Source organism: Stegodyphus dumicola, chromosome 3, assembly GCF_044657685.1.
Source record: "Stegodyphus dumicola isolate Sdum_Otavi_A_Nest chromosome 3, ASM4465768v1".
Lineage (NCBI taxonomy): Eukaryota > Metazoa > Arthropoda > Arachnida > Araneae > Eresidae > Stegodyphus > Stegodyphus dumicola.
The window spans coordinates 26,125,742-26,197,830 of NC_140770.1; the positions used below are offsets into that span (position 1 = coordinate 26,125,742).

Below are 72,089 nucleotides of genomic sequence, written 5' to 3' on the forward strand. Positions count from 1 at the left end.
CGGGTAACAACGTTTGTACCATGGGATGAACTTGATCGGCCAAAATGTTCACATAAGTCTTGGCAGTCATGTGCCCTGACACAGTTATCATGGGGCTAGCAGAGAACCACGATATGGCTGCCCAAACCATAACAAAACCACGATATGGCTGCCCAAAACCATAACAGAACCCCCGTCATGTTTCACTCTTGGCAACAAGCATTCTGTATTGATGCATTCTGTATTGGCTTGAGATGGCGTTCTCCAGACGTAAAGTCGGCCAGAAGTGGGAAACAATGTGAAAGAAGATTCGTCAGACCATATTACTCGCTTCCATTGCTCTATAGTCCAGGCTTTATGACTTAAACACCACCTTTTCCTGTTACGGGCATTAGCATCACTGATGAGTGGCTTCTCAATTGCAGCACGGCCAGCAATTCCCTATTTATGAAGCTCCCTTCTAATTGTTTTGGTACTCACAGGGTTCGGTAACACAACATTCATTTCAGCAGTAACTTTTTCAGCTGTGGTCTTCTTATTTTTCGTCACAATTGCGCTTAATGATCGTCTGTCACGATCACTCAGGACACACTTTCGTCCGCGCTGTGATTTAGCAGATGATGTTTTTCCGCTTTTCAAATATGCGGAATAAATCTTCGATACAGTACCTCTTGAAACACTAAACACCTCGGCTACCTTGCTTACGGAAGTACCTACCATACGTGCTCCAACATTTTGCCCCGTTCGAAGTCTGTTAACTCTGACATAATGCGATGACAACCTCACATAACAGTACTCCGACAACAACTGAACTGTTTAGCACATTTACGAAGTTGTATAGGTGGCGTCAGTAGTCAAAAACGCCAGCGCCACCTACATATTTCATCAAAATAAATCTTTCTTTTCAAACATGCATTTCACAAGGTGTTTCCATATTTTTGTCCACACACTGTATATACTGTGGGTAAAAAAAGTATTTGCACACCTACATTTTTGTTTGCAATTCATAAAAAGAAGCATTGAGAAATAAAAAAATTGCATTGCCAAAGCAGAATAAGTTTAATCATCCAAAACAAACAGAAAAATTACAATAATATAAATAACAATGCTTTTTTGTAACAAAATTAAAATATCACGTATCAAAAAAGTATTTGCACACCTGTATGAATACAAAAGAAATAAAATATATAAGCAAATTTCAAATAACTAATATTTAGTATGCATTCCTTTAGCATCTATTACTGCTTGTAATCTTGCTGGCATTGATTTAATTAAATTTTCTGTAACAGTAGGGTCAGTATTCGACCATTCTTCAATAAGGGCTTGTTTAAAGGCAGATTTGCTTGAAATCTTCCATTTTCTTATTTTTAAATCCAAAGAATTCCACAAATTTTCCAAAGGATTTAAGTCTGGTGATTGTGGTGGAGTGGCAAGTTTTCTGGGTACATTATAAAGAAACCACATACGTGTTATACCGGCGGTGTGCTGGGATCGTTGCCTTGCTGAAAATAGTACGAATTACTGATACCCAATTTTATTGCACTTTGTGGCAAGTTATCTCGCGACACATCAATATAGGTTGGAGCTCTCATATTCCCTTCAATGAAACACAAATTACCAACTCCTTTGCTAGCCATGCACCCCCAAATCATAACAGAACCTCCTCCATGTTTAACTGTAGGTAACACATTTTTGGTATGAAAAGCAGTACAAGGTTTTATCCAAACTAATTTCCTGCCATCTAATTTAAAGATATTGAACTTACTCTCGTCGGAAAATATGACATTTTTCCAGAAATCAATTAGCTTATTGATATATTCCTTAGAGAATTCAAGTCTCTTCAGTCTACTTCGTTCAGTTATGAGAGGTTTTTTCCTTAGAGATCTCCCATAAATGTGTGCATCGTGCAGGACATTTCGAACACTTTGGGCACAGATTTGAACTCCAGATGTTGAGGCGACATCATTGGCTAAAGTAATTGCACTAACAAATGAATTTTTCTATGCTTCTCTTATGATTTTTCGCTTTATTCGCAGTGAAAGTTTCTTTGGGCGTCCAGAGCGCAAGTTATTTGATGTAGATCCTCTTTCTTTATGACGTTTTATAATATACCGAACAGTAGAGAAGCAAACATTTACTTTTTTACCTATTTCTCGATAATTTAGGCCATTTTCACGTAGAGAAACAATTTTTTCTCGCAACGAAATCGGCAATTCAGATTTTTTAGGTGCCATTACAATTTGAAATCGACAATCAACTGATGACGTTTCGACGACACCTCCTTTTATAGTCTTACGTATGCTATTTACTGCAGGATGACTGTCAAATAATAGCATAAAAATGCAAATTTGCTAAAGTTGAGTTGAGTGCGCAAATACTTTTTTGACATAAGCTATTTTAATATTGTTGCAAAAAATGTTTTTTATTAATATTATTGTATTTTTTAATTAATTTAAATGAATAAGCGCCAATTTTTGTATTTCTTAATGCATTTTCTTATAAATTGTGAACAAAAATGTATGTGTGCAAATACTTTTTGTACCCACCGTATATATACTATATATATATATATATTAACAAAACCCATTTAAAGATGTAATTTAAAATTATGCTACATTGAAAGGAATTCTATAATATATGTCCTTTGAAGGAAAGTATTAAGTTAAAAGAAACTAAAAGTAAAGAAACACTGCGTTTAAGTACTTTGAAAAATATGTTGTAGAGTTTCAGAAATTAGAGTGAATTAGAAAGGATAAAGATGAAGTAAAATAAATCCCCTAAACAAAAAAGTCATTCCCTGTTTGAACTTCCCCCTCAGTATTCAGGTTTCTTAAATAATAAAAAAGCGTTTACAATAAACAACTTTAATATTTGAAAAGCGACAAGAAACAAAAATTTACAGAGTAGAATGTGGTAATATTTATGTTTGTCTCTGTTTAAAAATGTCAGGTGTTTGTTAACCCAGTCCTGGTACATACACGTAGCCAAAAAAATATTTTCATTCCTCTGGGGAGTTTCTCTTATCTGCGATCTCTGGTGAGTTCATGGAGGTAGGAAGTAAGAAGGAGTCGCCCTAAACAAGTTTCTCCGTACCCTGCTCTGAAGCACCGGCGATCCCTACGTGGTGACCAAAACATTGGGTCATTTATCATTGAGTTCTATGGGATTTGACGCGTTCGGGTGTAAATATTTTGTGATTACGTCGCAAATATACATATAAATCTATATATTTTCTTTTTCTACAACACTTCAGAGTCCTAAGTATGTGAAAACAACATATTTTTAAATAACATTTCATTCTGAACGGAATTAAATGCTATACTTTTCACAAGACAGTTTTCTCAGAATGGTTTAATTTGAATGAAATATTTTCACAAGTTTTCGTTAATTACATTAGAAAAAAAAATTAAGGTAATTTGATTTTATTCGGTTAAGGTACAAAAATTAAGATCAAAGTTTATTGTATTATTAATATTAAAATTATGCATTATTTCTTTTCTATTTATAGAGCTTTTTCCTAAAATACTTTCTTAAATAGGACATGATTTTTTGGCTTCTTTTAAATCGAAAAATGTAAGTCAATTTATAATTAATGCTCTATTCGGTTCATTTTAAATTAGAGAATTATTAGGAATTAAATAGTATTTGACTTTCTCTGAACATTTCTTAAAGGGAATAAAATAAGTTTTTTTTTTTTTTTTTTTTTTTTTTTTTTTTTTTTTTTTTAAGTATTATTTAAAACTTTTAACTGAGTTATTATAAAATGTAAAGGGAATAATTCTTTTAATTATACTTATCAGATTTTTTTTTTTTTACCCTTCATTTCAACAATACATATTCCAAAACTCTTTATTGCTTTCTTAAGTGCGCATCTCATAGCATTCATTTAATAACCTTTTAACAGATTGCTTTCCAATACGAACAATTCTTGCATAATTAGTTTTATAACGTATTTGTCAACAGGATTTCAATTTATGTTTACAATTCAATATTAAGGTTATTATATATTTAGATAACATTTATAATCATTATAAATTAGATACATTTAATCATTAGATTTCTTCACAGTACTATCACAGTTGTTTATAAGTGAATAAATTCTTCATTTCAAATACATTTATAAATAATTTAATGAATATTTAAGTATTTTGTCAAAGGCAGATACATGCTTTTTGCAAGCACATGCATAAATACCCATACATATTTCCTATTTATCATTTCCGGCATGTGCAAATCTTTAATTTCTGTGCATTCATTATATTTTTCGTGTAAAGTAATTTACACTAATTTAGCATACACCCGAAAGTTTTACATAAAAATATATATGAATATAATTTGAATGAAAATTATAAGTATTATTTTTAATACCCACTCAAAGGTCAGTTTTTCTTCAAAATTCCTCCACGATGGCATCTCTCTCTTTAGGCAGATAGCCCTTGGATGCGTTACTCTATTTAATAAAAACTTAATCTGACCTATGTCCCTAATTACAAATATTTTAACATACATAATTTTATATTTACATTTAGCCATCAAGTTTCAAACTTTTCAAATCTTCTAGAAAATAAATTTTGGCAGATCTCTTTTAGCAATTTTCTTAAAATCTATATTTTTGTAGTGCAACAGCTTAGAATTTTATAAAACAAATTCATAATCAAAATCGCTGTTGTTAGTTATCGAAAAATAACCAAGATGTGATTTTTGCGTAAATGTCACTAAACTATACAAATTGCTATTATCCATCCCACTATGAATGTTTCTTTCATGCGAGAGTGTCCCTTTTTCGATTTCTATGGAACTGTCGTGTGTCGAAATACTATCAGAATCTTGTCAAGCGAGCTTCTGAATGTAAACAAAGAACAATCCCGTCTGGTGACCCAAGCTTCAAAGCAGTGCTTCACTTCTAGCGCGGAATGGCCCCTCCTCCGTTTCCTACCTCCATGGGTGAGTTTCTTTCTTGTACACAATAACGCCTAATTGTCCTGGAAGATTCCTTTACTCTGTTGCATTGAAATTGCTTAGCTAAAAACGGATTCTTCGATGTTTCCGGGAGTTAAGAGTGAGGCAAATTGAAAGCTTCTTTGTTGTATTAATGGAAAGTGGTGTTATTTCTTATCTTCTTTATTATTTGGTTCCTTTTGTAGAACAGACTCATTTTATACGTGGGGATGCAGAGTAGTACTTCCTACAGTACCTATGTAGGAGATACAATAAAAGACATGCACACAAAATTCGTAAAAATGCTTCTACTGAATGAATTTCGAGGTCATTCAGACAAAGAATGTTTACATATTCTTTCATTCAGGCTCAAGCATATTCACGTGATATGTCCAAAGTGAACGTCATCAGACGTTGGATAGAAGTTAAAAAATGTGTTGGACATGGTTCGCGCAAACAAATAGTCCTTGTGCTGTCTGTTACTCTGGATAAAATGATATCCATCTCTTCAATAATTATTTAAGCAATGCAATAGCTTGGTTTCAACTGTTGGCGCCTCATGGCATTCAAGGCTAAAGACGGTAAATATTTTCCACATGTGTTTGCCTATTAGTGTTACGTAACAATTGAACATTTTGATGCACTTTTACTTTATTTTGATATAATCACGCGCTATGTACATGTGGTATTTTGTTTAATTTTGTATTTCTTTAATAATGTGTATTGCGACTAAACATCTGAGTAGTGGAAGTATGAATTTTTATTCACGTAAGGTCCGAAATGGAAATGGGTACCATCTGAGGTCGAGGTGTTAAGACAGATGAATGCTGAGAGTTTGATCTCAGAAGAACCGGCTTCCTGCATGGCTGATTTTATGCAAGTTTAAGGGGACTCATACACCTTAAAACCCATAAGATGTTCGAATAGATGACTGTTGCAAGAATTGGGATAACTTATTTGTTTTAAAAGCAATTACTACCAACTTTTTACAGCTGACTACATAATATAGCTGCTTTCTGAAATAGTCATCAGAAAGTTTGTGTTGCCACAAATATTTTTATAATTTAATACGCTTTGTGACAACATTTTTCGTCGTGTTTCCAACTTGCGCGCACAGTTTAAAACATTCTGTTTCACAATTTAATTCCATATTTAATATATAGCTTTTATAACATTTGGAAACTACTGTGAACCTAAAATTCTAAAAATTTCATATTAAATTTTTATTTTATGTTGAGTTGAGTTTATAAAATGTATTTTATTAACAAAATTTGTAATGTTTTCGTCCATAAAATTTTTCAGTATTAAAATATTCATCAGATTGTTGGTTCAGTTAGAAAATAGTGCCTATATAAAGAATTCCATCAAGTTTCAAGTATGTACCATTAGCCATTTTTAAAATATCATGCGCGCAAGGTGGAAACATGGCGAAATATTTTGTCACAAAGAAGATTAAATTACAAAAATATTTGTGGCAACACAAACTTTCTGGTTACTATTTCAGAAAGCAGCTATATTATGTAGTCAGCTGTAAAAAGTTGGAAGTAATTGCTTTTAAAATAAATAAAATATCCAAATTCTTGCAACAGTCTCATATTCGAAGATCATAAGGGGTTTAAGGTGTATGAGTCCCCTTAATGTGAATACAAGCGAGTTTCGCTTAGAAACCCCTCCACAGAGGCATTTCTCAGCCTAGGCTCATAGCGCTGGCGAGCTCTGCCGTATTCAAATAATCCAACCAAATGAGAATAATAGCCCTCCAGCGGTAAAAGCCACTGAACACTAGTAGTTCGGTCAGGGGCTCAAATCCCGTGAACGGGCTGGCTGCAGGGTCGTTTTCGTGGTTTTCCCCATGTGTAACGTGGATACGAGCCAGTTTCCCTTAAAAAGACCTCCACGGTGCATCCCTCCCTTTCCGTGTGGTGCCTAAGGGCGAAGCACGTAATAAATTTATTTTCTGGAAATCACTATCGGCGGCACTCCAGAACAGACAGCCACCTTACATGTCTGATGTATGTAATATGAATTTTATAATTCTTACCAATAAACATTTCATTTTGTTGTTTATAAGAATTGCCATTTGTAAAAGGTTTTGAGGAAAAACACGTGCTATTATATCACACTATTCAATGGTTTCTAAAGTGTAAATGGCTAGAAAATAATTGATAAATTACTAAAAAATTTGAAAAACTATTTTTTAGTATATATTGACGTATATTTATTTGTATTTACTAATTCATTTATAAATACCAATTTGTATGCCACGCGGCCTAGTAAACAATCAATTCTGTAGATGTCCGTTCCACGTAATAGCACACAGAAATATTTAAACACTTTATATTCTTTATATATTTTCATTCTTTATATCATCAGTACAAATAAAAAAAGGCAATATAAATTGTGTTTTACTGTTAGATAATTTTCTTTTCCTCGTCTCTATGTGGCTCATTATTGATGTTCAGATAAAAAAAAAAAAAAAAAAAAAAAGAATTATTCTTTATAATTTATTTAAAACATTAATTTTCCATTTATTGCTTCTGTTCAGGCTTACAGAACATTAACTGTCTGGCAATTTTAGTTGTAATACAGTTTTCTAATAATAAAATAAAATAAAAAACTGTACTTTTTCCGACCGGGTAGGATAACATATATCAACAAAGAATGAAAATTACATTCAATTTTCATAGGAATAATATCAATTATTCCAAAATTATATAATTTTAAACTGCAGCTTCTAAATTAATGCAGAAATTTTTATCCTCGCAGGAAACAAACGATAGATGAAATACATGCTTACGGAAGACTTACTGCGTTTAAATGCAATTTTAACGACTTTGCATCCTTCTACGCGAGATAAAAACAAATCGGTAAATATTTAATTGCTGTACAAGTTCTGGAGCTCCAAATTAATTACCGTATCAGAGTAAATATTTTGGGCTAATGATATTTTGATTTTGAAACCTGTAGACTTGAGTTTTTTTATCCTCAAAATTTCATAAAATCGAAATAGACCAAACTTGTTACATAAAATAAATTTTCGTAAGTGTTAGAAATATTTTACAGTTTTGTAGCTCTAACTGTTAAAAAGGAATACTTTCTCTTGATGACTCGTTGGAAATTCGCTTTATGAAAAAAAAAAAATCTCAAATTTGGTTCCCTATGAAAAAACATTTTATGGTTTTGTTTATGATGGAAGAGAATTAGCGTTATTAAATTGCTGTTGAACTATTTAAAAGGTTAATCTTTGGATTATGGTAACTTCGCGATTTTTTGGCGAAACTTTGGCGACCAACCCTGCTACAGCAAACTTGCTAGTTTTTTTTTTTTTTTTTTGGGGGGGACGCCATTTTGTTTTTACAAAGTAAAGACTTTTTTTTTTTTTTTTTTTTTTTTTTTTACTCAACATTTTTTCCAACAATCTGCTAGCCGAATTACGCTTATACTAGAACGTTTGTGGAACAAAAGTGCTTAATCATGACGAAGATTAGGTGCGAAATTGGGAGAAAGTGCAGAATAGCCCACTGCTTGCCGCGTTTTTAAGAATTCCACATACACGGTATCCATGTACACGTCGACCTATTTTCACTTAAAAAAAAAAATCCCAGAATTGCACAAAAATGGCATTGCGCACACTTTTGACTTTATCCATGTACGCATCGACCTATTTTCACTTAAAAAGTTAAAGAATATTGACAAAAATCCAGTTCTTACTCTTGTAAAAGGCGCCAAACAAATAAGCGGGCGATTCTGCACTTTAGCAACGAAATTGTTTCTAAGTGCTTATTAGCTAAACTCCCCATTGGAATTTTCCGGAAAATGTCTCATTACATGTCTCATGATCTCTCATTTCTCCGAGACAAAATAATCTGTGATTCGAACTGTGTACTTCTCAGATTATTGCTAAAGTCCTAGCTATCCTTACCAAATTACCTTTATCGCCTTACCAAAATGTCGCCAAACTATCTGTTACCATATTCTAAAGATTAGCCATTTAAACCATTGTCGTTTTATAAAATATAACCATTGTCTTTCTCGCATTGTGAAAAAACAATACCTAGAGCTTTCAAATTTTAAATAGCCCACCAGCGGCCGAGCGGTAAAGACTCTGAACACTGGTAGTTCGATCCGACGTTCGAATCCCACGAACGGGATGGCTGCATGGGCGTTTTTGTGATTTTCCCCATGTGTAACGTGTATACGACCCAGTTTCCATTAGAAAGTCCTCCACGAAGGCATCCCTCCCTTTAGGCAGATAGCCCTCGTGTGCTTTGCCATAACTGAATAATCCTATCCAATCCAAATTTTGAATAACATAGTCCTCCACCGGAATATGGGTACCTGTACGCCCGGATTTCAATTTCAATTTTTTTTTATTATCTATTTCATAGTTTGTAAACTTTAGCGAATTTTCTATTAAAAAGCTCAAAATGATTTCAAAGCAAACAACTGTAACAATGTACAAAAGCGGACATTTTCATCTTTTTTTTTTTTTTTTTTGTGTGTTTGTGTGTGTGTGTTACTTTGCTGTTGAGTTTTATATGGCGAAAGTGAAAGATCGTGAAATTTAATAAACAAGAAAGTAAAAAACAAGAAAAGTTAGCAATAAAAAGACAAAAAATGCTGTGTAATGCTGAGCAAGCTGAACACTGATATGACGAACTGAGGAAAGATTAAAAATGTATGCCAACAATTAACAAGGTATCGGGAACTTTTAAACATATGCTGCTCTTAAAAATTGTGTGGTTTTGTGTTGAATTTTATGTGTTGTAAGTGTGAAGAAAGGATTCTTAGTAATGAAGACGAGAAAACAACAAACAAATTCTAAAAGGTTTCAGATTTTAAATTACGTCTAAAGGGGCGTTTTTTTAACGTTTTCTGTGTTACCTTTATTTATTAAATATCATTTTCTACGCACTCAAACTATAAAATTCAATTCAACAGCAATACCGCAAATTAATTTTAAAATGAGCATATTTTCGGAATTTCCGATTCAGAGTCTCGCGCGCTGGAGATAAAAATGATTTTTTTTATTCTTACAGTGTTACCATTGCTCGCTTTGAAATGGCGTAATTTTTTAATGAAAAATTCGTATTGTTTTATTGTTGTAGTCTATAAACTGCCGAGGAACCCCTTTGAAAATTCTAAACGGTAACTTTTTGTGCTGGTTAACTGGATTTTTCACACTCGGTTAATTTGGAAATGCCTAGAGAGCTGAATAAACAAATTTTTTTTTAAATTAAAAGTTTACTAATTTAAATGTTACTGAGAAAATTTACTTCCATATATTAAATGTGATCTAACAAAAAACATCAAATTAAAATGAATTTATAATCAAAACTAACATAAACAAAGACTCACTTGGCCTTTTTAAATAGTTTTAATTAACAAAACACAATTAAGATAAACCATTAAAATTAAGGGCTTAATAATTACACATTTAAGTTACAAAATAAATCTCGGCGGGGAACATCAACTGAAGGCTAGTCTTGGTTTTTTTTTTTTTTTTTTTTTTTTTGTTTGTTTGTTTGTTTGCTGGTTTGTTTGTTTGCTTTTGTTTGTTTGTTTGCATTTATTCCTGTGGCGCTTGTTGAGCCGTGGGGTTACAAATTGTATTTGTAGAATTTATAATAATTCAGTTTATAATAATTCAGTTCGTACGTAAGATTGAATGGATGATTCATAATATACTTTAAACGCAACTTCAACCTCATCTTATCAGCTTTTGCCTTTACTTAATTGCATAATTTCTGTTGGCTTCATAAAACAAGCTTGTAGAAAATAGCACTGCGAGGAGAAATACACAGGAAATTTCACAGTTTCAAATGGGGAATGAGATCAGCCTTTTATTTACCTGTTAAGTATTAACTTGTATTTCATGGATATAAAAAGCTACTTCTATTCAAGTTTTATTATTTATCAATATTTTCTATACTGTTCTTGGCCCACCAGCGGCCGAGCGGTAAAGTCGCTGAACACTGGTAGTTCGGTCCGAGGTTCGAATCCCGCGAACGGGCTGGCTGCATGGGCGTTTTCGTGGTTTTCCCCATGTGTAACGTGTATACGAGCCAGTTTCCCTTACAAAGTCCTCCACGAAGGCATCCCTCCTCTTAGGCAGATAGCCCTCGAGGCTTTGCCATAATCACACACACCACACCACCTATACTGTTCTTGTTTTATTTATAAAATGCATTGAGAAATAAATATATATATATTCTAGGCGACAAAAAGTCCTGGTGTTTATTCCTGTGGCGCTTGTTGAGCCGTGGGGTTACAAACTGTATTTCTAGAATTTATAATAATTCAGTTCGTACGTAAGATTGAATGGATGATTCATAATATACTTTAAGCGCAACTTCAACCTCATCTTCTCAGCTTTTGCCTTTACTTAATTGCATAATTTCTGTTGGCTTCATAAAAGAAGCTTATAGAAAATAGCACTGCGAGGAGAAATACACAGGAAATTTCACAGTTTCAAATGGGGGAATGAGATCAGCCTTTTATTTACCTGTTAAGTATTAACTTGTATTTCATGAATATAAAAAGCTACTTCTATTCAAGTTTTATTATTTATCAATATTTTCTATACTTTTTCTTGTTTTATTTATAAAATGCATTGAGAAAATAAATATATATATATATAGCAAAGTTAAATTCCCAATTTTTAAAAATTTTCCTGTCTGCTCTCAGAATTTAAATGATATTGTAGATTAGTTCGCAGCAATAATTAATCATTTATTTGTAATTCAATTTCCTTTAAAATTTAATTAGCTTTAAATTTGCTTTTTACGAACAAAGAATGTTTGTTAAATAAATATATATATACTTTTAAAATTTTGGAAAGGTTGGAGGGTTATCGTTTAGCAATGGTGAGAGGAGGGCATGGGGCAAAAAGAGATCAGACCCACTGTTCTATACGTATACTATGTGGTCTATCAACATAAAAAAAATCTGATGTGTACACCACATGACTTCCTTGTACGGAATATTAAATTATACGCATTTATTCTTGCATTTCATTTAAACTTATTGAATTGAATTAAATCTACTTCGCCGACAGCGCATAAACCACAATAGAATAAATGCATTCCTTAAAATTCACTCTAGTATTTGTTTACCATAGCGACACTCTGACGCTAGATTCACTTAACAGTATTACATTTCGTTCATATTATAACTCATAATGCACAAAATTTATATCATGTAAAGAATAGAGTTATCTAATCGTTGCCACATGTTCTATTCAAATACTATAATAAAGCTAGAACGATGTATAAAAGAAATTAAGCAAACAAAACTAAAAAGAAACAGTTTCTCACAGACGATTGAGTATTTCTCATTCAATTAATTCAGTTCTCAGTTCGCGACAAGGCAAAAATACATAAAAACTCGAAATATATGTATTAAAAATTACGAAGTAATTCTTAAACATTTATCTCCTCGAAACAATTCCTGAAAGGATTAAGCATGATTTAATTGGCAATAATAAATGAAGGCGTTATCTTTGTTGTTGCGAGGCTAAGTTTCTCTAGATTGGCAACAAATCCCCTATCCTGCTGTTTCAAATGTAAACAAGCAATGGCCGCCATCAAAAAAAAAAAATTATTAGGCTTAGCGGAACTTAAACAACTTTAAAATTGTTGATAATTCTCAAAATATTGCATACAGATTTACTAAAGGCATAAAAACCTTAACCGGAAGATAAGAACAACATAATCATTTTTAAAGGAAAAAATGTACAATTTACAAATATAAGAAAAAAGAAACTGAGATCACTGAGCCGGGTAACAGAGTGGATATATATATATATATACGTTTGGTGCGGCCGATTGTAACCAAAATACGAGGTGCACATTTACATGTTATAGCAGTCGTATATACAAAATTTCAACGTTCTGAGGCTACTCGTTTTTGAGTTATGCGAGATACGTACGTACGTACAGACGCCACGAAAAATAATCTTCGGAATTCATTTTAAAGCAATTTTATATTTTTTGGGGGGGGCCCTTACGTAAACAAATATCACGCAAAAACATCGTTAAATTTCATTGGATAGCGGTCAAAATGCATATTTTCGTTGAAATATGCTGCCTGAAACTTATCGCAATTACTATACTTCCTTTTTACTTCGTACAAGGAAGTAATGCGTTTTCCACTTTTCAGGATTTTCATGTGTTTATGCCTTGAAAATGGGCCCTTTGCCAACACAGGCAATTTTTAATGCGTAAGCAACTAAGGAACTACAAAAAACAAATTCTTCGATAATTCAAACATTTTAATTCCAATTAAAATACTGTTGTCCAGTTAAAGGTAAAATTCTGCGTGCATTCAGTGTATTACGAACCCGTACGTATGGGGTCGTAATAGACTGAATGCACACAGACACTTGATAAAACAACTTGATAAAAGTTATTTTACTACTAAAAATGAGGTAAAAGTGCGTGCGATGTGTTCGAAATGTTAATGCACCTCATTTCAAAGAAATGTGCCATCAAAATTTAAGTTGTTAAAATAAAAATGCCAAAGAATTCAGTCATACTTTATTTCTAAATTAATAAAACATTGATTCAGAGTCCGTCATACCTCATTGGGAATTTAATTCCAATACGCAGTTTCATTGGCTACTGGCGACTTACATTACCAACATATTTTAAATTGTCATATATACGATCAAACCTGCTGGGAAAATGCATTTCTGAATAACAAAAACCTTAAATGGGTGACCTGGTGCGTGACCTACAAATTTCAGTTGGTATGTAGAGTCTTAAACTTTCAAACAGAGTTAGTAAACTATTTTTACTCCGCATGAATATATATATATATATATTGATAGAAATTCTTCAATATAAAATTATTGTTTTCCTTTAAATAACATCTATTCATTTCCTTAGTGTTATCTATGATTCCTGAGAGTTATGAATTAGTTTATTACGACGATGATTTCCTTGGAGTTATGAATCCCGAAATCATTGATTCTACTGTTTCTTCGGAAGGAGATGATATGGACCAAGATGAATTGATTAAAGAGCTTGAATTAATAGAAAAAATAGGAAAAGAAGAAGAGGAAATGGTATATCTTTTTAAATATTGTAGTTTTTAGATATTTCAGTTATGTATTTTTAAGATTACCGACTTTATTTTTTTTCCTTTGTATGCTGATATTATGTATTTTTTAAATGTTAATTTTTATTGTTATCATTTTTATATTCTATGTAGGTTTAGTAAGAAAACTATTTTTCCACAATGGGCAAATTTTGTCTCATTTACGTTTGATTGATTAGCTTTTATTTATATTGATATTTAATCTGCTAACCGCCCAGACAGTAAAGTGGTTAATGATTCTGACTGCTGAATTGAAGGGCCCGGATTTGAATCCCGAAGAAGGCCTGGATGTAAATTGTCTATCCCTTCATAAGACGCAATGTTGGCCCACCTATTAAGAGCCTCTATAATAAAGTGACCACTGTTTCCGGCCTTAGTAGTGGCCAACGCCCCTAACGGCTAGTGGCCGCCGCCGGAAAATATATAAATATATACATATATTTAATTTGCTAGGAAAGAGTTTGGTAGAATAGGGTCTTCCTCTTCTTCTTCTTTAATGGCCAGACAGCCCAGGATGGGCCCTTGCCGTCCTCAGAATCGAATTCCAAGCTCTTCTATCCCTGGCCATGGACACCCAATTGGTTATTTTTAAAATTCTTAAGTCTGTTTCCAAACAGTCGAGCCACCTAAGTTTAGGTCTTCCTCTTTTTCGGGGGCCGAATGGTCTGGCCGAGAAGATCTTTTTAGTTACCCGATTTTCATCCATTCTGCACAGGTGTCCTGCCTATTTAATTCTCTGAATCCTTATATATTTTACTATATCTGTTTCTTTACAAGATTTATAGAGTTCAGAGTAAGTTCTTCTTCTCCAGATATTGTTACATTTTATGCCACCAAAAATACTTCTCAAAAATTTTTATCTCAAAGACAGAAATGATATTTTTAGCTTTTTCTGTCATTGACCAGGTCTCAGCAGAGTATGTAAAAATGGGTCTGATTAAGCTTTTGTAAATTAAAATCTTCGTTTTTCTGCTAGTGAAGTTTGGTAGTACCTACATATGTGAACAGATTTTTGTAAAATGAAAATCCTAGAATCGAAAACAAGAACACGGCTGACAGACATTTGGAGGAAACTTTACGAATTGCAACAACACAGATTAAAACTAAAGTAATTACCATCTCCCGCCAGTAATTGTAAGTTTCTTCTTCTTCTTCTTCTTCTTCTTCTTCTTTTTTTTTTTTTTTTTTTTTTATTGTAATTGTATTTTGTAACATCGTTCTGTACAATCATCTTTACTTTCTTTTCATAGTTAAAAAAATGTTGCAAAACATTTTAATTCGATTTAGATTTAACTTTTTGGAACCAATGTACATATAAATCAGTAATACTACCTCTTCGCTTAGAATCAATTGTAGTCTTGTAAAACAAACCTTCCTTTTTTATATAAATTTTCTGACCACACTATTTTTTTTTTTTTTTTTTTTGGACGGACATGTGGCCCGCGGATCTTTATGAATTTATTGATGAGGCCCTCGGGCGTGAAAGGTTGAAGACACATAGTTTAGACCCATGGAGGTAGGAAGTAAGATGGAGTCGCCCTAAACAAGTTTCTCCGTACCCTGCTCTGAAGCACCGGCGATCCCTACGTGGTGACCAAAACATTGGGTCATTTACCATTGAGTTCTATGGGATTTGACGCGTTCGGGTGTAAATATTTTGTAATTACGTCGCAAATATACATATAAATGTATATATTTTCTTTTTCTACAACACTTCAGAGTCCTAAGTATGTGAAAACAACATATTTTTAAACAACATTTCATTCTGAACGGAATTAAATGCTATACTCTTCACAGGACATTTTTCTCAGAATGGTTTAATTTGAATGAAATATTTTCACAAGTTTTCGTTAATTACATTAGAAAAAAAAATTAAGGTAATTCGATTTTATTCGGTTAAGGTACAAAAATTAAGATCAAAGTTTATTGTATTATTAATATTAAAATTATGCATTATTTCTTTTCTATTTATAGAGCTTCTTCCTAAAATACTTTCTTAAATATGACATGATTTTTTGGCTTCTGAGGCATCTTTTAAATCGAAAAATGTAAGTCAATTTATAATTAATGCTCTATTCGGTTCATTTTAAATTAGAGAATTATTAGGAATTAGCGAAATACTTTAAATAAGTATTTCGCTAATTCCTAATAATTAAATAGGTATTAAATAGTATTTGACTTTCTCTGAACATTTCTGAAAGGGAATAAGATAAGTTTTTTTTTTTTTTTTTTTTTTTAAGTATTATTTAAAACTTGTAACTGAGTTATTATAAAATGTAAAGGGAATAATTCTTTTAATTATACTTATCAGATTTTTTTTTTTTTTTTTTTTTTTTTACCCTTCATTTCAACAATACATATTCCAAAACTCTTTATTACGTTCTTAAGTGCGCATCTCATAGCATTTGCTTTACAATACCTTTTAACAGATTGCTTTCCAATACGAACAATTCTTGCTTAAATAGTTTTATAACGTATTTGTCAACAGGATTTCAATTTATGTTTACAATTCAATATTAAGGTTATTATATATTTAGATAACATTTATAATCATTATAAATTAGATACATTTAATCATTAGATTTCTTCACAGTACTTTCACAGTTGTTTATAAGTAAATGAATTCTTCATTTCAAATACATTTATAATAATTTAATGAATATTTAAGTATTTTGTCAAAGGCAGATACATGCTTTTTGCAAGCACATGCATAAATACCCATACATATTTCCTATTTATCATTTCCGGCATGTGCAAATCTTTAATTTCTGTGCATTCACTATATTTTTCGTGTAAAGTAATTTACACTAATTTAGCATACACCCGAAAGTTTTACATAAAATATATATGTATATAATTTGAATGAAAATTATAAGTATTATTTTTAATACCCACTCAAAGGTCAGTTTTTCTTCAAAATTCCTCCACGATAGCATCTCTCTCTTTAGGCAGATAGCCCTTGCATGCGTTACTCTATTTAATAAAAACTTAATCTGACCTATGTGCCTAATTACAAATATTTTAACATACATAATTTTATATTTACATTTAGCCATCAAGTTTCAAACTTTTCAAATCTTCTAGAAAATAAATTTTGGCAGATCTTTTTTAGCAATTTTCTTAAAATCTATATTTTTGTAGTGCAACAGCTTAGAATTTTATAAAACAAATTCATAATCAAAATCGCTGTTGTTAGTTATCGAAAAATAACCAAGATGTGATTTTTGCGTAAATGTCAGTAAACTATACAAATCGCTATTATCCATTACACTATGAATGTTTCTTTCATGCGAGAGTGTCCCTTTTTCGATTTCTGTGGAACTGTCGTGTGTCGAAATACTATCAGAATCTTGTCAAGCGAGCTTCTGAATGTAAACAAAGAATACCCCGTCTGGTGACCCAAGCTTCAAAGCAGTGCTTCACTTCTAGCGCGGAATGGCCCCTCCTCCCTTTCCTACCTCCATGTTTAGACCAATCAGAGCCAGACTGACAACTCGCCTCCGTTTGTTTGCAAAATGGGTATCGAAGTGCCAGTTGCAATTCTTGAAGTTTCCAACGAATTAATTTCTGTTCTAGGCGACAAAAAAGAAGAAGAAAAGGGAATTAATTACATGACTGTATAAGCTCGCCCTGATCAATTGGGAGCATTAAATCAACTTTTAAATGAACTTCGGGGGGAGGATATCCAAAGTTACAAAAACTTCATCAGAATGGGTGTAGGATAGTTTGAACTTTACTGGAAATTATCACTCCACTTATTCAGGGAGGAAAAAAAAAAAGAAAAAAGTTCTTTCGAGATGCTCTGTCAGCATAATTAAATGGCAGATAGCGCTTCGGGTTTTTTTTTTTTTTTTTTTTCTTTTAGGGCGGGTGACTCGTACAGTTCTCTGCAATATTCATTTCGAGTGTGCGAAAGTGCACACTCAGCATATTTATTCCAGAGGTGTTTGAGGCCATTTTTTTTTGCGTATGAGGTTGAGCGAAAATGATTTGTCTTTTGCTTGAACTCTACAACACCCTCAAATTTTAACATGTTAATAAGATCTTCATACACCTTCTGACAGGGATTTTTATTTTAATACTTCGGACTATTCGTTTATAAATAAAACCTAATTTGTTGTTGAAATAAAAAGAGAAGTCTATAAACAAAATTTTAGATTATATTTGTGAGGCGTAAGTGACCATAGATAAAAACTGGTTTTTCGAAATTTATATCAACAAAAATCAAAATGTTTGCCCTTTCATTTATTTTTTAATTGAAAACTGTATTTTATTGGGTAGTTGAATAACATATAATTTAATTGTTTTCTGATTAAAGAAAATTCAGAAATAAATTTATTTAAAATAAATATTTTAAATCTCATGCCCTAATTTAATTTTCTTCTATGTTGTTTTCTACAATACCAAAAACTTAAAAAATTCATTCTGATCAGATTCAGACACCAATAATTTCTAAATATTATAACAAAATTTCCAAAATTATTTGGTAAATTACTATACTATATACATTTATTATTTTGTAAATTACTATAATAATATTTATAAATGTTGTTTATCTTTTGCTTCTACGTTTTCCGAATTACCTTTATAATATTTGTAAGATTCTGTTTATATTTTAGAGAAAAACTAAATAAATAATCTTTTCGCAGCGAGAAGCACAATACCAGAATCTTCTTAAAGAAGCTGAAAAACTGAACGTATCTAATCTAGAAAAAGATGCCAAAATATCTGAATTAACGCAGATGATTTATGTTTTAAAAAAGAATTTGTGCTCTTTATACAAAACTGCAAAAGCAGAAATTGAAAGTAAAGATGATCTACTCCAGCAGGCACATCAGAAGTGAGTATCGTTTATGTAGTATTTTTAGTAGCAACAACTTCTAAGTAAAATTTACTGATCTAACTTTTGATATGTGTTAAATTAATTGCGTTATTTCTGACATTTTATTCTAAATTCAGAATATTCAATAAAACTATTAATTTCTTCAAATTACTTTGCTAAATATTCATTTTAATAATGCGAATTTCTATGTAAATACTATTATATTCTGGAATCCTTCTATTTACAAATAAAAACGAAGTATTTCCTAGTGAAAATGCAACGTCAGCAATAATAATTGTTTAGTATTCTGCGATAATAAATTAGAATAAATCATGTAAATAGGATGTGTAATAGTAAAAACTATAATTAACTAAATTCAAACGATTTTGGAGGCTTGAAAGTTAAACATTTTTTTAAGAATTCATTTTAAAATCTTACATGTGAAATAAGTTTTCAAATTTAAAATTTGGTAAATTAAAATTAAAGATTTGAAAATGGGAAATAAATATAATTAAATTAATAAAGAATGATCCAACCTAGTTCTTTGTCTAGGGTACAGACTAGCCTGAGAGTAAGCCTTCCTTCATTTAATAAGTAAAAAATAAAAATATCCGCCTGTGCGGAGGGATGCCTTCCTGGAGGAATTTTAAGGAAAACTAGCTCGTATCTACGTTACACAGAGAGAAATTACGAAATCCTATACAGCAAGCCCGTTCGCCAGGATTCGAGTATACACTGACTACCAATAAGTATTTGGACACCTGTGATAGAAAAGAAAAACTAACTTTATTCAAAATCAATAGTTGGTAGAGCCTCCACGAGAGGTAATTACAGCGTGGACCCTCCGGGGCATACTTTCCACAAGTCTTTGTATGACAGCTAGTGGTATTTTCTTCCACTCGGCTTGGAGAAGACATAGAAGTTCCTTCACCAATTTTGCACGGGTAGTGCACCCCTGAATTCGGCGATGCAACTCGTCCCAGAGGTTCTCGATAGGGTTCAGGTTCATTCGATGAACTCCATTGGCACCATACCAAGGCTTGGTTAACGTCGAAACATGACAACAGGCATTTTCGTCCTGAAAGTAACAGGGGTCCAACCCGCAAAACTGCCACAACGTAGGAAGCACATTGTCATCCAAAATAGTGCAGTAGGCATCGGAGTTGAGCTTACCATGAATGGGGACCAAGGGTCCCAGCCGATACCAGGAGAAACATCCCCAGACCACAATTCCACCTCTGCCGAACTTGACTGTTGGCACAATGCATTCTGGCAGGAGAAGTTCTCCAGGTAGATGTCAAACCCAGACCCTGCCATCCGAACGGTAAAGGGTGAACCTTGATTCGTCACTCCAAAGTACCCGTTTCCACTGATCTGCGGTCAAATTTCGATGTGCTTTGCACCACATTAACCGAGAAGCGCGATTGGACTTTGTGATCAAAGGCTTATGGGCAGCAGCACGACCATGAAAACCAAGCAGATGTGCTTCCTTACGGATAGTATTCATTGAAACAATACTCCCGGATGCTTGTTGAAACTCGCGGATGAGGGCCATCGGTTGGGTTCGGTTCTTCCGAATTTCTCTGGACAGCACTCTTCGGTCTCTATCTCCCAGTTTCGTTGGTCTGCCGACTCGGGGCACATTCCGACAATCACCGCTCACCTTCCACTTCTTAATCACACAGGCCACTGTCGATTTTGGGTACTTCAGATTGCTAGATTTGTCCCTTAAGGATCGGTCACATTTGTGATACCCGATAATTATACCTTTCTCGAAATCAGAGAGCTCCGAACTGCGAGGCATCTTGCATGCGACTAAAGCCGATGCTGTTTCCTACACGATATATACCGGCGGAGTCCGTGACGTACCTTGGAACCGCAGATATCGTCATTTGCATAGGTGTCCAAATACTCATTGGTAGTCAGTGTAGATCATCAGGCATTTAGAAACTTTATTTATCATCAGTATTAGAGACTCCGCTCGCTCATTGGTGATCCTATGAGATTTCCAGACACTGCACCCAATTTTATTATAAATGAATATAATTTATAATAATTTATTATAAATGAATATTAATTTTATGTTGAGTATTTCACCTGGAAAAAAGAATGCGCAATGTATGCCAGCGTTTAATGATAATAAATTTCAAACTAGCTGCTACGCGGCCAGCCCTCGTCTGGCTTTTAAATGTACCAGAAAAATCCCTAAAGGAAAAATGCCAAAAATTAAATTTAAAAACTGCACAGAATTTTACTCTGCAGAACAACTACAAAAAAACAAACAATAGCAAAAAAAAACAGAAATTTTAATAAAAGTGTGTTATAAAAAAATTACAATGAAATAAGCAATAAATCTCATATTTTCAAGAGAAAACAGTCAGAAGTCCAGTATCCAAAGCAATGAATGAAAAACTGTTATCAGAAAGCAATAACCAATCGAAATTGTGCTTTGTGGATGATATCCTACCTATACTTTAAGATATATATTGTGTGTGTGATTATGGCAAAGCCTCCAGGGCTATCTGCCTAAGGGGAGGGATGCCTTCGTGGAGGACTTTCTGAGGGAAACTGGCTCGTATACACGTTACACATGGGAAAAACCACGAAACCGCCCATGCAGCCAGCCCGTTCGCGGGGTTCGAACCTCGGACCGAACTACCAGTGTTCAGCGACTTTACCGCTCGGCCGCTGGTGGGCACACAGATATATATTGTGAAATATTTCTGAATAATTTAAATATTGAAACTGCTCTTTTACTTATAATTATATATAATAAATAAAAACAGCTTAGTTTAATAAAATCCTAAGGAATCAAGTGTGTTTAGCTTCAATTGTGCTAGTCATTTTCCTTTATTTTGACAGACGGAAATTGGTCAAGATTTCTATGTAATATATCTTTCAGATTAAATGAAGTTGTATGTCAAAACAGAAAGCTACATCTCACCTCTTCGGAAGCAAAGTCAAGTCACGTAGATAAGCAGAGTCTTAGTTCACATTACAGAAATATTTCAGGTAAAATCATGTTTTGTCACATCTCAAGATTTGTTACTAGATTTAGGAAGAAAGTTCACACTGATTTTCTACTGTTTCGCTTCCTTGTACGAAGTAAAGGAAGTGTTCTAATCACTAAAAATTCCGGGTACCATATTTCAAAGAAAATATCCATTTTGACTGCTATCGAATGCAATTTAATAATGTTTTTGCGTGAAATCTGTACGTAAGGACAGGAAAAAGGACTCTTTTTACCCAAACGAATTATAAAACCGATTTAAATTGGATTCAGAAGAGATTTTTTTTCGTGGCGTTTGTACGTATGTATGTATGTATCTCGCATAACTCAAAAACGAGTAGCCTCAGAACTTTGAAATTTTGTATATAGGACTGCTATAACATGTAGTTCTGCACCTTCCATTTTGGTTGCAATCGGCCGCATTAAAAGTATATATATATATATAAGAAATGTTCTCTATTCGTATAAAGCTAATATAAATTTAAAATTTTAGTAAGAAGTTTTAATTGCAAAAATAAAAAATTAATTATTGCTGCGAACTAATTTGCAATATCATTTAAATTCTAAGAGCATATGTAAATTAAGTGCACATATCTAAAACCATGAAAAATATATAATTCCAAAAAAGTTTATTTTAGGTTTGCATGTATAATTCGTGTGGGGGGAAGTTTTCAATAGGCAAGAGTTTCTAAATTGCTTTGGTTTTCTACTCTTAATTACACTGGTTATCATAAATTAAGAAAAAATCACAAAAATCACGATTACTGGAAAAGTTACATGTAAAATTTGATGAAACTTACCCACAATATAAAACACACAGTAAGGTATCAAATAACATAAAAAGAAATTACCAGACAGATGTGGTAGTATAGAAATTAGCACATGTATAAAATGAACAAATCGAAGGTGTCAGTTTGCTATAAGAAAAGTAACTTCAATATGGAATATGATCGCCTCTAGAAGCAATACAGCACATACAGCGATGAGTGATGCTTTCAATTATGCGGTCTATCAGTTCCATAGTAAGCCCGACAAGGGCGGATTGTGAGCAGCTCGACCCTCCCTAAAGCATCCCAAACGTGCTTGATAGGATTCAAGTCCGGAGATCGGGCTGGCCACTCCATGCGCATAATTGTTTCCTGTTGAAGATAATCATCTAGGATGCGAGCCCTGTGTGGTCTTGCGTTGTCGTCCTGTAACAGGAAAGCATCACCTATTGCTCCGGTATATGGGCGCACATAAACATCAAGGATGTCATCTCTATAAATCTGAGTATTCACAGTTACCCTTGGAAAGACATGGGGGTCTGTGCGTCCACCCAAAGAGATGCCACCCCAAACACAGACACTGCCTCTTCCGTATGCATCTCTTTCACAGATGTTTGACGGATGATGACGGGTTCTAGGTTCTCTTCATATCAAATAACGCCTACTATTGCTTTCTAGACTAAACCTGGGGTCATCCGTAAAGAGAACCGCCCTTCATTGATCAGTCGTCCAGTTGACATGTTGTCGTGCCCAATGAAAACGGTCCCTCCTATGGCGTGACGTGAGCGGCACACAAATGGCTGGTCGCCTCGCATACAGACCATCTTCGTGAAGCCTTCTACGCACAGTTGACGTTGACACGAACCTTCCGGTGGCTGCAGTAAAGGAGGATCTAAGAAGAGTCGAAGTAGCGGTTCTATTCCTACGTGCACATAATGTCAAATATCAATCATCGGCACTCGTCGTAGCAGTTGGCCGTCCTTGGCTGAACCTCCTAGATGCCGAATCTGTGGTTTGAAATTGCCTCCAAAGTCTATGAACCACAGAAGGACTCACATTTACCCATCTGGCCACTTCTGTTTGACTTTATCCTGCCTCTAGTCTCCCAATGGCTCTCCATCGCAGATCTGCAGGCAAATGATGCCTGGAGGTCATTCTTACGAATTGGCTACCTCAGATTTCTGATGTTACTGTCACAGTGAAATATGTGGGCTTGCTCTCAAACATAGACTTTTATGCTCCTCGCAGATGACGTATTCCGAAAGCAGCGCCACTAATTTGCATATCGCAGTTTTACTCAGCTACTCTTACTTGGCAACATATTCAAATTTTACACGTTTGGTTTATTTTTGAGGGAGTTATCGCTATTTTTGTGATTTTCCCTTAATTTATGATAACCAGTGTACATTACATTTAATTAATATTAATAGAAATAATAATTAATATTAATATTAATAGAACGCATTTAATTAATATTAATATTAATAGAATGCACTAATTATAATGCTAGTTGGGTTTCAAGGAAGTTATATCGAAACATAATTAACCTGTTGCATTCGAATCTATTGAATTATTTACTACTATTATTGAATCTAAATTATCTACTATTTATTGAATCTCCCAATACCAAAAATACATAAATAAAAATAAATTAATTTAAAAAAATCTGAAAGGTTTCAGATTTTAAATTACGTCTAAAGGGGTGCTTTTTAACGTTTTGTGTATTACCTTTATTTAATAAATATCATGTTCTTTGCACTTAAACCATAAAATTCAGTTCAATAGTAATGTCGCAAAATAGTTTTAAAATGAGCCCATCTTTAGAATTTCCGATACACAGACAGTTCCGCGTTTTGGAGATACTCGTAAAAAGGTTTTTTTCTTCCCCCCCCCCTCCGCAGACTGTTGCCATTGCTCGCATTGAAATCCTTGAGTTTGTTAATTGAAAATTCGTTAAAGTTTTACAAAATAGGAAATCGATAATAAAACAAATTCCAAATTTGGTCTTCCACATGCTCATATAAAGTAAGATAATTACGTCTTTCAAAATTCGATGGCTCTATGTACCCTTGTTTTATCACAATGTGAGAAATAGACATACATTTATGCAGATTTTTCATTATTTAATTTCTTCAAATATAATGCAGGACTCTAACATTGGGTGGCAACAGTTTGAAAAGTGAAACGGACATTTATAGTGATTCACCGCAAAATCGCAAAACGAAATTAATAGTCTTTCAGGGACAAAAGTCCCTTTGGTCTAAAAATCTGAAAGCTTTCGGATTTTACATTACGCCCAAAGGGGCGGTTTTTAACGTTTTATGGGTTGCTTTTATTTATTAAATATCATGTTCTTCGTACTTAAACCATAAAATTCAATTCAACAGCAATATTGCAGAATAATTTTAAAATGACCTTATATTTAGAATTTTCGATACACAGTCTCGCGCGCTAGAGATTTAAAAAAAAAAAAAAAAAATCGTTCAGTGTTGCCATTGCTGGCTTTAAATCGTTGACTTTGTTAATTAAAAATTCGCTAAAGTATTACAAAGTATGAAATCGATATTCGGCCCATATTCGCTGGAGGATTACGTTATTCAAAATTTGATGGCTCTATATGCCGTTGTTTTATCACAATGCGAGAAACATACATAAATTTTTGCAGAGTCTTAATTTTTTTTTAATTTCTTTAAATATAAGACATGGCAATGATATTTGGTTGTAATAGTCTGAAAAATGAAACGGACATTTAAAGTTTTCAACGCAAAATGCGAAAACGAAATTAGTACCGTTTCCGGCCTAACACCCTTTGGGCTAGAAATAAATAAAGCTAAATTAAATTTACATTGGATTTAAAATTACTGACCAGACCTTTTTGTAGATGATACATTGAAAAAATATCAGTAAAGTATTATTCTTAATTCTTTGTTTTCCTTTCGAGTACATAGTGATATTGATATTAAAAGAATGTTTTATTTTCCAATTATTCGTATCATTGTTACTCAAGGTATTAAAGGCAGTTTTCTTAGGTTCTTTTTAATTTTTTTTTATGGTTGTATCCGAATGCTACGGGTTAGATTTCGTGATTAAAAAGACCGTATAAGTTTTTATTTGAGTTTACCCAGTTATTATGTTGCCTTTTCTATAAGGTCTACTTTCCTCAGCTTTCACCAGGCAGTAATTTAATGTAAAAGTGAGCTTTTAAGGTCTAAAATTCAACAGAGAGAGTTTGACAGTCACTCTTCTTCGGTTTTTCTGCTATTGCGGTTTGACTATCAGCTTAAGCTCTTGTTAGCCGCAGTTACTTTACGAACATTTAGTCAAGGGTGAGAAAAGTTTTACTTAAGCATGTACTTTGCACTCTATACAATTTGAACTTGTGTTCCGCATGCTAGTGGAGTTCTACTTTAAGCACTGATTTTGTGTAAATACCAGGTCGACGGGTAAATAAACAGTTTTACTTTGAACTTTGGTTGTTATAGTTGTCCGCTGGCAGCTCCTTATGGTTATTCAAAATTGATTTCGCATTTTAGGGAATTTAGTATAATCATGTATTGATATTCATAATACATGATTATACTAAATTCTCTAAAATTCGAAACTGAGTGGATTTCACAGCTATATTCCTACATAATATTCAATGCCTGTTATTTAAAAATGGGCCTTCGTTTTTATTGTAAACCTGTTATGGAAATAACCCCATTGAAACCTTCCTCTTTAGTGTGATTATTACAGTTCATTATATTATTATATTCATTGTGCTCCCAGTACTTATTATAATCGTCTTATTATGTTTATCTGTATACTAATTATGTTTATCTGTTATTTTTGTTACACTAAAGCAGATTGTTCAATTTAAGTTGTGAATTTCAAATTGCATTGAGACTACACTGTAATCTCTTTTATGTCCTAAATCATTATCACTACATAGTATAAAACAAAGTCGCTTTCTCTGTCCCTATAATCCCTATGTATGCTTAAATCTTTAAAACTACGCAACGGATTTTGATGCGGTTTTTGTTTTTTAATAGATAGAGTGATTGAAGAGAAAGGTTTATATGTATAATAACATCTATTAAATAGTGGAGAAATACTGTTATTTTTTAGGTTTCTAATGCGATGTCGTAAATAATTGCATTTTTTCCGCTTACATTGCAAACGCAGGCTGAACCCTACGAGATTTATCAAAATAATGTACTAAGTATTGTACACACTGAAAAGGTCTACAGATTTAAAAATTGCGGGACGTAGCGTTTGCGGCGGTACCGGCCGGCCGGGGCGGCGGGAGCGTGCCTAAAAATAGCGCGTCGGAGGCCGCGGTTCTCCTTATAGCACTTTGAATTTAGCAGCGATCGAACGCGTTTATTATCGGAGCTCTCTAGCTTTCAGCGCGACAACGTATCAGTAATTATAAGATAAATAATTGCATGATAGTAGTTTTAAAATATAAATGATATTCTATTCTAAGGTTAATTTTTAAATCGCACTTATAGTAATTATAAGTACATAAGGTTAGATAAGATTAGATTAAATAAAACCATAATTTATGGATTGGAATTTTCTATTAAGATCTTGGTCAAAATTTAGAGTTAAATCAATTTAATATTAGGGAAATTATTTTCAAAAATCGTAATTTAAGGTGAGGTATGTAAGTTCAGAAAAAGATTATGAACTGCGATTCATTGTTAAAATATCCATTAATATTTTATACCCGTGCGAAGCCGGAGCGGGTAGCTAGTTTTTAATAAATACTGGATGCAGGGCGTAGGGTGGTATTGCACGATGTACCATAATAAGTAAATTCTGAGATAATTTGGAAATCTTCCGTTGCCTATTTCCTCAGCCATTCTTTGTAAATTTTTATAAATCTCTCTCTCTTTTTTTTTTTTTTTTTTTTTTTTTTTTAAAGCCCAAAGGGGGTTAGCCCAGAAGGGCTATTAATTTCGTTTTGGCATTTTGCGTTAAAAACTTTAAATGTCCGTTTTACTTTTCAAAGTGTTGTTGCCAAATATTATCCCCCTGTCTTATATTTAAAGAAATTAAATAATGAATAATCTGCATTAATGTATGTATGTTTCTCGCATTGTGATAAAACAACGGCACCCAGAGCCATCAAATTTTAAATAATGTAACCTTAAACTAAATATGGGCATCTAGAAGCCCGAATTTAGAATTTGAAATTTGCTTTATTATTGATTTCATATTTTGTAACACTTGATTAACAAACTCAACGATTTCAAAGCGAGCAATGGCAACACTGCACGGGGGGAAAAATTATGTCCAGCGCGCGAGACCATCTATCGGAAATCCTAAACACATATGCTGTTTTCAGAGTCGTAGCTAGGGATTTCAGCGCCCAGAGACAACTGAAGATTTCGTGACACAACTGAAGATTACTGAAGATTCAACAACTGCTTGCCAAAGATGGAAAATATGTAATTCTAAAATGTCGTAACATCAGTTTGGCGCCCCTTGGTTTCTGCGCCCGGGGACAGATGCCCCCCTCTAGCTACGCCCCTGGCTGTTTTATATACTATTTTGTGATATTGCTGTTGAATTTGTGTGGCTTAAGTGCGAAGAACATGCTATTCAATAAATAGAGGTAACACAGAAAATGTTAAAAAAAAGCCCCTTTGGGCATAATGTGAAATCTGAAACCTTTCAGATTTGTTTTATTATCTTTTTTTTTTTTTTTTTTTTTTTTTTTTTTTTAAGAGTTAGTACGGAAAGGCACTACCAGTTGGCCCGTGGTACATCGCTGGTGTCCCCCATAATTTTACCTTAATTCTGTTATGAAATCTAAAATACCTGAATCTGTTGTGAAATAATAATAGGATCCGGAAGAATGTACTTTAAAAATACTGAATAAGATATTTTGCCTTAAAAATTAACCCTTATGATGGAAAATATGTAAGTGTCAACATGTTAATAAATTCAGTTGAACGTAGTTCTGTTATGACATGCAATCACATAAAACCTCTTTGAATGGCATTATTGCCGGAAACAAACGGATGCATCAGCAGGTGTGGCAGAATCTTTTCTTTTGAACAAATAGCTCTAAGCATCCAGACACATATCTGAGTTGGGAAGAAAATAAGTATCATTTGCAGAAAATAATTTTAGCTGCTTTTTTACACACTTGTAAACTGCGTTTAAAATGTCTGCATCTTATTGGAAATTGTTGTACCTGTAGAACCTTTCTGAAAATCTCCAAATAATTTTATCAGGACTACAAGGAAGATGGTGCAGCGTATTTCACCCTTTCTTTCCTACTTACTTTGTGGGTTATCAGCAAGAAACGAATCTTAGTTTTCATGCTTTGGGATCTAAATTGCCAACACTTTTCATATAGTTAATTACCAGAAAAATCAATATAAATAGCATGCTAGGCAAATTGTCGGAAAAATTCTACATAAATGAAAGAGTGGAAGACATAAACTTTCTTCTCAAAAATCTAGGACAAATAAGAATTTTGTATTCAGAAATAAGTGAGTACTTGATGAAAGAATCTTATGTAATACCTCTTATTGCTGTGATCAGCTCTTAGTACACAGAAAAGCCACATAATAATTTGGAAACTTGAAGTTACCTAAAACAGTACAAAATAGTCCAGAAGGTGTTGCAGAATGGAGTGTATGTTTCCCTTTGATATCATAACCTTAATTTTAATCATGTTACGATGGATCAAGATAAACATATTGATATTTCAAAATAAAATTTGAAGTCATTGTCTCAGAAATTTAGCACTCAAAATACATCGAATTCTGGACATATGCAACTCGCTTACAGTGAACTTTCCGCTAACGTCAGTCTAAGTTGTTATTTGTAATATGTTCGCTTAGGAACATGTAAATGAAAGCCTTCATTTACGGTGAAACAAAAAACTCTAGAAAAGAAAATGTAAAAACTGTACGTTACTTGAAAATAAATCTTTTCGGGAAAGTTTCGATTATACTCAGAAAAATACTACACTTTAATGTGCATTCATTAAGCAAATTAAAGGTCAAAAAAATGTTTCTCGGATGTGTTGAAATCATTCGCAGTGGCCCGCTATTAAAGCTGGCAGGCTTAAGTGAAAGTGGTTAAAAGTACTGATTAGAATTCATAAGGATTTTGTCCTAATTGGTTACTAAAAACTGTGAGACTCTATTTTATAGATATTGCGTATAAGTATTTTTATATTTAATGAATTCTATGATGTTCGAGCATTGACGGTGTTATTAATATTCTCTGAAGTTTTTATGATGCTTCGTGCTTTCGGATTGAGTTTGGAAACGGATGAAAATTATTACCGCAGTTACTTATGGAAACCTAGCCCCTGCATAACGAATGTTGTTGCAGAATGAATCAGATTTGTTGTGCAAGGCACCAGCGTATTTAATACGTCTTGTTCATCTCCTCCAAGGTTAAATTTGCTTATTCTCAAGAAATAGCTTAAACCATTTCACTGTTTTACAAAATTGAATTATTTGCTTCTTTTTCTTTCCTCCAAATTTTGCCTCGAAAACTGACTTCAGAAATGTTTCTTTTCCCCCTTTCACCAGCTGTCTATTCAGAAAAATTCCATTCAAGGATGTTGAGTAACGTCTCTTTACCAGGGAGAAAAAATTATATTGTGTTAACTAGTTTCTTATCTGAAAACTTAACAAAGACGAGCCCCTAAAGGCATGAGCAATAGTTTTATTGCAATGCCTGTTGAAATGGACCAGAAGTTCTTTCCTTTTTTCCATCTTTGTATGATCCTCTTAGGAATCGCCGATAATTAATTATGAAGATCAAATTAGATGCAAAAATTTCAAACTTAACAACATTCCAAGCTACACACGTGCGTATCCCCGAGCGTTCGACAACTGACTGCCTTTGCTTTATTAGGATCTTAGAAGAGAAAATTTTACTCTGTAATCAGGTGCTGCCATCTCTCGGCTATACTGGGGTTGAATTGGTAGGATGTTCTTTTAAAGACTTTTTCAAATAGAGTAAACCACAACAATCCTAATACCACTCCCGTTGTGGAGAGAGCGTGTCTAATTAGGCCATCATTCAACTCTTTTCATTTTCTCTGCATTCTGGCGTGTTGAATAATAGAAAATAAATAAAATAAATATTTATATCTATGGAAAGAACACAAGGCCCAACTTTCTATCAGTTTTACTTGAGTTGTTTTAAAAGCAGACGATATTTAACTATGTCAGACAATAATTTAGTTTAAATGAACTGAAGAGAAATAATTCTTTAAATAAAAATGTTTTAATAAAAATGTTATATATTTTTCTTTCCTTTATTATAATCATTCTAAAATATACAAACAGCTTAGTTTTTTTTTTTTTTCCTTCTGTGAGAAAAACCTGTTAAAAGGCACATTGGCATATTTCTTTTTCCTTTAATGTCATATAATAGGTTCAAATTACGAACGGCAGACGAGTCTGTTTTGCGGTTACGATCCAGCCCACATTTAACCCCGACGACTGTGTGCTGCTGATGCTCGACAATACTTTTCAAATCGACCATTCTGTCTCGAGGGAAATGGTGAAATGTTAATAATTACTTGAAGTGAATATTACTGTTTTACTTAATCGTATTTCAATACACTGCAAGCAAATGTACTATTTTTGTTCTTTCAATTTTTTTTTTTTTTTTTTCCATAACAGATTCAGGACAAGATACAAAATATAAAAATGTAGCGAAAAGGAAAAGTCAGGATTTTCATAACAGCCCTCTTTTTGCAACGCCTTTAAATAATGGTATCTCTTCTGTTCAAGATGGAAAAGGAGATCTGAAATATGTTGAGAGAAAGAGATTCCAGGCATCTTCGGAAAATTCTTCCTCTAATCAAGGTTCCAGATATAATCGTGGAAAAGAAAACTTTCAGAAGAATGATTCTATATATAACATTTCCAAAACAACAAAGGAAGACGTACTGAAGCTATATCGGTATCAAAATGCGAAAGTGCCTTTCTTGGTCAAAAGAAAGTTCGGACTTTTGCATAATTGCAAGAAGAATTAGAAGAAAAAACTGTTTGAAGAATATAGCAGTAAAAGCATAATATCTACACCTACACTATTTAACTCTGATAGAGGCTTATTATGTATGAAATATGTGTAATTAAAGAAAATGATTACAAGCATACAAATAATAAAATATATTTATTTAATCAGAGTGGAGAATAATTTAATAATTACCTGGGCTTCAAGATATAAAATTCTTAAAGCATAAAATTAAAACTGAAATTATATTTGTTGAAATTAGAATTATGTTTGTTATATATGTACAGATTTATTAAATAGGTTTCAGACTGAGTATTTCATTTATAAATTGGGAATTGCACTGGGGACTCCATATCAGATTACATTAAAAAGTCTGGAAACATTTTTAAAATATGAAATTGAGTGATTTATGACATCTCTTTCAACACTGTGGCCGTCGTAGTTTTTATATCTTCGCATGAAAAGTCTGTTTTTGCATAGCTACACTTTGAATTTTGAGGTTGCTCAGAAATCGCCTGAAATGAGTTCATATGATGTGGTAGGTGTTCTAGTACCATCCATTTCTTATAAAAAATGCCAGTTCTGAGGCAGACTGAATTTTTTCCTCTCATTCTACCACAGAAATCTGTTTACACAATGATATTTTTTTCTTCCTTTTATTTCCCCCCGGTAATAGGGTTGTCATTCACTTTGTCTTAGCAATATCATGTTTTTTAAAAAAATATCTGTTTACCTTTTTTCTTTTAAATGCTTATTTATACAATACCCCTTTTCTTCAGAGATAAACCTATGCATAAACATGTGTATATGTTTTTTTTTTTTTTTTTTTTTTTAATTCATTAAATTAAAGTTGGAATTTACGTGAATATAAATTAAAGTCAATCACTTTCAAAGATTTTCTGTAAAATAAAAGAGATCTAAATCGATGCTATGTTCTTTCTCGCATTTTCAGTTAGGACACATAGAAATACTACACTGCATATTTCTATGCTACTGACCACTTAATCGGAGACACTCAAAGTTCTCTTTCTTCCCCAACCCATTATTTCTACTAATAATATATGTTCTTCTAAAATTTTGTATCATTTTAGATATATATAAAAAACTAAACACTCCAGATAACAGAAATTCAAGATATTCTATATTTTCAAGGATTTAGTTTCAATACTGTTAATGTTTTTGTATTTATTTAGCTATTTTTAGTAGAATTTGTAATTAAAATTGTTTTATATTCCCGTGCAATGCAGCACGAGACTCATTTGAAGAGAAAGCTACGCCGGAAATATTTAAATACAGGAAGCACGCGCATTTAACATTTTAATAAATATATATCTCGTAATTGTACTCTTTTGCTATCCAGAAAAATCGAGAAAATACTAGAATATTCTCGTGCAGGATTAAAAAGCTTATAAAAGCTGAAGGAAAACATCTCAATTCAGTTGCTTACTTAGTGCTGTTATTGACTGTAGCGAATTCGCAGTGAGATCGGATTAGCTTTCTCTGTTTTGAATTGGAGTTCTGTTCAACGTTTTAGTAGTTCAAAATATAACTAATGTGAGATATTGCGATATTGTACGAATATCTCTGAGGAAATTTCAGCATTTTGTTTTATTTCTTGGGATAAGTGTGTTCCTAGTTCTCAGTTTTCCTATATCAATACTTCTCTGAAATTTGCCTTTATTACACACATTTTGGAACGTTTGTATGTAGTCTTAGCCATATTTGCAGAAACAAGTAAAAATGGAGTTCTAAGCGAAACTGGAGTGAAGATCATGGCAGTTGTATAGAAGTGTTATATACGATAGTAAATGTTCACCACTTTGTCCATCCCATAAACTCAATCCTACTAAATAATGTCTTTAAAAATTTAAACACAACAAAGCAAATTTATTCTACAAAATAATAATAAGAATAACTTTTTACAACAGTTGCCACTGAAAGCAAAACTAAAGGGAAAATAAAACTACACTGGTTGAATGTATATGAACAATGCTATACTTAACATACTTTCCCCTTTTGATAACAGTATTTTTATCAAAACAAATATTTAATTAAACTAAAATTTAAAAGTCCATTTTAAATTCACTTAAAAGTCTATTTTAAAGTTCAAAAAGTCCTTAAATCTAGAAGGTACTTTTATAGCTAGACCACTTCTAGTAACTCTTTCAGTATCGCTTGAAGGACTTGTATGGATATTTTCTTCTTCAATATCTGCCTTTTCAGGGCTTCCTTCAGATTCTGGTTGTATTTCCAATGGATATAAGCGTTGAATTGGTCTTAGCATCTATCCATTCGATGCCTTAATTTTAACCATTCTGACGTTATTGTCTTTACCGGGATACAATTTGACTATTCGTCCCAAAGGCCAAAAGGTTCGCCTCTTATTTTCATTCTTAATTAAAACTATGTCCCCAACTTTTAATTCATAAGATGACTTCTTATTTGTTTGTTCGAGCATGAGATTTCCTAGGTATTCTACTCTAAAACATTTTCTCAACTCTTCCCGAATTCTTTGCTGGTACCGTAACCTTCTCTTTAAATTTATCTTGCCCATATGGTCAAGATCTGGTACACCAACTTCTGGAATTTCTTGGAGGAACATTGCAGGAGTAATTGGTTTTTAACTCATCCGAATCTTCGTATACATAAGTTAATGGTTTCGAATTAACTGTAGCTTCACATTCACAAAGTAAGCTAAGCATCTCTTCATAAGTTAGTGGAGCATTCTTCAAGACTCTTCTTGGCATTTTCTTAACGATTTGGATCAAACATTCCCAGATATCACCCCAAAGCAAGCTGAGGGGGGATGATTAATCTTCCATTTAATTCTTCTATTAGCTGCTTCACCTTCAATCATTTTCCAACCAATAGCATTAAACAGATTATAAAGCCCCTGTGAAGTTCGTCCCATCATCACTATACATTACTTGAGGACGTCCACGTTTATGTCTTCGTAAACTGAAGAGAAAGCAATTCATAGAAGGAGAAATTAGCAGTTCCAGATGAATAGCTCTGAATACAGCGAATGTATATAAAGCAAACCAACCTTTTGTTCCATCTTTAAGAATAAAAGGGCCTGCTAGATCTATTCCAACGACTTCAAAAATGGATGCTACTCTAAATCTGTCTTCTGGAAGTGGGCCAGAATGTGTTTTCATTGCTTTTGCACTGCGTCTCCTACAAACAATTCATTTAGAAATAGCTCTTCTTATTGTTTTTCCACCGTTTATAATCCAAAATTTCTCTCGAAGATTGGTTAAGAGCATAAGGGGAGCACTTTTAAAAGTGTTTATGCCTTATTTTATCTTATCCTATAGATGGCGCTGCCCTCACGCCAGATGTCTAATTCGTAATGCATTTCTTAATTTTGCCGTGTGTTTGTAGCAACTGATTAAATAAAACCAAACGATCAGTATTCGATGCTAAGAAAGAATGAACTCATGTAAACAATTCTAACAGCTGATAAAGTAAAAATCTTATTCAATTCTTTGAGTCTTTTTACTGTGTAAATTCAAGTATTTCCAGGTTACTATAAGTCGATGAAAATTCAAGGTAAGCTATTTAATAATTATTAATTATTGAACTTATGAACAAACATTTGAAAATCCAAATCTAGTATTCCATTAAAATTACGTGGTTTACAAAAAAAAAAAAAAAAAAAAAAAAAAAAAAGGCATGCATTTTTATGTTGTAAATGAAAAACTATAACGAAGTTTTAGTTGTATTCAGATTATTTTCATGTAAAATTCATTCTTTAACATTGGTTTCTACTATACATTTTTTAAATATATGTTTGAAGTTTGCACGACATCTGTACATAACTATTTTGTAGGTAATTTTATTCTTTAAGGTAAAATAAAAACGTCAAAAAGGAAATTAACAATTCCGTTAATGTATCAAACTCAAATCAAGCAAATCGGAAGATTTACTGGAACTGTTGACGATGTTTTAACATCAGAAAATTTAGATAAAATTCTTACATTAAAATGAAATCTGCAAAGATGTCGTGACAAGCTTGAAGAATGTTATTATGAATACTCTATTCTTGAAGATTTTGATGAAGAATCTGAGTTTAAAAATTTGTCTCAGACTCAGGCTTTGGCAGACGAATCATTATTTAAAATAGAAACATATCTAAACTCATTTTTTTAATAAAGAAGCACAGCTCAATAATGGTAAGACGGTAAAATCTGCCACGTAATGCATCTTTAACTGACATTCAAAAATTGCAATATCTTCAAAGAGCAGTTTCTTCTGATGCTTCAAGACTTATTAGAGGATTCGCAATAACCTATGAAAATTATAAAAATGCTTGGGACACTTTACTCGAAAGATAACCAAAGGGATTAGGATTTTCTCAGTGTAGAAAATTATTTAATTTAAAATTTGTAAAACTAACATCTGATTCCATTCGAACAATGATAGATACCAGCAATGAAATTATTCGGAATTTTAAAACTAGAATGCAATCAGTTAGTCGAAATTCTTCTAATATTTGCGTTACAAGATAAGCCAGAAGATTCACTTAAAATCAAGTGGGTATTAACGCTAGAGAATAAAACATTTCCATCTTTAAAAAATTTTCTTTCGTTTTTGGAAAAACAAGCTAGAAGCCTTCAGAGCGTAAAAGGAAATTATAAAATTCCAGACAAATCAGTAAAATTAATTAACAAAACTTTTGCTCTTAAAACAAGTTAAGGCAGGATTCTTGTGCACTTTGCCAGTTACCACATCTTTTACATAAGTGCAAGAAATTTCTTAAAATGAGTATTGATGAGCGTTGGAACTTCATACGAAAAGCAAATCTTTGTTTTAACTGTCTGAGACTAAATCATGGTGTATCATCCTGCAGATTTACTACATCTTGCAGGGTATGTAAACAGGAACATCCCACAATTCTTCGTGCTTTTCGAACTGATAAAAAAACATTCTGCTGAAAGTCAAGTACAGTCTACTCAAAAAGGTCTATCTCAAAATCAGCCTTTATATCAACCTCGGAAGAGCAGCAGTTTTGCTTCACAGGGAATGTAAAAAATTCTAATTTAATATTACGTACCACAGCTGTAATAAGAGTAAAAAATAATCGAGAACAGTTTATCGAATGTTGTGCTCTGATTGATAATGGTTCTCAAACATCTTTAATCACTGAATCGTGTTGCAATCGACTAAAGCTTTCATTTCAAAAGTCTGAACACACTATCCTAGGACTTGATGATACAGTTGCCGCACGTGTTACGAAAGTAGCTAATTTAAATTTTACTCCTCATTTTAATAAGGGGAACTTTTCTGTTAAGGCTTTAGTAGTCAAAAAGCTGACGTCAAATTTACCAAACTTTGATCTGTCAGAAATAAATTGGCCTCATCTGAAAGGATTAAGTAGGCGGATATATTCTTAGATTTAATTCAAACTAGAAAGATAATGCGAAATCAAAACCAACCATCCGCTCTAAATTCAAAATTGGGTTGACTCATTTCAGGAAGGGTATCCGTTTCAAATAGAATTCAGAATTCGTTAATCAATTGTCATGCTTTAATAGACATTGAAAATTCAATGAAAAAATTCTAAAAGTCGAATCGGTTCCAGAAGTGAGTACACTGAATGATGAAGAGCAAGATGTCGAGGCATTTTATTTAAATCACACTAGTCGAAATTCTGATGGTAGATCTGTTGTCAATCTCCCATTTAAGAATAAAGTTCTATTGGGTGGGTCAAGAAATCGAGCTAAGAAGCGGTTCTTTTCCTTGGAAAGGAAAATTCAACAGAATTTAGAGCTTAAAACTCAATATATACATTTCATGCGGGAATATCAAACGATGAATCATACGCGGATTGTTCCAAAAGTTGATTTTTCAAAATCATCGTCAGAGTTTTTCTATTTACCTCATTTTGGAATTACTAGAGATAAAAGTGAAACTACCAAATTACGGGTCGTATTCGACGGTTCTGCAAAGTCTGATTCAGGAGTTTCTTTAAATGATGTTTGACACGAAATGAATTGTTTGACATCCCATTGAAATTTAGAACTCATTGTATCGCACTCACTGGATATATTGAGGAAATGTTCCGACAAATTCTAGTCAATAAACATTTTTGGAGAGAAAATCCTGAAGAACCGCTTAAAGAATTCCAACTTCTGACAGTTACGTATGGCACTTCTTGTGCTCCACATTTGGCTATTCGGACATTAAAACAACTTGCCATAGAGGAACAAACGAGTTTTTCAGAAGCTTCGAGAGTCATAGTGGAAGACATCTATGTAGATGATGTTCTCACAGGAGCGAAGAATAATGAGGAAGCAAAACAGTTAGAAAAATTATCGAATTAATCAAAAAAGGCGGTTTTCCAATAAGAAAATGGGTATCTAATGGACCGTCAGTCATTGAATTTTTACCCCAAGAACTAAGAAGCCGAACGGACCTTTGGCAGAGTGAAGAAAGTCAAATCCATACAATTCTAGAAATTCTAAAATTCTTCATTTGGGATGCTAAAGAAGATGTATTCAGAATTAGAATAATCCCACCTATGGATGGTGTTTTAACAAAACGTCAACTTCTGTCAACTATCGCCAAAATTTATGATCCTCTTGGGTTTTTATCACCTACAACGATTCAATTAAAAACTTTAAAGCAGCATTTAAACGGAGGAAAAATATTGAATGGGATGATTTATTATCAAATGATATTTCCCAAGCATGGAATCTCTTTAAATCTCAAATATAACATTTAGCTGAAATCAAGATTTCACGATTCATGATGAAAAACAGTTGTATTAAAAATATTCAGTTAATTGGCTTTTGCGATGCGTCTGAACATGCCTATGCTGCAGTGTTTTATCTAAGAACAATATTCGAAAATGGAACATTCCACGTTTCATTGATCAAAAACTTCTCCTGTAAAGATAATAACATTGCCAAGATTCGAACTATGCGCAGCACTTCTTCTTTCTAGACTCTATAAAGTTGTTTCAACATCCTTAAGAGAGAATATTCACATTGATCAGGCTATTTTATATTCAGACTCAAAAATAGTTTTAGATTGGTTTAGTTCATCTCCTCAAGGGTGGAAAAGTTTTGTTGCGTATAGAATATCAAAATTTCAAGACTTAACTTCAGAAGCTTCATGGAATTACATGAAAAGTCAAGAAAATCCAGAAGATTTTGCCTCCAGAGGTATTTCTGTATTAAAACTGAAAAGTCACACTTTGTGGTGGCATGGTCCTCAATGGTTGTATCAGCATAATATGCTCCCTCTGCCTAGAGATCCACAGGAAGCATGTGTAGATGATATCAGATGCGAAGAAAAGAAATCGTTTCTGTCAGTCAGTATCACCATTTCAGATACACCTGAAGTTACTGCTATGCTAGAAATTATTTCAAAATATTCATCATTTTCAAAATGCATTAGAATAATTTCGTGGTGTTTAAGATACATTAGAAATTGCAAAATACAAGCTCAGACTTAAAAACATCAAAGGTGAATTATCACCTGGAGAGCTTAAAGAAGCAACTAAATCTATAATTAAGCTCATTCAAAAATCAGAATTCAAGCTTCAGTACAACTACTTACAAAAGAGACTTTCCTTGCCTCAGAATAGTAAACTGTTTCCAAAGAATGTTTTCCTTGATGGAGAGGGAATTATTAGAGGACGCTTAACAAACTCGAACTTAGGTCACAATCAAAAACATCATATTCTCAGGCCAAAGAATCATCATTTCACTACGCTACTGATACAGTATTATCACAAAATGCATTTACATAGTGGTCCTCTACTTACTTTGTGTTGTATCCGTCAAAACTCTTGGATACCCTCTGGAAGAGATGCAGTCCGACGAATTCTATCTAAATGTTTGACTTGCTTAAAATTGAAGTCGCAATCATGCCATACCATCATGGGAGACTTGCCTTCTAGTAGATTTGGTGTTGGAAGAGCATTTCTTAACGATGGACTTGATTTTAGTGGACCATTCATTGCAAAACCTAACCTGACACGCAGAATTTACCTAAGAATTAAATCGTACATTGCTCTTTTTATTTGCTTTGCCACTAAAGCAATTCATCTCGAGGTTGTTTCAGACTGATCAACAGATGCCTTTCTAGCGGCTTTAAGACGGTTTATCTCTAGACGTGGAAGGGCGGTAAATTTGTATTCTGATAACGCAACGAATTTTCGAGGAGCAGTAACCTACATAAAAGACGAATCAGTGCTTCTCAGTTCTGCTAAAATTCAAAACTTTGCAGCTCAAGAATTTATTGTATGGCATTTCATCCCACTTCAGCTCCACATTTTGGAGGACTGTGGGAGGCTGGAATCAAATCTGCGAAGCAACATTTATTGAAAGTTTGCAAGTCAGCTATCTTAACTTTTGAGGAATTTACCACTCTAGTAATACAGATGGAAGCATGTTTAAATTCTAGGCCACCGACTCCTCTTTCTTCAGATGCTCAGGATTTAGAACCGCTTACTCCAGGACACTTCTTAATAGGTGCTCCTGTAACTTCCTTTTCTGAAAGAGCTCCAACAAAGTCTCTTTGCCTTAAGTCAAAATGGCATCTGATTCAACAGCTTCGTAATCAGTTTTGGTCAAGATGGCAGAAGGAATATCCGAATCAACTACAACTACGAGAAAGTAGTCATTCCTGAACTTGAGTGTTCAGCCCGAAGGGGTAGGAGAAATGTTCAGCTTTATATATATTTATGCCTTATTTCATCTTTTTCTATAAATGGGGCTGCCCTCGCGCCAGATGTTTAATTCGTAATGTTTTTTTTTTTTTTTTTTTTTTTTTTTTTTTTTTTTTTTTTTTTTTTTTTTTTTTTTTTTGCCGTGTTTTGTAGCAACAGATTAAATAAAACCAAACGACTAGTATTCGATACTAAGAACGAATGAACTCGTGTAAACAAATCTAACAGCTCATAAAGTAAAAATCTTATTCAAGTTAAAATCAATCTCAATTTTTTGAGTCTTTTTACTGTGTAAAATTCAAGTATTTCCAGGTAACTATACACTGGTGTGCAAAAATTAAGGACGAAGTCGAAAAATTAGCATATCAGCTGAACGAAGAGGCAGAGCGGACAGAAAGACCAATCAGGAGATTAAGTAAGGTGATGTACGGTAGCACATGCGCAGATATGCAGGTAGACGTAATGAGAGAGTGTCTGAGTAGTATAAAGCATGTTGTCGGTGTAAGATCAGTATTTCTGGCAAAGAGATTGCACGCCGTATAGCCGTTAAAATCACACTGAGTTGCTACCTCAGCGAGAAATTGCGAATAATCAATCTGTTAGACGACATCTGGATGCTTTTACCCGAGGTCGAATCGCTGGAAAGTTGGAGGAAGGCCGCAGTGTGACAAGTGTGGCTGCAGAGTTCGGAATTGCTCATAGCATCGTTTCACGACTTTGGAGACAATTTTAAACTACAGGAACAGCTATCCGGAGGTTTAGTAGTGGTCATCCACGAGGACCCACACCCGCAGATGACCGGTATATTGCCTTACAGGTCAGAAAAAACAGGCGGCAGACAGCGGGAGAAATCGCTAGACACACGACACAGGCGACTGGACGACCGAAATCGCGTTTTACCGTGGCCAGAAGACTGCACGGTGGTGGTCTGTTTGCACGACTCCCTGTACGGTGTGTACCTCTAACGCCTGCCCATCGGAGAAGGCGTTCTCTGTGGTGCCGCGAACACCGGAATTGGAGAGACAATGAATGGGGACGAGTACTCTTTACAGATGAGAGCAGATTCAGTCTGAGTAGTGATTCTCATCGCATACTCATCTGGAGAGAGCGGGGAAGCCGCAATCATCCCTCGAATATCATTGAAAGGGACAGGTATGGAGGTGGCGGTATTCTCGTTTGGGGAGGCATCATGCTTGGTAGTCGTACAGACCTTCACATCTTCGACGCAGGTTCAGTCAACGAGATTCTTCTTCCATATGTGCGTCTTTTTAGAGGCGCTATGGGTACGCAGTTCATTTTCATGGACGACAATGCACCATGTCATCGCACAGTAGCTGCCGAACAGCTCTTAGAGAGTGAGGATATTAAACATATGGATTGGCCGGCACGATCTCCGGATCTCAATCCCATCGAGCAGGTATGGGATTTTCTAGGCAGACGCTTGGCAGCTCGTACCTTACCACCAGTAACGATTCCGGAGCTTCGATTGGCGCTGCAAGACGAATGGGCAGCAAGGCCTCAACAACTAATTGACACCCTCATTCTCAGCATGGGCAGACGCTGTGAAACCTGCCTAGCAGTCAGAGGATATCATATCCCCTATTAAAGACCGGATGTTTCTTGCTGGACACCCATCACAGGGATGTTTCGGACTTCAGTCGCATTGCGCTCCATGCTACTTTTTCAATAAAGCTTATTTTTATCCCTCTGATTTCTCTTTTAGTAAGTGTTACTTACATTACTCATGTCCTTACGTATTGGGGATCTTACGGTATTAAATGTGTTGATTTGGAAAGCTTTTGTACAAAGTTATATTGAAAAAAGCGTCTCGTCCTTAAGTTTTGCACACCAGTGTAAGTCGATGAAAATATTAAATAGGTTACCTGGAAGTGGGACAGAATCTGTCCTCATTGCTTTTGCACTGCGTCTCCTACAGGCAATGCATTTAGAAATAGCTCTTCTTATAGTTTTTCTACCGTTTATAATCCAAAATTTCTCTCGAAGATTGGTTAAGAGCATAAAGGGACTTAATTTTTACAATTAAAAATGGAGGAGCCCTATGGAATGCTGTGAGGAAGGGAAAAAGAATAAAAAAATAGCTAAAAATTAAAATAATTAAATAACAAATTTAAATTCAGATTAATATTATTTTAATTAAGAAAAATGTAAAGAGATAAAGAGAAATCTAATAAATTATTAAATTAGTTTTACATAGTTAAACAGAAAAAAGTATCGGACCTTGTCTTATTTGGGGCGTCGGTTGGAATTACAATTCCACTTAGATGCTAAGAAGCAGCTCAGTCGATCTCCATCTGAGTTTAAGCCCTGATTGTATACGTATAATGTACTATTTCAAGGGATGACAGGTATCCCTCTTTTTTTTTTAAAGCACACCAAGTTAAAATGATTAAAGCTTCACTAAGGAGAATAGTGAAAATTCTAGAAACGGTATGAAGATAACGGAAATGTATAGCTTTGAAAATAATGAGGGAAGAGTTAAAGACTTTCCGATTGCGATGCTCTGTCGATATAATTCTAGCCGTGAAGGAGAAAGTTTTCATGAATAAACTTTCCTGAATACAGCGTGAGAATAAACGTAAGAATTCTCTGTATAGTGATAGAAGTTGTTATACCGTTTGGTTACATCAGTCAGAAAGTCTACAGGAGCTCTGCAGTAGGAAGTCACTATAGCGGAACGTTCACGACCAAAGTATCACTTTTGGTTCTTTGAGGGGAATGCAAAATTTACCCGCTCTTACAAATTCATTGCATATCCTGGAGAATAAGCCTTTGACATATGATTGGATAGGTTTTCTTTACTTAAAGGGAAAGTGCGAGGTCTGCGTTCAGAAGTTAGAATTGATTTTTAAGGCATGTTTGTTATTAAAACAAAATTTATGTGCTCAAATTGTGGTTCACGTACATAAAAGAAAGCTTTTTGATTTAGGGCTCCGACAGAAATTATAATTTATCTTGAAAATTGACAAGCACCGGCGCAATTTAATCTCTGAGAGCATATGAAGTGCAGCATGATGTAAAATCAAATGATATTCTAGGATGAATAGTTTATCTAATTTATGTGTACTTGGCAATAAAACTGGAAAAATTTCCTAAATCTTTCTTCTCTGTTACTCTTGTCTTGACTCGCAAAATCCCTTCATCCTTAAACACACGGACTTTAAATTTTTAATATTTTCAGATGAAAAGGAGTTAAGTTGTACGAGCTTTACTATAATTTTTTCTGCTTTTTATAGCTCATGAACTCTAGACTTTCCCTGCTTCTTTCTTCTCTTTTCTTTCGAGAATTTTCTATAATCCTGTACATCCACCCGATCATTCTTGAAATTTTCGTGTAAATCGAAAAGTAGCTAACAACTCTTGAAGACAAGTCGTTGACATTATTAAATGCTGTTAGAACTATTCAACAATGTCAACATTTTCTTCTTCATCATTTCGGGTATGATGAGGCCATTCTTTTTCCTACAACTTCAGCCACTGAGGACCCTCCCACCAATGTGATTCTTTTAGATTCTTCGCTGAACAACCTCTTGAAGGCAAGTCATCAGGATTCTCAGTGCCTGGTACATGTCGCCACCTTGTTCGATTTCTTATCTCCTTAACTCGTTTTTTACACACACAATCCATGTATCATCATGACTTATCCAATACCGTACTGAAGTTGAATCTGTCCAATAATATTCTTCAATATCTTGGATACTTAAGGCCTTTTCCATCATATCAGAAAGTCGTATGCCTATTGCACATGCCATTAGTCTAGGAATTGACATTGCTTTCAATGGTACGATCCTCGATTTAGAAATCAGGAGTCGCACTAGAACTTGATTTTCACTTCCCCCCTCAAGAAAATGACAGTTAAATAAGATAATTTAGATGCATCACCGAATGTATGCAGGCTGATGGATACACGATTTTCTATTGACATATATCTTGGAATTTCAACGAATTTCAAAAGATGAAGATCCTTAAACCATTTCTTAAACTTTTCAGTTACATCTTTTAACAGTTCATCATCCTAACCAAGTTTTGATTTCCAGCTTTCTTGAAGAAGTAGTTTTTGATACAATGTTACAGGGCAACAAACCCCAATCTGATCAAAAACTCTTTGTGCAATAGAAAGTAACTTTTTCTAGTAAATGGTTCCATCATCTCAGTTCTTAAATCAACTTCACAAGATAAAGTGTCAGTTCTTCGATTCCACAGCACTCCTCAGACTTGAGATATTTCTAGTTTTGGAGTTGATATACTCGTATTAAAATTGGTAAACTCTCAGCTTCTCAATTCAAATTTAGAGTTTTACATTAACTATATACAGACGTCTATAAAATGCTGAGTTTCACATTCTGTATCCAATGAAATGACGCAGTTATCAACACAAAACGATCTCAATAACTTTTCAGCAATTTCTTTACGTTCTATGCATGTATTCTCTAGATGATGACGAATAACTGCTCCAAGAAAAAACGAACTGCAGATAACTCCGAAATCTACTCTATGGTGCCTAAAAAACTTGAATTTCTTTACTGTCACTATCCTTCCACGACAGAAATTGAAGATTATCCCGAGCTTCTTCGGCAATGCTTATCTGTAAAAACACCATTTTTATGTCAAGTATAACACTTATTCTTTTTCCCCTAAATCTTACTAATAATGGCGGTATCAATTCTAAATTGTTTAGGTCCTTTTTCAAGACAATCATTAAGTGAAGGAAATCCTTTCTTTCAACTTGATGCGTCAAAACTGGTCTAAACTTAGTTGTTGAATTTTCCTTGATAATACCTCTATGTGGCAAGTAGCAATCAAATTTAGATAGTTCTTCACGTGGTACCTTTTCAATTATAGCTTCTTTTTCTCATGTACCCATGGAAATTTCACTTCATATCTTCCCTCATTATCTTTCTTAAATTTGTCATAAATGACCGTTTACGATCTTATCAAATTCCCCTTAGATTTCAATTCAAAGGGATCTGTAATGCTAATGGTTTCTAATTCCCAGAGATTTTTCTGTTATCTTGATTTTGAATTAAGAGGAAGGTAACTATAGCACCAATACAATTTTCCCCCCTAGTTGTTGGCGATTTACCCATCCGAGCACTGTTTCCATGGCAAAAATCCCTGTACTTAATTTCTGTATTTTTCCTATATAAATATTTCCAGAAAATTCTGAACCCTACTATCAAAAGTTCAATCCTCGGGTTGACATAATCAACATCTGTGATATGAATTCCCTTTAGAGCTAATTCTGATCCCGAAGGTCCTTTCTGTAGACTAAGTATAGGTCCACAAATAATAGGCTGATCTAAAACAGGAATTTTGCAGCTATAACCAGTATGTAGATTCTCAACATTTATGATTCATATCAGATATCCTTCCTCTAAACACAACGTGTGTTAATTTTTTATGAGTTTCTGATCTTATTCCTAAGGATTCTACTGTTGATTTTAAAACATAGGAATATTCAGATTCAGTATCGACCAAAGCTTCAAAGATGAAGTTTCTTTCCTTCATGTTGCATGGCAACCACTAAAATTTGAAGCAAAACTTCCTGAAGTACATGTTGAAGAAAGAGTACTAATTTGACAATTTTCTTGATTGCACTCGACAGGAACTTTTGATTTCTGCTTAAATTCTTGACAAACAAAATGCTTCCTACCACAAAACATGCATAGAGCTTTGCTTTTACAATTTTTAACTCGACGGTTTGTTTTCAAACGCGTAAAGCAACACTTTTTCTCTATCGATAATTTTCAATTTTTCATCATGACTTAAATTTTGTGCTTTGTAGCCATCTTTGCTTTGATGAGATTTTTCAAAGAATATACAATTTATTATATCATTGTTATTTATTTATTCTGCTCCCGAAAACAAGTTGTTTGCAGTAGGTATAGTAATATCTTCGCTATCCTTATGAATTTTTTTTTTTTTTTTTTTTTTTTTTTTTTTGTGTGTGTGTGTGTGTGTGTGGGGATCGCTTTGCTTCAGTTATTATTTCTTTCCCTTCGATCTCAGCCCTTACAAAATTTAAAAGCTGTGTCAGTTTTGCACTATACAATTTCTCTTCATTTACTGAGTTTCTCATACGACTCCACAAGTGGGAAGAGTATTGTAGAATATTTGTCTGCGGTCATTTCAATGGATTCTAGTGATCTGAGGTGGGATTCAAGTTTATCATATAACTGAGTGATACTAAGTCTTGATTTGGTAGCATTTTTAACAACTAAAGTCAATAGTTCAAGAACATATAATATTCCACTAACAATTCCTCACGGCCAAATCTTGCGTAATCACTTTCGTATAATTTTATGCTGTAGTTGAATAGCTATCAATGATCTCTTTCTTTCTTGATACACTATATTAAATATTGGAATTTCTCTTCCAACTCAATTTCTTTATGATCGTGAATTCATTTAAACTCTCTCCAGAAACACAAGCATTCTTTAACTTCAACAAGCCAGATTTCATTCGTTCAAGTTTGGGAAGTTTTATTTTTGAATTCTCATTACTTAATATATTCCCATTTGGTTATGATTTACTCTCTATAAAGAATTGACGCAAACTATAGCTTCATGAAATTTGACTTTATATTCTTCTACAGCTTCAAATTCATCAGAATATTTTTTACTATTATCGTCAGCACTTAAGGCAAGTTCTGATATTTCGTTGTCAAGAGTCATTAAATCAGCACTAATGCATTTCAAAGTAGTTAATTTAAGCTTAACATCACTTATTTCTATATTTTCATCATCAAACGGAGACAGGTGGGGGTAAGAGGAAGGAAAGGGACCATTTTCCGTTTTTAGGGGTGGATATGACGGTTAGAAAATCCTCAGTAGTCTCTCAGACCGCTCACAGCAGTTAAAGGTTAACATTAAAGTATCCAATAATATTATCTTCATTTTTTCAATCCCTGTAACTTGAACCTCACCCATTTGTATTGTTATCTCTGCTACTTCTTAAACCTGAAATGATCTAGAAATAATTAGAGAAAGTGAATGTGCGGCTGACTCATTGAAATCATAGACTGAATATCAGTTCCTGTGTCTTCTCTATGATGAATCAGTTCTTGTACAAAGCTGACATAAAGTTCAAGAGTTAGATAGGAAACGTACGACCTGAACTTCACAAATGAGACATAGCTAGAGAACATTTATCCCCAAGCGCAGCAACCACGGAGTGCCGAACTGATGTTATGAAATTTTAGAATAAAATATTTTCCATTCTTGGCAAACAAGAGGGGCACAAGATCTTGAGATGTCCCTGGACGCTGAAAGCCCTAGTAAAGTGTGAGGGTTTGTTTTTGTTAATAAGATGAAAATAATCACTATATGGTTGAAATCATTTTAAAACTTACGAGAGCTTAATGCACTGGAGAAAGCTAAATCATGTTAATATTTAAAAAAAAATTTAGAATCTGTCACTAAAAAGCTAAGAGGTATGCAAGAAAGTACAGTATATACTGGAAAACCACAAAATTTTGGAAACAATGAGATGATCTTCTGAAAATACCAAAACATAAAATAATGATAATTTTCAAACTTCTGAATTTAAATTTATACATAAACATGCTTATAAATTTTATGTAAATTCAGAAGCAGTTGTGGTGATGGCTTAAATTTCTTAAATTTCTACCTAGCAACCTTCACGATCGTGTATCAAGAAGCACACTTACAAACTCATTTCCCTTCTATTTAACTCAAAATTACTTCTGCTAAAAATTTGAATACTCTGCGCGTTCTACTAAAATTTACATACTCTGGCATTGGCAATTCCAGGGGAAAGTAAAGGCTTGACACGAAAGATAGCTTAAACTTAAAATAAAGGTTAGTTAAAATAAATATAAACCCTATAGGGTAGGCCAACATTCCACACGGCCGATAATTCTACCACGTAAAAAATCATCCAAATGCATCCTTTGTGTCATAACTATTCGGCCCAAGGCCCAAGGCGATATTTTCCGGAGTACCTTTGCAACTTAATGCAATTACCTCCACAACTTCGTTAAGAAAACTGAGGTGATTAAGAAAAAGCACTGGCTGAAGGGTAATGAAGGAGACCATTAAGGGTTATAACTATTCGGTTATTGCACTGAAATGCTTATAAAGCGCCTGCGAACAATTTTACGTTTTTGCCTGTATTCCTTATATATCACTCTTTTACACTCTCGTCATTGTGACGTACCATCGGTGTCATCTGGTTACTTCCTGAAATTTGCATATGATTTTTGAAGATGTGTGTAGTGATTTTACAGGTGATATATATATTTTAGAGTTCGATTTCCGCGTGACTCCGAATTATCCTTAATTTATGGACATGAGTGCATTTAAAGCTAAGGGTTTGTTTGCATTGTTTTAGATATAAAGTGTTTGGCAGCGACGCTCGCAGGTTTGATTTCACTTGCCCATTTTACCAGTTAATATCCTGCCGCTAGCAATTTGCTTGAATCAAGGCCTGAAGCTCGAGCCAACTGAGTTAGGCGAAATTTGGTTAGTATGCGGCTACCCAAATTACCAAAATCCAACTTTTCTAAATCTAATCAATTCGAGCTTAAATAAAAGTCGTTATTTAAAGTTTTCTTACAATTTGATGGTCCCAATTTTTAAAAAGATGCTAAGCAATTGGAAATCTGTTTCGTAAGAAAGGCATCAAGGGATTCTTCAAGAAATTAAATGTATAATAGCAAATGTCATTGGAGTGGATCTTACGTTTCAAAATTATGTTATAGTTATTCGGCAATATTTTCTTCGAAATCTCATTTGTGCTTAAAAGGTTAATGCAATGTGTTGGGTAGAGGCGAGCGAACGTTTTTTTTTATGCGCATGCGTATTAATTATGATGGCGCAGCTGTCTCTTCTCCCGACACATCTGTCATTCGAGCGTATGGAGATGGTGAGCTGTTATGTGCTGTGTGATGGTCAGTATGATTTCCTGTGTCATCTTTTTAGTCATTATTCGTGTAAATAAAGTGTGTTGTCCTACGATGGCTTCTTTACTCTAAATATTGGCCTCTGAACAACACAATGTAAATACGTCCATAGCTCTCAGATATGTTGAAACGTTTCTTAAAATTTTTAATAAATTACCTCACGATTAATTTTTAGAGAAGGGCGTGGCTTCCGTCCAAATGGATTATGCATTTTCCATTTTGACACAATCTCTTTTTTTTTTCTAAATTTAAATAATATATGCCTATATTATTATGTAACAAAATAAGAACAGACAGATCAAATCAAGAGACATAAAATTAATTTTTTCTTTATTTTACGCCGAAATGATATATATCCGAATTGTATTTCAAAAAGAGTGGAAAACTCAAGGGAAAAAATAAAATGACTAAAATAAAAAGAACCAAAGAATTAGATTTTGATTGAAAGCCGAAATTTTATATTATCCATGTAGGTTTTAAAAATATATAATAAAAAATCAAGAAATAGTAAAAATTAAAAAGCAAAATCACATGTTAAAAATAATAAGAAAACATAATAAATAAAATTATCAACTAATTTTGAACGAAACCAAAACGTTATAGTGTTATATCACTTCAGGGACGTTTTACTCTAAGGATAATTAACAACTTTTTAATTGTTTTAGTTCTAAATTGGAACAGTTATTTTCTAACTATTTAAGTAAACTTCCAAAGCAAACAATAAGTACCTTTATAGATTGGAGTTTAACTAATAAGGCATAAAATCTAAAGGTCGGTTCTGTGGAAGCAAACACAAGAGCATGAGAGGATATTATAGAAATTAGAGAACATTAGATAGAATGATTTTAAATGTTTACCTCTTTCTGAAAGCTGTACAGTGCGCACTTCCCTTTTATTGAATGTGGAAACTCCGCAAAACAGCAGAAAATTTTCTTTTAAAGGCACATTTCCGGTGCCGAGGAAGCAGTCCGTGACCTGAACGCATTGCCATTTTTTAACATGCCGATGGACCCAATAGGAATTAATTTCACCGTTTCGACGAACAGAGAGGAGAGTATGGGTGGACAGCAGCGGTGAAGTAGTAGCTGCCCGGGGAAGTGGAAAGTTGGTGGAAAGACCCCTAATACCTCCTCTGCGACTGGAGAACAGGAGTGGCGAAGAAGGAGGAGAGGATCATCTATCAAGAAGAAAACCGGGACAACCCCTCCCTGCTGTGATCAGCCAGCAAACAGTTTGGGTCGCAGAGAACGGGAGGAATATTCTCTAATCTACGAGTATGAATTCGAAAAGCGTCTTATTTAAAGTCTATCACATTTCCTGACTCCCGCTACACTTATAATTTCCTTTCGGAGGGACAAAAAATACACGTAGCCTGGGATACACCTTTAGAAATCTTCTCTAACGCCTCTAGAAAAATTTCTGCCACTCTCGAAGCCTTCGAAAGAAGATTTTAGCTCGTGTTGGGATCGAAAAAGAAACATTTAATTCATGCGTTCGCATGTACGTAAAAAATTGTTTCATAAGGTCTAGGAAGACAAGCATCATTCCGAAAGTCATGGAAATGCATAAATGAATGTCACACACTCACACAACACCGAACTTTAACAAAAGACTAACTCTTATTCTTATGTACTCTAGAAGTTAAACTCGCTCTAACTCAGCTTCAGTTCATTTGAGTCGTAACATCCCCCCCCCCACTTTTCAGATTTTAGGAAGAGTCTCAAATATATAACAATTATAGTTGACTAAATCCACTTAGCTCCTACCAGAAGAGCTATGTCTTTTCTTTCCTACAGGAGACAAACTCATCTTAAATCCAGAAGTCTTGTGAGAATTAAGTTCTTCCTCTCCTGTTTTCTTACTCTCCGTTTACACTATTCTAATAGATTGCAGTTCTAAAGGAAAAGCAAGCTGCACCTATCCCAAGACTCTTCTCTGTTGGTTACTAAAGTTACGAACTCTCCTATCTCACTCAGGCATCTGTTCAATAATGTTTGTTATGAACCAAAATAAACTATTTTTATTATCATCTTTTATTATCATTAAATCTATTTCACCAATTTTGGGTTCAATCAACATTTATCATTGCATTTATGAATACGCTCACTGAAAAATTCCTGTCTGAAATATTTTCTTAAATTCTTAAAATGTTTCCTTGGACTTCGTAATTTGTATTTAATGAATGTATTCAAATTCAATTCCTACAAACTGGAAAGCTACACAATTTGTAAATTAATCTGGTTGCAAACATATGTAGGTTCACTTCATATAGATTTAACTTTAAATTGTTCATAAACCTTGCTGTTATGAAAAACATATTTAATTATTTATGTGACTTGAATTGTCCAAAACCTTTCCCGTAAATATATTTCGTATTACTTGAGCTCTAGCCTGATAATTATTCATGTGTTCGATTTACTCAATATCCTAGTAAATTCACATTTGTTTGGTAACAATACTGGATGGAACAGGTATTCTTTTTGAACTATCGATAAATTCCTCATGAATTCATATGCATAAAATATATAAAAGATACCATGTACTATAAAATTCTAGACAACAAATCGTAGTTTTTATCCTTAAAATATTATCATCAAATTTAAACATAACAAAAATCTATGATTTCACATCAGGTAAATAATGATTTCCTTAAGTTGATAAGAAATTAAATTCTGAGAAGAGCGGTTATACTAATTAAGATTAAATAGAAATATTTTCAGTAACACTATCAAATAACCATAATATTATGAATTAGAATAATTAATGTTTAATAAATTTATGTAATGCCAGATCTCTCTGGCCTCTCAACTGGATATTAAGTTGGAAGATTTCAGATTAGATTATTAGTCACTAAATATCATTCACTGTTTATATGTAAAATCAAATTAAGAAATATTTTTCTTTTGCATTTTTTTATAGAATTGAATTATATTTAATTTGAAACAGCACTAAAAAGTTTTCATAGCAAATCGTCTTTTTCCCGTAATAAAATATTCATGCCATCATGATTGAGGAAGGCAAGGTGGTAGACCGTAAATTGCTCGAATCCATGCAGTAATTTCGTCCCATTTCTGTTTGAACTGCTACACACGTTGAAATTGTAATAATGAATCCATACGCTAAAGAAGATGTTAGCTTCATTTAAAATTTACCGTCATTAGCAGCATTTCAACATAAAGAAGAAAATGCGTTAATAATTTACAGCAACAAGTTTTCTCGTATCCCTATTAGTAAACACTTAATAAGTCTAAATAATGAAGCATACGCCTTGAAATATGATTGGCAACCGGAAGCATGACAAAATTCATAAGCAAGACTACAAATAACTGGAAGTATTAAAGGGAGAAAATGGATTAAATGAAAAATTCTGTCCAATATAAAATTCGCATTTAAATATCCATTCTCCATTACACATCGAAAGTTTATTTCTAACAAAATAAACAGTAATTATATATAAGTAATGCTTAATTTCCTAAAATTTTAATCACGAGCCTGATTCCATCAACAACCTGAAGAGAACAGAATGTTTTAGATCACTCTTCGTAACTAAATATCGTTAAATGGACTAGCAGAACTTGTAACCAAATTACTAATTAAATACATCTCTGCTTAAATAATACAACAAAATTCATACTCCGAAATCTGAAAACACGAAACAACACAATTGACCTAACCTATAACTCTTTATTAATCCATAAATCAAAATTTTTATTTCCGACATTTTCCTTAACAACCAATATAACTCAGTTCCCAATATCAAACCTCAAGAAACGTAAAGCAAAATTTAATTATTCTGACTTAGGTACGCCATTGAAGAGCTTTTGTCTTACGCCAATATTGAGCTCAAAATTTTAAAATTTTATTCTTGCCTAACTAATCACAAATTACAGCAAATTTTCAATTACAACATCTTTACCATTGATACTTCGATTGCTAATTTTTCTCCATAAAATAATTACACACAAATATTTCAGATTCTAATAATGTGTAATTTTTTATAGTTTGTTTTAAACCCTGGCCTAAAATGACTGCCCTATCCGTCACCTTGTCCCAAAATAGTAACGAACTCAGGCCACGGACACTCTTCCGCCGCAGGGAAAATGTTTCTTTGAAATTAAAAGACAATTTATTCCCTCTTTTGTAAAATTTCTGCATTCAAAAGTGAGAACTTCGCGATTTGCAGCCTCTGAAAAGTAAACTTTTAAAATCATTCTAATTCTCCCTGACTTCTCAAATACTCACTTAGGACACTCACAATAATAACTTGGATTTGCATTCTCAAGTTTTAAACTTAAGGAGGGTAATTCAATTATTATCTGTTTTAAAATTTTATACAAATATTTAGGAACAAGTTATTCCAATTATAAACTTAAATAATTAAGAAATTATGAATTACGTTAAAAATCAAACGTCCCTAAAATGACTTAACATTATTATCCATGTAGTTTTTTAAAATTACGAAATAAAAAGAACAAAGAATTAATAATTAAAAAAATCGCATCATTAAAATAATAACAAGAAATAATACATCTTAAATCTTATATAGAAAATTTTTGAGTGAAATCCAAAATTGTAAACTTAATCCATGACGGTTTTCAAATGGATAATAATAAAAAAAATTAAGAAAAAAAGAAAAAACAAGTATTTACAATAACAAAAAATAATGTATGAATTATGAATAATTTTGAATAAAAGCCGAAATGTTATGTTATCCATGCTGATCTTTAAACGAATATAATAAAAGGAATAAAGAGTAAATAATTGATCATTAATAATAATTGAAGCAGCGGAGCAATGCCGGGTGTATCATGCTTTAGATTAATATCAGGGTTCAACATCAGAGAATAGCTTGTAGTGTGACAATAAGAAAAATATCTTCGGAACCAGTCATTGACTTTGCGTAGCAAAAACAATTGGACATCCATTTAATGTTTCTTTCTTCTTAGTGGAATTAATGTTAATATTGTCAGATACGTCAGTACTATGCATAAAACTATGGTTTACAGTTTTATGATCCCATTAATGATTTCAGATTTTCGAGAATAAATCAAAGGTAGGAACAAATGTTTTTCGTATCCATACTCTAATGTTTTAGCTTTTAGATTTAGGATTTTCATTTTACTTTAGGATTTTCATATGTTATTATTTCCAGTTAAGAATTAGAGTCTGAGAGTCGGAGAACGAAATATTTTAGGATACAGTTCTAAATTTTTCTCAGCTTTTCAGATTTTGCTAATTTTTTCTTCGGATTTTATGGATGTTCCAGTAAGTGAATAAAAAATGATGAGCAAATCGAATTCAGTTGCAGGTGCCAATCATTGTTTGGGTTTAGAAAAATCTTCTATTTTCTTTTTCTCGTTTTATGATATATGTCGTAAGTGACAATACGGAAGAATAAGTTATTTTCTTCTGTAGGCTCCAACGTTGCTTCAGATTTTTGATCTTGAGAGTTTTATTCTGTGCATTTAAAGTTTTCGCATGCCGAAAGAAAAAAGAAAACAATACAGCAAAACATTTTCGCATGAAAGTTCTTGTGTTCTTTTAGCTATTTAAATTTTACTATACTTCTTCCCTATTTAAAAACTAAATATATTGTACAAATAAAAAAATATTGATGAATATATCAATTTTTACACCGAGTTTCTAAAGTTATTCCAGTTTTCCAAAATTTTACTATTTTTTGCTCATTCGTCATTTTATAGTTAGAGAAAAAAATTTTAAAAATAGACTGAATAAATAAAAATTAAATATACATAAAAAATAAAAACAATCAAATAGAATAAGAAGTCATTTTCGGATACAGGTTCCAATAAAATACCCAATACAGATGCTATGTATAAACATGGTGAAAAGCATTGGCAGTTGATCCGAAAATTTTCCAACTTCAGGCTTCAGAATTTCTGTATTTTCATCATGGTTCGAAATTTCGTTCAGGATTGCCTTATTATTTCTTTCACGACGAACAGGCAGGTTACCATTTTCGTTGTCAATTTCAATTTCAGATAAAACTGGATTTTCTTCGTGTGCTATATTTTGGTCCAGTTCCGTAAAGAGATCAATTAGTTCAACGTCATCATTAACGTCATTCAAAAGTTGGGTTTTATTCAAAAGACTTCCTCCATATCCTAAACTTGGGTTCAGTTCCGTGCAGCGACCGATAACGTCAACTTCTGCTCTTATGTCTTCATGTATATTTGATTGGGATAGAGATGCGTATTCAAAATAGACATTTTGATTATAATATTTATCTTCAGTAAATTCGAAGTTATGGACATCTGTTTTCATTTTCTTCAGTGCCATGATCGATATGAAAATAATAGTCATACAGCTGAGAAAAAGCCGGAAAATTGCTTGAAATCCAAGGAATTCAAATACATGAGGAGCGAAAGCATTGGTAGGTAAGAATATCAGAATCGCTATTATGAAAAACAGCGTAATAAAAATTATTCTTTTTATCAGTCCTTCCATTATATCAACTAGTCCTCTCCTTAACACCTCACCAGTTTAGCTGGCAAACAGTTTTAACGTACAAAATAATCTTTTCATCAAAGAAGAGAAATCGCATTCCGCAAGCACCTTAGTTAGCTTAAGGAACAAAATGACTTTTATGCTAAATTACATTGTTTAAATCTGTTTTCCAACAATAGCCATATATCTGTCTTGAGAATATCAAGCAACAGTGGTAATAAACGCATATCCAACACAAAATGCTTTATGTTTGTTGCTATTTTGTATTTGTTGTGGAAAGGTTTTCTAATTATAAAAGTTTTTTAAATAATTTTAATGAGCTGTTTTGGAATACTTATAGCCAGTTAAATACAAGTTGCCGCTTGATAGTACTGAGGTACTTTCAAATTAAAATTTTGCATTCGAAGCATCATCTCACCGCATATTTCTGTACACAATCTAGAAAAGAAACTGAGTTCTTTTAATATACTTAGCAAAAGCTTTTGCTCGGAATAAATTTTAATTTAATTTATAAGTAATGATAGATTTTACCGTGTCGCGAAAATAATTTTTGATATTGGAGATGAAGCTTACGTTGAATCCAAATTTCATGGAAGAATGGTTGCTAGAGCCACAACGAGGATGGACTTCACGTCAGGTCAGGACATTACACTAGTTGAAGTACCGGCCTTATTCAAGGCTCTGACTCCGGTCATCATTCGTCTCATAGGGTAATTTAGAGCGGAGAAAAAAAATATTCAGAGCAGTTAAATCTAATAACGAATGCGTGGAATTGGGAAATTTAAATAATCCTGAATTATTTCCAGTCTTCACGAGTAAAATAATCTTGAATTATGTCGATTCTCCCCGAGCGGGGAACGATCACTCGATCCTCAATTCAGTAAAGTGTAGATACCGTTCAGCTACCATCTATTCTTTCTGCTCTGCCAATTTCATAATCAATTCGAAGGCGTGGAATCTTGTAATCATTTTATCAGTTTGAGGTTTTTGACTGCTATAATAATTTGTGTCGTTTCCTGTATAGATGTGGGTCTACGCGTGGCTGACCGGGAGAAAAGAAGGAGTCTAAGGTTGATGCCGCAATGTTTTAACCGTTTGCGGCACAGTGTGTCCGGTTTGGACACACCTAAAAATTTCATTCTGTACGCACAGAAAAATTGAATGAAAAAGGATTTTTAGGTTACTCTGAACCTTCTTTATTTATAGTAGATGGCAGCTCAACACAAACCAGTCCATATATTTTAGCCATGTTTAGTTTTGAGTGTGTGTGTGTGTGTGTGTGTGTGATTATGGCAAAGCCTCGAAGGCTATCTGCCTAAGGGGAGGGAGGCCTTCGTGGAGGAAATTCTAAGGGAAACTGGCTCGTATACACGTTACACATGGCGAAAACCACGAAAACGCCCACTTAGTTTTTTAAGACCTTCATTTTTCAAAGACATCTTCCAGATTTTTTTTAGAGTATAAAAGGAATTGCTTGAAAAGAAATTTCTATGTTATTTTTTGATTGTATGCTAATCTCCTCATTCTATATTGGTTTTAAATTTTTACCTTGAAATCTTGCCTAAAATCAAACGGCGAACCCTAGGTGTGCCCAGAAAGGGCTAACTGATAATCTAGGACAAAAGTCTGTATTCTATGTTTCTCCGCATCTCATACGTCAGTTCATTCACAACAATGCTATTTTCAGCACTCTTTTCGAAGCTCTATTCAATCAGTGTGCGCCTTTAAGCACACCCACAGAATTAAAACGATAAGTGCTATCTTCACAAAATTTTACTTGTGTACTTCTCTAGGCCTAATTAGACTGCCTACTTTTTTTTTTTTTTTTTTTTTTTTTTGTCAAAACTCTGACTTTAAAAGGTAGCGTGCCGGAAATGGTTAAAAAGCTTGTCCTTGCGCTTTGGTAATTGCAAAATTATAGGCTATAGGCTAATTTGATTGGAAGATCCAGTCTTTTAAATTAGAGTGGCAGTTCAGTAGATATCAGTAGTATTCTGGGGTAAATACTGTGTGTCCTTTTTGACCCTTCCAGTCACAAGTTCGGCTTCGATGATCTTATTCGATAGATGTTTAACAACCATCCTTGTTCTATTACATAGCTTTGGTGAGTTGAGATTTCTGAACGGTGTCATCAGAGATCCAATCTTCAGTCGAAGACAGTGTAATGGTATCCCTGGTACTTGCAAAAAATTAAAAAATTCTGTAGGGAAGTTAACACTTTCTTCAACGTTTACCATCGTGTCAAGCGTTTTGTATATTCTCTCTTCACCGGGAATTTTCTTTTGAACCTTGGCTGTATTCATGCATGTGTCTGAGTTCCTACGTAAGATGAGGGTAAGATTACCACTGTTCCAATGTCGTCAATGATTCCGTCATTCATGATCGTGTTTCGGAGGTGTATTCTTCCATGTGTAGTTTCTTCTGATCCAGTCCTATGTAAAGCATTCATTCCGCTTGTATTTTGACATATATATCTACAGGAATTGTTGGAATAAATGGCGAGTGTTGAGAATGTGATTGCATGTTTCGTTGTCTTTGATCATTAAGCGGTAAGCATAGAGCTCCTTTAAAGTGACTTTTTTCTTTGTTTCTACGCCTCTTTCAGGTTGGATTTGTTTCACATTAAAATGATATCCATCCTCTCTGTGTAGAAATATTAAGAATTAAATCGACGTTCATGTTCTCCAGGTGGTCTCTTGTCGGCTCGAATTATAACCTTATAGTCATCGGAAATCATTCGGTCTAGTGATGTTTTGAATATGTGAATAAGTTGATTATATTTAAGTAAGATCCTCCGTACATCTTGGATTATTTGTCGTTGTTTATGCATCGTTGCTCAATTTCTCTTTCTTCATTTCGGATGAAATATACTTGCAGAAATCTATAGTCTTCGTTGGGTAGTGTTAGTAATGATCTCGTAATATAAATCAAATCAACACTAAATATACTTTATACACTTTATTTTAGATTTATATTCAGTCACTGCATTACTTTCATTACTCACACATTACTGTTTGTTTTTATTCACTCACTGCACTTCAGAGATAAAAACTGACGTTCGAATCCACGACGGATCTTGCTTTACACTGGTGTGAAAAAATTAAGGACGAAGTCGAAAAATTAGCATATCAGCTGAACGAAGAGGCAGAGCGGACAGAAAGACCAATCAGGAGATTAAGTAAGGTGATGTACGGTAGCACATAGGCAGATATGCAGGTAGACGTAATGGGGGAGTGTCTGAGTAGTATAAAGCATGTTGTCGGTGTAAGATCAGTATTTCTGGCAAAGAGATTGCACGCCGTATAGCAGTTAAAATCACACCGAGTTGCTGCCTCAGCGAGAAATGGCGAATAATCAATCTGTTAGACGACATCTGGATGCTTTTACCCGAGGTCGAATCATTGGGAAGTTGGAGGAAGGCCGCAGTGTGACAAGTGTGGCTGCAGAGTTCGGAATTGCTGACAGCATCGTTTCGTGACTTTGGAGACAATTTCAAACTACAGGAACAGCTATCCGGGGGTTAAGTAGTGGTCGTCCACGAGGAACCACACCCGCAGATGACCGCTATATTACCTTACAGGCCAGAAGAAACAGGCGGCAGACAGCGGGAGAAATCGCTAGACACACGACACAGGCGACTGGACGACCGATATCGCGTTTTACCGATATCGTTCTGTGGAGCCGGGAACACCGGAATTGGAGAGACAATGAATGGGGACGAGTACTCTTTACAGATGACAGCAGATTCAGTCTGAATAGCGATTCTCATTGCATACTCATCTGGAGAGAGCGGGGAAGCCACAATCATCCCTCGAACATCATTGAAAGGAACAGGTATGGAGGTGGAGGTGTTCTCGTTTGGGGAGGCATCATGCTTGGTAGTCGTACATACCTTCACATCTTCGACGCAGGTTCAGTCAACGGGACCCGTTATTGTAACGAGATTCTTCTTCCATATGTGCGTCTTTTTAGAGGCGCTATGGGTACGCAGTTCCTTTTCATGGACGACAATGCACCATGTCATCGCACAGTAGCTGCCGAACAGCTCTTAGAGAGTGAGGATATTGAACGTATGGATTGGCCAGCACGATCTCCGGATCTCAATCCCATCGAGCATGTATGGGATTTTCTAGGCAGACGCTTGGCAGCTCGTACCTTACCCCCAGTAACGATTCCGGAGCTTCGATTGGCGCTGCAAGACGAATGGGCAGCAATGCCTCAACAACTCATTAACACCCTCATTCTCAGCATGGGCAGACGCTGTGAAACCTGCCTAGCAGTCAGGGGAGATCATATCCCCTATTAAAGACCGGATGTTCCTTGCTGGACATCCATCACAGGGATGTTTCGGCCTGCAGTCGCATTGCGCTCCATGCTACTTTTTCAATAAAGCTTCTTTTTATCCCTCTGATTTCTCTTTTAGCAAGTGTTGCTTACATTACTCATGTCCTTACGTATTGGAGATCTTACGGTATTAAATGTGTTGATTTGGAAAGCTTTTGTACAAAGTTATATTGAAAAAAAACCGTCTCGTCCTTAATTTTTGCACACCAGTGTATATATCCCTACCAATGGGTAGCCCCACCCATACAAAAAAGGCTTCGAATGGTTCACAGTGTTCCAGAATATTCCGCAACATTCGAGAGTGTTTTGGAATGGTCCACAATGGTCTGGACTGTTCCCGAACATTCCAAAATGTTTCGGAATGCTGTAGAATGCTCTCAAATGTTCTGGAAATTTCTAGAAGGCGAAACTTCCAGCCCTTATATCTTTAAAAGCACGTCCTTCAGGTAAAAACGGGAACCTTCTTCACGGATGGGGCATACAGGGCTACCGCGTACCAGAACTCGTTTCTGAGTTTTGGCGACACGCACATTGAATACTTATTTTTATAATATATACATCGATATTGATTTTATGATTCATTAACTATTTGTGATTATTTATGTATCTATTTTTATTCGACTATTTTAATTTAGATCCATTTTAATGTCCACTTCCTTCTTATTCAGATTGATGGTGCTGACAGGCTCGGAATAACAGCACTAACATTTTCTGTACATAAATCTGCCTTGCATGAATTGCAAGATGAGTACTTTCCACTGCAAATCAAATTATCCACATAGAGATTTGTGTATGTTTTTGATTGACCGTGGATGTGATGTTAATGCTCCTTCGTGTATGGATCTAACTGCTCTGCACGTTGCTGCTAGACTAAACCACGAAGATTTGGTTCGAAAACTCCTTATTTCTGGAAGTGACATGGAAAGACGTGACTCGTATTGCAACACTGCGTTGTACTATGCGTGTAAATATGGACGCCAGAGAATAGTCGATTTACTCATATTTTTCGGTGTTAATTTACAGGCCGAAGTTTGGGAAACTTATTTCGAAGGGTTGAGACGTATGAATGAATTAAATGATAAAAATAATCAGCTGTTAAATTATGTTAGTCATCAATCGAAACTGTGTCTTACCTTAGAAAACCTACGCAATATAACTATAAGAAGAAAAATTAGAAATATAGAAGAAGATGCCACTCAACTGGGATTGCCACCAGTATTGGTTAAATGCCTACAACTTAAAGACCGATAGAAATATGTAATATGATTTATGGACATATGCATAAAAGAGCAGTTAGTAAGACTGCAGTTGATACATTATTTTTAATTGATTAAATGTCTGAGGTATCGTATGTAATAAAAATCTGATGTGTACACCACATGACTTCCTTGTACGGAATATTAAATTATACGCATTTTTTTCTTGCATTTTATTTAAACTTATTAGATGGAATTAAACCTACTTCGCCGACAGCGCATAAACCACAATAGAATAAATGCATTCTTTAAAATTCACTTTGTTTACCATAGCGACACTCTGGCGCTAGTTTCACTTAACAGTATTATATTTCGTTCATATTATAACTCTGAATGCACAAAATTTATATCATTAAAAGAATTATCTAATCGTTGCCACATGTTCTATTCAAATACTATAATAAAGCTAGAACTATGTATAAAGGAAATTAAGCAAAAAAAACTAAAAAGAAACAGCTTTTCACAGACGATTGAGTATTTTTCATTCAATTAATTCAGTTCTCCCTTCGCGACAAGGCAAAAATCCATAAAAACTCAAAATATCTGTATTAAATTTTACGAAGTAAATTTTAAACGCTTATTTCCTCGAAAAATTCCTGAAAGGATTAAGCATGATTTAATTGGCAAAAATAAATAAACGCGTTATCTTTGTTGTTTCGAAGCTAAGTTTCTCTAGATTGGCAACAAATCCACTAGTCTCTTGTTTCAAATTTAAACATCAATGGCCGCCATCAAATTAGGCTTAGCGGCACTTAAACAATTTTAAAATTGTTGATAATTCTAAAAATATTGCATACAGATTTACTAAAGGCATAAAAGCCTTAACCGGAATATAAAAACAACATAATTCGATCATTTTTAAAGCAAAAAATGTACAATTTACAAACATATAAGAGTAAAGAAACTGAGATCACTGAGCCGGGTAACAGAGTGGATGTATTTATAAATATATTTATATACGTTTGGCGCGGCCGATTGAAACCAAAATACGAGGTGCACATCTACATGTTATAGTAGTCTTATATACGAAATTTCAACGTTCGTTATGCGAGATACGTACGTACGTACGTACATACGTTCGTACCGACGCCACGAAAAATTCTCTTCAGAATTCATTTTAAAGCAGTTTTTTAGTTTTTTTTTTTTTGGAGTCTTATATAAAAAAAAGGAAAAGAGTCTTTTAATCTGTCCTTACGTACAGATATCACGCACAAACATCGTTAAATTGCATTCGAAAGCGGTCAAAGTGGATATTTTCGTTGAAATATGCTGCCTGAAGCTTTTCGCGATTACAGTACTTCCTTTTTACTTCGTACAAGGAAGTAAAAAGGGGAAAAAAAATTTGTCCATTTTTGGATTTCCCACAAAGAGCAGTTTTTCAAAATTTATTATTTGACACTGAAAAAATACTTGTTATTCTTTACCGGAACTATTGTTCTACATTTATAACAATACGAACAGGCATGTAATCTAAGTTTACAACAAAAACACTTTGCCCGAATGAAAATTTATACATTTTGAAAACAATGAAAAACTGTCAAACTTAATATTAGTTAAAATTACACGCAGAAAAATAAACGTTGGTGATACTGAAACAAACAAGAATCGGTGTAATTCGCATAAATTTTTAAGATTAAGTTACAAAGCTTTAAATAGACACGTTTTCTTGTTTGCTTTAGAATTTCTAACATACTATCAGGCTCGTTTACTATAAAATAATAAAATGAAAATCTGAAAGGTTTCAGATTTTAAATTACATCCAAAAGGACGTTTTTATCTAACATTTTGTGTGTTACCTTTATTTATTAAATATCATGGTCTTCTCACTTAAACCATAAAATTAAGTTTAAGCACAATATCGCAAAATAACTTTAAATTGAGCATATCTTTAGAATTTCCGATACACAGTCTCGAGGGCTGGATATAAAAATGTTTGTTCTGTACAAAGTTGCCATTGCTCGCTTTGAAATTCTTGAGTTTGTTAATCAAAAATTCGTTAAAGTTTTACATAATATGAAATCGATAATAAAGCGATTTCCAAATTTCAAATTTGGGCTTCCAGATGCCAAATTTGGCCAATAAGTTACCAGCCAATAAGTGACCTTTTCTGGGCCTCCAGAACCACCAGGTTTAAAAAATTTGTATACCCCCGTGGCCGAGACTGCCTAGGTACAGATCCTAGCCAGTAGCTTCGCAGAATTCTCTACGTCGACCCCCGGGGGAGCTGGTAGGGAATAAGTGAAAACAAGAATTGATAGAAAAGCACTTTGAAATTAAAATATACCTTCAGAAAATCCCAGCACAGATTCCTTAATTAAAAGTATTTGTAAAATTTCAAAGTTTAAAATACTTCATGAAAAAGGAATTTAGACTCTAAAAAGACATGTTATGCCCTGTTATGTTTTATTCAGGAACCTATTTACAGCTCAACTGTGTTGTTTTATCAGTTAACACTATTAAATAACAGTAGAGGGTTTCTGCTAATTTTTGAAATATCGAAACTCACCTTAAAATTCCATGCCTTGTATATCTAACGTATTTAGCACAGACGTAATTTTTGTTAAAAAATTTCTTATATTTTGTTCGTTCACCAAGGTTAATGCTATTGGTTTTAGTGGTGCAGGACTTAAAAAATGCGAATGAAAATCGCGTGTCGAAAATATTAAAATTCATTTCTTTCATATCTACTAAATTTCAAGACTCTTCGTGAAAAATGTGCGAAACTTTTTATTTATTTATTTGAAATGACCAATCACTATAAATACTTCCTTTAGGGCATGAATGAGATTTTTAGTTTATCTTCTAATGAAAACCGGGGCGTATTTATAATATGCAGAAGCGAAGCGTCGCAGAAGCGAACGTCGCACTGGTCTTTCGAAATGACAACTGTTTCGTATCTAGGTTAGACATGGATAAACTACGAAAACTCCCATGCATCCAGTCTATTCGCAGAGACTGAAATCCCGGCCGAGCTACCCAATGGTCAACAGATTTATGGATTGATCGTTAGCTGACTGAAAGCTTCGGACACAGGCTTCTATTCCAAGTCCCCATATACTCTGATGTCAAATATTAAATCTTATTCTTATTTATAAAAATATTATGACCAAACTTTTATCAACCAAATTTTTCTAATAAGATATAAACAGTAGGGCAATAACCAGTCCAACAAAATTGCAGATTTTAAAAAGGTTACATATAGATATATATAGAACAACAGTGGTAAGTTTTTTCGAGGTAAATTGTGCTCCCTTCGAAAGTATCCCTGTCCTTAAGCAGATAGCTCTCTAGTGCTTTGCCATAATCAAATAAACCAAAACAACCCCTAATAAGGTTTATCTGAGATGTTGGCATTAGCGTGATAAAATTCACGCTGACACCAGCCTAAAAACAAGTATCCAAATTGCGGCAGGTTATTGGAGACTGTCATTCGTTAACAGAAATTATGGCTCCATCTTGATATTAGCCACTCGGAAATAGTTTTACTTTTGGTACTCGGAACAACCTGTTATGAATTGATATAAAATCTCTCCTGAATAGAATCAATTTGAATATTTGTGCATTAAACTATCATTTTTATCATGTATTGGGTTGAAACATAAAGTAACGGGCTTTCTTTTTATTAAAAAATGTTTATTTTAACAAAACAAAAAACATTAACTTTGTCAATAATAACCGAGTTTTTGGATTTTTCCCATAGACTCAAGATGTCGGAACTGTAGTCATTTGACTACAACCCATTCGTTCGACTGATTCTCGAGTGGTTTGACGCGCGTCTTCCTGCAGAAGTTGATTCAAACGCTCTTCATCAAACTCTTTTGGTCGTTAAGAACGGGCAGCGTCTTCGAGGTCGAAATTTCCATTTTTTAATTCAGCAAACCAATTTCTTGCAGTTCGTTCAGGCATTGCACCTTCTCCATACACTTCACAAATCTCTTGACCAGCTTCTGCAGCACTGATGCCTCGATTAAACGCAAAAAGAAGGTGTCGAAAATGCTTATTTTTGTCGACTTGACACCCCATTTTAATTATCTGAAAAATAACAAAAATTAGGTCAGACAAACAGCTTCCATGAGTTTGCTTAAACATGTTAAAAACTTATTGGCCTATAAGACGCAGGCTCCTAAGTACACTTGTTCTATTTCAGTACTGAAGTAATTATTGCGGGTTGCAAACTGCTGGGAAATGCTGCCATATCATAATGATATTGAAAATTCTAGTAAGCTTGAAAATGTGCGTGAGATGTAATATCTTGATCATTTTATTACTAATGTGGTGAATTCCAGGAATTTTCTTGGACTAGTTTCTTTACACAGCCAAGTACTTCTGACGGGAGGACTGGAGCTAGGTTATGTGCTAGTAGGTTTGGTGTGTACCTAGAGGGGACATCAGAGACTATGCGTTCTGCTGCTCTTTCATGTATGTTGTTCTTGTTTAACTGAGATTCCAGATGCGTTGCTAAAAGTTCTCAGTTCGGCCGTTAAGGAGCGGAATGCATCCTATCAAGGCCGTTAAGGAGCGGAATATGATTGTAGCATTTCTTGAATCTTGAAACGCTCTCTCCAGATTGAATTATCACCCGTTGAGAGTGAATTTAGAAAGTTAGTCCAAACATTTTGCCTCCGTTTGTTTGTAAGAGACCATTGAGATAGTTAAATCGAGATTCCTCGCGCCGTAAGCCTCCGTGTTGCATTTCTTTGTTTAAGCAGATTTATGAAAGCAGCACACCTTTTCGGTTTAAATTTTGAAACTTTTTTACCTGCATCCGTACGAGCATTTGTGATGGCCTGAGTAAAATTCTTAACGAAACTGTCTGTGTCATCCACAGAATGAACAGCTGCTAAGGAATAATGGATGTTGTTTAAAGCTTTAATAAACTTCAGCCAATCAGTGCTAAAGATTCTTTTGTCTGGTTTAATATAATGTCTGAAATCCAGTATAATTCTGACTGCGTTATGGTTTTAAGATAACTCATCCGAATACCGAAATGTCCAGTGGAACACTGGTATTTCGGAGCAAGAAGAAGTCAATAATGCTTGTAGACCCAACAGTATACCGTACTGGGTTCCTTGGAGCTGCTTTAGGCGTAATACAGCCGAATTTGCCCCAAATCGTAAATTACACTTTCGTTGGTATTATAATTATAGCGAATCCACTCGCGGTGCCGTGCGTTTAGATCTCCACCTATATAACACGACGGTTTTCAAGTGTAAATAAAATTCTCAAATCGTCTGTGATTAATGTTGGGTTCCGATTTGAAAGGATATAGTTGGAGACAAAAGTGTATGTCATATTGGTGGTGTTCGTTTGCGAGCATAATTGCTCTGAGGCCTCTACGGCATAATGCTGTGGAATTGTGACAGAGTAATATGGAATGCTGCGTTTGATAAGAACTGCTGAGCCTCCTCCACGACTACCTCTTCCACCTTGAGAAGATATACAGGTTCTGTAAACATCGTAAACTGAGACGTAATTTGGTCTAGTAGGGCCAGGTTTGCGTTCTTGTAGGAACAAAATATCAGGCGAGTCCTCTTTTATAAAGCCCCTGAGTTCAAAAGTTTTGTTAGACAGACCATTGTGATGTAATAACACTGAGAGATTCATACACATTATTAACATTGCTATTAGACCTGAAAATATCTTCGAATATTGAAAAATAGAACAAGTTTATGAGTTGAATTGTCCGTTCCCTGGAGCTCAGGTAAGCGAACCAAAATTTTGTTTGAAAATATACACATACTTTTCATTTCTCGAACAAACTTAGAAAGATCTTTAAATGCATTACGTAACGTTCCAAAATCACATACCCCGACGGAACTATTCGGCGAAAAATATGCCAAGAATCACTCCGCGGACACCACAGTTTCAAGAATGTGACCTTGAATTCAACTACAAAAGGTTTCCATTTCCAGAAAAAGCCGTTGGAGATAAGGAACAAAGAATATGCCCCCAAGTTCGAGATACACAGCGCGTGTCCTTTCGGGTTAAAATATTTAAATAATTCCTGCAGAGCTAAAAGATTACCCCATCTTAGGAAAAATTGTTCGGTATTAATAATGTCTACGTTAATTGGTAGTGAAATTTTAAATTACTAGATAGTGTAAAAAAGCTAGAAATATTTTTTTCTTAAAAGACAACTAAAGTTTGAAAAATATTGTTGCGTTCCACGGGTTCGTGATTGATGACAACACTTGATGAAACACAATTTATTCGCCAGTATTACTCCGTACAGTTCCAAAAGCATGTTTACAGTCGCCGAAAAGACTGCATTAAACACGATGAAACAATCAGCAACACAGCCTTCAGGTTACAACGGGTGAAGACAGCTTCATTGCAAAGCACAGGTCCCGACTCGGTTTAGTCGCTCTCGGAACTCAAGATACTGCTATTGAACTCAACGTCCTCTAAATACTCTCACGATACACTCGACGTTGCACTGCTACTTTGCGTACATATTTATATAGCTTTTGACCTGCCTTCGTCGAACATTCTGGAGAAAACCGGAAAGAATTCGTTTTGTAATTAATGTATATAAGGTATTTCTTCTGCCTTTCTAGCGTGCCTTCTGCGTGTAGTGATTCTACACGCTGGGCCGTATTACAGAGGTTCATGGTTCGATTCCCGGCGAAGGCGTTTGCTAATTTTTCATCTTGCCTGTTTCCAAAAATACCTAATGTCGCTACAAATGTTCTTGCTCAGTCTATGGCATATCGCCTATAGTTTGTCGTCAAATATTGCCAAATGGGAGATTTCGCTCCAAATCTGGCAACCCTAAACCCGCTCTGCGGGGAAGCTGTCTTACCGCAGCTGGGCTTTCGTAACAATATTGATGGGGAAGAGAAATAAAATCTTTTAATCACCCTCTGCTTAATGCAGTGATTCTCAACCACTGTGCCGCGGCGCTTCAATGTGCCGCCAAATTTTAGAAATGTATATAGTAAAAGTTATAATGAGTTTAATTCTAGTATGCGGTAAACATGAGAATTTCTGAAATTCGGTTTTTAAGACATTAATAAGCTCGCTAATTGTCGTATCCAAGCCGATTTTGTGCCGAATACTTCTGCATTTGAATTAACTTTGAATGAAGAGGAAGAACTAATTTCGCTTTCTAATAATCGAGATTTAATTTTAAAATATTAGAATTTTTGAAGGAATTAGAATTTGAAACATTATATCTGGATGGTTAATGAGTGCAGAATACACGATTCGCGTTTCCTGCCCATTACACTACTCAACTCGCTGCTACTTCCTGGTCCAAAATTGCTAAATAATATTTCTATGAATCCCATAATGACAAGAACTAAACCGGCGCGTATCTAGCAATCTCCTAGTTAAAAGCAAATAGCAAAAGTAAATTCAGAATCAAACTGAACTGAAATGCAAAATTATGCAAAAAAAATCGTATAAAGATAAAAACCTAAAAAACTATACACAAATATTCAAACCGTTTATGAAAACGCACGAATCGTACAAACAGAATTATATTTTTAAAAAAATGAACCTAAGTTCGAGAATTCTAAATTTTAACTTACTAAAAAGCAAGCAATTTCCCAAAAAAGAAAACTAAAATACATTCGCAATTTCTGCTGGATTATAAAAACTTCCTATTCTCCTTATTATTGGAAATTAGAAAAATGAAAATTGTAAATGGGAAAAGTAGCAAGAGGAACTTAACGTTTGCAGACTTGAATTGCAGTGTAAGAAATGGCTAAAGTGCCTGAAGCTGAAATGTGTGTAATTATGGTTAACAATATGTAAAAGAAAAAAATTAAATTAGCATCTTAAATAATTCCCCTTCTCTATTCTAAAAATAGTAATCTCTATTTGCACTGCGTCATTGAGATTAATTCATATCATATGATTCTTTCATATGACTCTGCATAATTCTGATGATGTAAATGGAACTAAAACAGCCAATAATAATTCAAGGATCAAGGAAGTTAATTTACGGAGTACGCTAGGCTAGGCCTTTAGCTCCACATCATCAAAGAAAATTAATTTACATCAAAAGAGGGGTTCATCAAATACGGTAGAAAGCCAAATATAAAATAAAAGTTTTTTCAGATACTGCCTTCCGATTAAGTCTGAATTAAGATTTCCCCCTGAAGATAACGCACTCGCTCGCAAATCCTCTGGCGTAGCTAGCTGGACTGTAGCTTCTTTCTTACTGCAAAGTTATCAAAAATGTAATAAATACTTTTGAAATAGGCCAAGTTGTTTGTGGCCGCAACATGTTTACTGAAATAAAATAAAAGATTTTTATCTGCCTCAGCTGTCAGGTTCCTGTTCGCTGTGGATAGGTATTTCAGGATTCTATGACATCAAAATTCTTCATTACGAATTCAACTGTCTGCTTTCTACACCAGCAATACTGCAAAGTCCTTTTTTTTATTACATACATACGTACAACTCTGATATACGCCCTAATTTCACCAAATGTGGCGATATGTGTTCTGCGCTGGTTTCTGGCGCGATTGCGTGTTGTATGGCAACCCTGTTGACGTTGATAAAATCTTTCGCTGGAGCTCGTTGGTTTGTTGGTTCGCATCTGTGTCTCAGAAGATTGGGGGGGGGGAGAAGATAAAATGGTGGAAGTTGTTGAAAAAGGAAATATCATTGTGGCCATCCTGTTGAGGGGAGTGGGTATTTGAAGGTGTGGAAAGAGGGTCTGGGAGATTATTTTTAGTGGCTGTGCATAATATAGAAATAGGGATTTGTGATTATTTGTGAACCATAGTATGAATTTTCTGGATAGTGTAATATATACATACGATATAAATACGATAGTGATTACGTGGAGGCATGTTAAAGGCGGTATGAAATTGGTATTTCTGCTGTTCGAAAAAGCATTAATTCATGGTAAGTGCATTTTATTTTATTTTGTAGAATGTTATGTTCATTGTTTTTTTTTTTTTTTTTAGAATGAATTTCTGTCGTTATTGTTGTTTTTGTAATTGTTTGAAATTTATTTTAGTTTATTTTGTTGATTACTGCGCAGTGTCTAGATAGTGCAATTCGTAGGCGTTTTTTAAAGTTGAAACAGAACGCTGTGTACATGGTATTCTTTGAAATTTATTATTGTCATGTTAATTTATTAAAGCGAGGTGTTCGTAGATTCGTTCGTTCCACAGATTGTGACATTCGTAGATGTTTTTTAAGTTAAAACATATTGCTGTGTACATGGATTCTTGTCAAATATTTTTGGTTAGAAACTTTACGTTTTTGCTATCTAAACTTTTTGTTTTTGTTTCGGATTTTTAGCTTAAATTGTGTGTTCAAAACGTAGTTTTTGCATGTGCGAAAACCGCGTTTCTGGAGGGATTTTAGGCTTAAAGTTCGAAATGTAGACAAAAAATTTAGATAGTAATATGACAGCGGCGAGTTTCTCGCCACAAATGTTTGGCGTCTTGAGGACGCATATCAGAGTAGTTCCCATATATACAGGGGTTGGACAAAAATATGGAAACACCTTTAAAAAACATGTTTCTTTGCTTAATATGGTGTAGGAAACCCGTTGGCATCCAAAACAGCTTGCAGTCTTCTCGGAATGGATAAATACAGTTTCTGTATGTTTGCCAAGGGAATATTATACCATTCTTCCTGCAAAACGGTGGCAAGTTCAGATAACGACGTTGGCGGTGGATAACAAGAACGCACTTTCCGTTCCAATGTAGACCACAAAGGTTCGATAATATTCAGGTCTGGTGACTGCGGTGGCCAGGGGAGATGGGACAACTAATCCTCGTGCTCAGAAAACCAGTCCTGGACTATGTGAGCTGTGTGAAGAGGGGCTTTGTCGTCTTGGAAGACACCATCACCATCGGGTAACAACGTTTGTACCATGGGATGAACTTGATCGGCCAAAATGTTCACATAAGTCTTGGCAGTCATGTGCCCTGACACAGTTATCATGGGGCTAGCAGAGAACCACGATATGGCTGCCCAAACCATAACAAAACCACGATATGGCTGCCCAAAACCATAACAGAACCCCCGTCATGTTTCACTCTTGGCAACAAGCATTCTGTATTGATGCATTCTGTATTGGCTTGAGATGGCGTTCTCCAGACGTAAACTCGGCCAGAAGTGGGAAACAATGTGAAAGAAGATTCGTCAGACCATATTACTCGCTTCCATTGCTCTATAGTCCAGGCTTTATGACTTAAACACCACCTTTTCCTGTTACGGGCATTAGCATCACTGATGAGTGGCTTCTCAATTGCAGCACGGCCAGCAATTCCCTATTTATGAAGCTCCCTTCTAATTGTTTTGGTACTCACAGGGTTCGGTAACACAACATTCATTTCAGCAGTAACTTTTTCAGCTGTGGTCTTCTTATTTTTCGTCACAATTGCGCTTAATGATCGTCTGTCACGATCACTCAGGACACACTTTCGTCCGCGCTGTGATTTAGCAGATGATGTTTTTCCGCTTTTCAAATATGCGGAATAAATCTTCGATACAGTACCTCTTGAAACACTAAACACCTCGGCTACCTTGCTTACGGAAGTACCTACCATACGTGCTCCAACATTTTGCCCCGTTCGAAGTCTGTTAACTCTGACATAATGCGATGACAACCTCACATAACAGTACTCCGACAACAACTGAACTGTTTAGCACATTTACGAAGTTGTATAGGTGGCGTCAGTAGTCGAAAACGCCAGCGCCACCTACATATTTCATCAAAATAAATCTTTCTTTTCAAACATGCATTTCACAAGGTGTTTCCATATTTTTGTCCACCCACTGTATATACTGTGGGTAAAAAAAGTATTTGCACACCTACATTTTTGTTTG

General features: G+C 34.2%; 1 protein-coding gene across 1 annotated transcript; it reads left to right on the forward strand.

The window, feature by feature from the left end:
* The first annotated feature begins 13,652 nt into the window (after positions 1-13,652).
* On the forward strand, positions 13,653-31,748 carry LOC146997936 (uncharacterized). The gene is made up of 4 exons (XM_085812657.1): positions 13,653-13,984; positions 18,666-18,856; positions 21,741-21,850; positions 31,264-31,748. The coding sequence occupies exons 1-4, from the start codon at positions 13,814-13,816 to the stop codon at positions 31,617-31,619; spliced, it is 828 nt and encodes a 275-aa protein (XP_085668783.1). The 5' UTR covers positions 13,653-13,813; the 3' UTR covers positions 31,620-31,748.
* The last annotated feature ends 40,341 nt before the right edge of the window (positions 31,749-72,089 follow it).

Bases quoted from the DNA above. Each gene is read 5' to 3' on its own strand.
- LOC146997936 (XM_085812657.1), top strand. From the start codon at position 13,814: ATGATTCCTGAGAGTTATGAATTAGTTTATTACGACGATGATTTCCTT. The intron at 18,857-21,740 runs GTGAGTATCGTT...TATATCTTTCAG, and splicing joins CTCCAGCAGGCACATCAGAA to ATTAAATGAAGTTGTATGTC. The intron at 21,851-31,263 runs GTAAAATCATGT...TTTCCATAACAG, and splicing joins ACATTACAGAAATATTTCAG to ATTCAGGACAAGATACAAAA.